The 72,089-nt window shown below is 37.0% G+C and overlaps 3 protein-coding genes, 1 long non-coding RNA gene and 1 other non-coding gene across 8 annotated transcripts; 3 read left to right on the top strand and 2 right to left on the bottom strand.

The window, feature by feature from the left end:
* Positions 1 to 4,180: 4,180 nt before the first annotated feature.
* On the top strand, positions 4,181 to 6,269 carry LOC145103911 (F-box/FBD/LRR-repeat protein At1g13570-like). Of its 4 annotated transcripts, none has more exons than XM_079041186.1 (6): positions 4,181 to 4,335; positions 4,743 to 4,907; positions 5,115 to 5,355; positions 5,429 to 5,536; positions 5,610 to 5,762; positions 5,840 to 6,269. In XM_079041186.1, exons 2-6 carry the CDS (start codon positions 4,783 to 4,785, stop codon positions 6,161 to 6,163), a joined length of 951 nt encoding a protein of 316 aa, XP_078897312.1. In that variant the 5' UTR covers positions 4,181 to 4,335; positions 4,743 to 4,782; the 3' UTR covers positions 6,164 to 6,269. The 4 variants fall into 4 exon arrangements, with proteins under 4 accessions (XP_078897312.1, XP_078897310.1, XP_078897308.1 ...); XM_079041184.1 differs by having other exon boundaries at positions 5,028 to 5,355; XM_079041182.1 differs by having other exon boundaries at positions 4,743 to 5,355.
* A 28,845-nt stretch (positions 6,270 to 35,114) lies between these two features.
* Positions 35,115 to 36,178, top strand: LOC145103914 (uncharacterized). Its single transcript, XR_013706933.1, has 2 exons — positions 35,115 to 35,446; positions 35,540 to 36,178. It is a non-coding gene; the product is annotated as an uncharacterized LOC145103914 (long non-coding RNA).
* Positions 36,179 to 47,942: 11,764 nt separating this feature from the next.
* On the bottom strand, positions 47,943 to 50,144 carry LOC145104308 (uncharacterized). Its single transcript, XM_079041572.1, has one exon. It carries the CDS (start codon positions 50,142 to 50,144, stop codon positions 47,943 to 47,945), a length of 2,202 nt encoding a protein of 733 aa, XP_078897698.1.
* Positions 50,145 to 50,514: 370 nt separating this feature from the next.
* LOC145110317 (small nucleolar RNA R71) lies at positions 50,515 to 50,621 on the top strand. Its single transcript, XR_013709699.1, has one exon. It is a non-coding gene; the product is annotated as a small nucleolar RNA R71 (small nucleolar RNA).
* A 161-nt stretch (positions 50,622 to 50,782) lies between these two features.
* Positions 50,783 to 69,692, bottom strand: LOC145104307 (uncharacterized). The gene is made up of 3 exons (XM_079041571.1): positions 68,523 to 69,692; positions 53,665 to 54,367; positions 50,783 to 50,913 (listed from the first exon to the last, which is right to left on the bottom strand). Exons 2-3 carry the CDS (start codon positions 54,251 to 54,253, stop codon positions 50,783 to 50,785), a joined length of 720 nt encoding a protein of 239 aa, XP_078897697.1. The 5' UTR covers positions 54,254 to 54,367; positions 68,523 to 69,692.
* Between the last annotated feature and the right edge of the window lie 2,397 nt (positions 69,693 to 72,089).

Genomic DNA, 72,089 nt, shown 5'->3' with positions numbered 1-72,089 from the left:
ATCCCTAGCCTACTAATAGCATGTTGTTCTAATCATATCACATAATCAAATAACTTGTATGGTATTTTGGGGTCTACTTACTGGCTCCGGCTAATCGTACCCTCTGCATCCTCCTTTACTTATTTTGAAAACCATTTGAAGACCATTTGAAAATCTTTCCTTGATTTGAGACTGGATTCACACGAATGTTCCTCCAATTCACTCAAACCAAGGCTCTGATACCAACTTGTAACACCCATAAAATTAAGCCAATTTAAAACATTTTAATCCATTCAAAAACCATTAAGTTATTACAACTCGTTTTCAAAATAGTTTAAACATTAGAGTATCCCTAGAACCAAATCACAAAATCATGAAATATGAGGAGCGGTACGATCACGCCTTTGCCTTGCCACGATCACCCGATGTACCTGGAACAATAAACTGAAAACCGTAAGCTCGAAATCTTAGTGAGTTCCCCCAAAATACCCGTACACACATAACCATACACATACAACAATGAACAGCATACTATGGGTCCAATCAACCGTCAGGTTGGAATACCCCAGGCCCTCAACCGTCGGGTTGGAATGCCAACATACTACGAGTCCAATCATCCTCGGGATGGAATACTCTCGGCCCATAACCATCGGGTTGGAATGCCCACACACCTATACATACAATAACTACTACGGGTCCAATCATCCCTACGGGATGGAATACCCCAGGCCCTCAACCATCAGGTTGGAATGCCCACCTACTATGAGCCCAATCATCCTACCGGGATGGAATACTAATGGCCCTCAACCATCGGGTTGGAATGCCCACCTACTATACATACAATAGCTACTATGGGTCCAATCATCCCTCGGGATGGAATACCCCAGGCCCTCAACCATCAGGTTGGAATGCCCACCTACTATGAGTCCAATCATCCTACCGGGATGGAATACTCCTGGCCCTCAACCATCGGGTTGGAATGCCCGCATACTAGCAAACATGTGCACCTATTAAATAAACATATAACAGTCTACAAGACAACATATTAGGGCCCTATCATCCTACCGGGATGGAATACCCTCTACTACTGCTCAACACGTGCACATATAACAGGTAATCTCCTACCAGCATACAGACAGTCAGACCAACTACAGGTCACTAAGCATAGCCACATCCAATCTACCAGAATACCGATCTAACAGAGCATACCATCATATAGCCATCCTATCTACCAGGATGCCAACTAACATAACACAGTAGTAACGATCTCAAATAACAAATCAAAGGGCCGTCCTTGTTGCCTTAGACCCTTGGGTATAGTGAGGATAACTCACCTTGCAACTGCCAAACCGAACCACGAAAGCACGATCCCGAAGCACTGCCCCAAACTCCAACACCTATAGTCATCAATGATCCATTGACATAAATATCCGAATGACCATAATACCCTTGAAGGTCAAAACTGGTCAAAGTCAAAGTCCTGGCCAAAGTCAACCTTCCTGATTGACCCTACTCGCCGAGTCAACCCGCTGACTCGCCGAGTTCCTAAACTCAGAAAACTCTTATATCACGACTCGACTCGCCGAGTCACCCCATGACTCGTCGAGTTCAACAATCTCTAAGTCCTATCATGTCCAACTCACCGAGTCACCACTCAACTCATTGATCTGAGTCTTAACCAGAAGAGGTTGGGTTTTGCGTTCTGACTCGCCGAGTCCACGACAAACTTCATTAGACTCGCCGAGTTGTTCCTCTAACTCGTCGAGTTCATGCCTATCTTCAACAGACTCGCCGAGTCCAAGAACAGACTTGCCGAGTCCCTTCAGTCCTTTATTCATACAGAGGCTTTTCGTGTCATGCGGGGGCTCCAAACTGTAGATCCACTATTCTGGGGCATGACTCTCACGTAAAGTTGCAAACTTTACGTGGAAACAAAGAGCTATTGGCCCAAATCAAACTAGGGCTAAGGTTTAAGACAAGGATGCTTCACCAACAAGCCAAAGGCTGATACTTTGTGAGTTTCTGGTCCAAGACAAGTCTAGATCTGAAGTAGCAACCTCAGATCTAGACCCCTAACCTGAAATAGATCCTAAACATGCAAAAAGGGCCCCAAATCTCATTCTTGAATAGATATAAATGCAATAGAGTCAAGGTAACAGCTTGTTACCTTCCAAAATGTGCCCAAGCAGAAGTAGATCTTGGATCTATACCAATCCCTTGATGCTAGCCTCTTGATCTTCAAGTTCCCTTCTCAAAATTCCTCCTCCAAAGCTCAAATCTCTTTAACAATGGAAGCTCACACGATTTTAGGGTTTACTAACTCTCAAGGGCAATAAGGAGGCTGAAGGGAGGACATATGGTCCTTTAAATAGGGTGCAACCCTTAAGATTAGGGTTTTCTCTTTTCAGCACCAACTCATCGAGTCCAGCTGCCGACTCGGCGAGTTGGTCACTTAACTTGCAACCAAAACCCGCTCCGACTCGACGAGTAGCATACCTACTCGTCGAGTACCTTCTTCAATTTACAATTAAATCCTTCAATCATACTTCTAAATTTTGGAATGTTACAAACCAAAGATGTAACATAGTCGACTAGAAGAACAGAAGAGGAAATTGAAAAAAAAACTACAAGAATGGTCGAATCCAAGTATGAGATTAAGTCGAATGCAGTTTAGACCTTACCTGAGACGAAGAGGAAGATTGCTTCAGTTTTCAGGTCGCCGAAATCGAGAGTTGCCTTCTAGTCGATGGTCGATGGTTGCTTCAATGGTTCGATCGTTGGCTGCTTCAGTTGCCAGTAAACGGAAGCTTAACGGGGGCTAGGGCTTTTTAGAACACAAAACTCGAATGAAAGAAATCGTGTGAAAGAATTGGGAACGAGCCTTTTTTTTTGGGATTTGTATTTTTATTAAAAAAATAAAATATATATTCAATAATAATAATATTTTAATATTGCGGTGCGGTTCGGTTATTTTGCGGTTTTTTGAAACATAAAACCGCACCACACCGAAAAGTTGTGGTTTTTTGAATTTCTATAACCGCACCATCGATTATATGTTCGGTTTCGCTTTTTCAGTTTCTGTTTTTCGATTATTTTGCAGTTTTTTGGTTTGCGGTTCAGTTTTTGCTCACCCCTAATATAAACATAAGACAAAATTACATAAATGGTGCTTTTAATTTATCAAAAATCACAAATTAAGTCCGTTATAATTGTTTTGATGTGAATGATTAAAACTTGCATTTATAGGGCTTGAGCCACCTAAAATAACTTTTTTGTCATTTTTATTTTATTTTATCATTTTATTTTATTATTATTTTCTTTTATATAAATATTAAAATAAAAGGGTCCATCCCAACCCCCTTCTTCCAGTCTCTTCAAACATAAACTTCATCTCTTCCAATCTCCTCTACCTCCTCTACCATGACCTCCAATCTCTTCCAATTTCCTATACCGTGACGTCCAATCTCCTCCACCGTGACCGCCAGCCTCTGCACCACATGAGATGAGAAAATCATTGAAGAAAATCAGATAAAATCTACAACCCTAAACCATTTTCCTACCAATCTAAGATGCTTCTACACTCTGTCAAAAATAATACCTTGTTCCTTTAAAACAATTATTAGTTCTACAAAACTAACCACTCATCTATTCACTGCTCTTTTCTTTATTGGTTGAGTTCTTTTTACACAAAAATGATGTGATTGAATAGCCTCTATATTTGGTGTAATACTATTCATCACACCAAAACACCTACTATTTTGGTTAGTTTTTATAACTTTTACAATTTTAATAATTGTTATAGTTTATATTATAATATTAAAATATATTTTTGGTGTAAATTTTTAATGTGCGGTTGGAATAGAAAAAATGTTTTGATGTTAAAAATACATCAATTTAATGTTGTTTTAGTAGTATGGTTGTAGTTGCTCTTATAAAGGCAACATGAAGTCAAGAAACACAGGTGAAGATGATAAATGGGCTAGGAAGGGTTATATAAATAAAGGCTGCAAAGATTAAATAAATAAACCTCATTAAATAATAAATATGGCTCAAAAATTATTCGTACAAATTTAGAAACTAGAAGTACCATTCGTAGCAAAACAAATTATAAAGAACTGAAGTTGTGCTTTTTATAAATCATAGGGACCATTTATATAGTTTTTTATTTAAATATAATATCAATAAAAAGGTACTAAGTTATTACGATTAAAGTAGTAAAGAACAATGTCGAAGGGAGTCTCCTCCACTTAAAGAATTTAGGTTGTGCTGCGAAGGCAAGGCAGGCGGAGGGCGACGGCGAAACCGGGAAGGAGCAGAGGTCGCAGCGGTGCGGCGGAAGGCGAATACGCAGCAGTAGTAAGCAGTAGTCTTTTCCTTCGTTTTTCCTCCTTTTGTATTGAATTTTTACTTTCTGCTCCTCGCCATTTTGGTTTTTTTTTTCCCTTCCCATTTAAGGTCATCTTCTTCTTCCGCTGATCCTCGTTATAGTTGCCTAATGGTGTAGAGAGAGGGGTACTAATGTCAGCGTACTATTGTGAATTAGATATCGAAACTGTTGTTATCATGTTAGATATAATAAGGGATTTAGGGCTTTAGTATTCAGGTAGAGCATCCTTAGGATATTTATTATTCAGCGTACCATTTTAGTTATTTTCCTTCCCTTTTATGTTGATTTGTATGGCTATTGCCTAAAATTGAGAAAGAATGTTATACAATTAAATCTAAAATTCTAAATCTATTTAGTTTTGCATATCTCTTTACAGCCTTGTCTTGAGTATGAAACTCTGAGAATCTCATCAAGAGATGACAGATCCTCTCAAGAGTTTGGATAGAATTAGCACTCTTCCTCAAGACGCAATTGATTTAATTCTGTCTCTCATGCCTATCCAAGATGCATTGAGAACAAGTGTGTTGTCAAGAAAATGGAGGTATTCTTGGACAAGCATGCCAAAACTTGTATTTAGTGACATGGGTGTATCATCTGGTAATAAAGAAATTGATAAATATAAGTTTGTCAAGGCCATCTTCCATGTTTTGTTGTTACACAGGGGCCCAATATTGGAATTCTGTATCATTCTCTATGTTGATAAAAATATTTTTAGTGAGATTGATCAGATGATACTTCATTTTTCAAGGAGCAATAATATCAAGAAATTCACCTTCCTGATTTGTGGTGCATTCTACTTGCTACCCTGTTCGTTCTTTTCATTGCAAGGATTAGAGCACCTAGATCTCACACATTGTGAATTTGAGCTTCCATTAATGAATAAGGGATTTAGTAGGTTGAAGAGCCTACGTCTTTTCGAGGTCAATATCACTAACAAGATGCTTTTTCAATTCCTTACCAATTGCCCCCTACTTGAGGAATTTACTTGGGTAAGATGTATATAACTACTTATGAATTAAGCTCTTTCAATTAAATACATTCTTACAAATGTATTTGATGCAGGCTAGAGGTTATTATACAAACACAAAGCTTAGTGAGTGTGAATTTGTTGAGCTATTTAAGTGTTTACCTTTGGTTCAGGTTCTGAAAATCTCACAGTTGTATATCGAGGTAATACTTAACTTGATTCTTTTATCTCATTATGTTTTAAACTCTTAATCTGAGTTTCAGTATTTGGTTAAAGCACTTGGGTGCAGGTAGTAATAGTATGCCACATAAGCTCCCCATTTCACTACCCCACTTGAGAATACTTGTTCTTAATGTGTGTTTCCTTGATCTTTCGACTGTTCTATGTGTGATCAGCAGCTCTCCAAATTTGGAGAAGATCAAAGTGGAGGTAAATATAAAATATCACATATGGTTTTAATAGATCTTCATGATTCTACTTATGATTTTGACATGTTTTCTGATTAGATGTGTTGGGACCATGATGAGCATTGTCTTCAACATACTTTTATGAACTTGCCTGATATTCAAGAATATTCGGGCCTCAACTTGGATCATCTTAAAGAATTGGAGATCACAAGCTTCCATAACCATGGTCTTGAGATGGAGTTTGTGAAGCTCATCATGGGTAAGTCACATGTGCTAAAGAAAGCACGGATAGAGCTTCATTATCGTGTTTCTGTTAATGAAGAAGTAAAGATGCTTCGAGGTTTGGTGCACATGCCATTTCCACGTGCATCGCCAGCAGCGGGCTTCACCATTAAACGCTATAATGAGATTGATTTACTGTAATTCTGTAAATGCAAAGAAAGTTTAAGTAATATTAGGTTGATATGAGCAATATTTGCATTGGATATTTTAGGTAATTGTTTGTATAAAAGCCCGCTTTTTTCGGTCACCCCTGTTGGTCTACCATCTGAAAATTCTTCCAGTTTATCATTGTTTAACAACTAAAAAACATCAACTAGCTAACATTAACAAGACACACAAACTGAAAAAAAAAAACTCAAAACAATTGCCTGCATCTGAAAATTTTCATGATCTTGAACCCTCAAAAGTTCGAGCATATCATTGTAACATTAAATCAAAGCACAAGCCTAATTGTAAATGAAGGCACAAACATGAACTAAATAGTGAATTTAGGCAGTTCCTGAAACTTCTGCCAGGATTAATGAAGCTCAATGAGATTCTTTCTTTAGCTGGATATATAGCGGTATAAGCAAAGTGGGATACCCGTTGATGAGGCATTTCAAATGGGAAGCATATTGTTGGCCGTTGAGTTTTTTGTTGATAAAGAAGACGTTTTCGTTGTGTTTCAAATCAGGGTTTCGTTAACTTCTAGAGTGGCTTTTGGGGGAATAAAGAAAATGGTGCAAATTTGTGGAAGGTTTGTCTAGAAATGGTATTTTGATAAGACTGTAATGTAAGGCTAACTGGTGTACACACATCTTGCATGGTGTTGTTGTGGGCTGTGTGGCCACGCACTAAGATTTCTTGGGCATGGTGATGACATGGAGTGGAGGAGCATTGGTCGGTTCATACCTAGCCACAAATTTTTTTAAAAAAAAATTCCCCTGCCAAACGGGTCATTTTTAGAAAGAAAAAGAAAATCTTTTTCATTTTTTTCTCTCCAATTTACCTATAAATATATGCCTCATTCTTTATACACTACCATATCAAAACACACTCAAATTTCTTTTTCATTTTCAACTTCTATTCTCAAACAACTCAAGTTTCTTTTTCATTTTCAACATCTATTCTCAAACAATGGAGTAAAACCAAAACATACACAACCCAACCGATACCCAAACACCCTTGATCGAAAACATATTTTGTCTAGATACAACACATCTAATGTTCGGGCAATATGAGTCACATTCGATGAATTCCTCAATTTTGAAAGAGTAGTGTTTTTGTAATGTCTTTTATAGTTCAAACACCTATATTACAACAAGTAGGGCAACACTGTTGTTGGGTAAAAAGTTCTCCATTAGATGATTAGTGAAGGCTTGGCTTGAGAAGACCTACTTGCATATGTGGGATTCGAGCCTTGTGACATGAGAGAGAGAGAGAGAGAGAGAGAGAGAGAGAGAGAGAGAGAGAGAGAGAGAGAGAGAGAGAGAGAGAGTTGTTAGCACCTCTATAAATAGTGGGTTGCATACCACTAGTAGTATACATGAGAGATGTAAAATTGTGAGTGTGCAGTGTGTGTTATTTATTAGTCAAGATCTTTTACTCCTTTTTGTAATACCTTTCCATTATCAAATACATCTTTTATTCACCCAAATCACCATGTTCTTTGTGTTCTTTATAATTTGCATGTCAAATCAAATTGCTCATAATTCACTACAATCGGTATCAGAGCGGGTCTTCGAAGATTGAAGTGATTTTTGAAGAAACAGTTCTCGATTTGGCAAACAATCAACACAATTTGAATGATCTATGGTGAGTCTCTCTTAATCTCTCGGAATCTGTTAATATGGTGCTTACGTTATGAATTTTTGATCATTTTGACTCACTATATTAAATTTGTTTCAACCCAATTGTTATGATCCAATAACTTTTTTCAATAGATCAAGCCCAAAACCAACATTTCGATCTACTACCGGTCATTTGATCCATTTTCATAAGCCCAATTTGATCCTATTTTCTGATTTTTTATCAAATTTTGGTGTCCAATCATTTATTTGAGCCAAGTCGTTTTTGATTAATTACTAATCCTTACCAAATGTCAAGCTCAAATTCATGTACTGATCATTCAAGCCCAAAACCTTGATCCAATAATTCAAGTATCTGATTCGCTTGTCTTGCTTCATACTTCATTCGACTAATTTCACAGTAGAAATTCAAAATCGATTCTAATCGGTTACTCATTTATCAAGTCCAATCGATTTCTCGTTTGATGTAGGCATATGTCGTTCGATTTTGTATACCTAACTTCACATATACGAGCTTAAAACGTTTGATTCACGTAGCTTGTTTGTCGATCAGATCATTTTTTTGTGAATCAAACTTGTTTTCTAATTGATATATTTTGGTGCGATTCATTCACGTTTTGATTCAATTCTTCAAATGATTTACTTTGAGAAATTCAATAGTGTTTTTTGATGAATCAAAATATCAAGATTTTTCAGTTCCGGGTGATGAACTGATGTAGATGAATCTGATTTGGGTTGATAATGACAAATTTATTTGAAATTCGACATGGAGATGATGAAATGTGTTTGAATTTCAAAGATGAAGAATGAAAGATTTTGGTTGAATCGGTATGTTTAATCAGAAAATCAATATAGAGATAATGGATTTGATGTTCATCGGGGTCAAACAAAAAGTCAAAAACGGTGGTCATCGGAATTGTGAAAATTGCTTGCACCTGTAATCATTTTAGCATTCACTTGAGGCAAAATTGTTGGAGACACAGTCCAATTGTGCTGAATTGAAATCAATGGTCGAAAGTTTTGATTTTGATAGTCAAATGGAAATTCAAAGTTTGATTTTGATGCGCTCTGGTTTCGATATATAAGCAAGAGTCATATTTTTTTATGGTGGTTCAAAGTTGAGTCTTTGAGAATGGTTCTGGGAATTGACGGAATAACTCTAAATGATGAATTGAGTTTAAGCAAAGGGCTCAGTATCATATGCGAAAATTGTATGTTGAACCTGATAACGAATGTGAATGATTTGAGTTAGAAGGATTGGGTGTCGAAAATTGAATGTGAAGTGTTAGAAGTCGATTTTGAAGGTTTGTTATCAAGGTTGATTTCGACATCAATGGTTGTCACACCCCCAAACCGGAACGGCAGAAATTTTCGGGCGCGGATGACTTCATATGCAGTATCACAACAATTGCATAATAGTAATCAAAATACAACAATCATGCATTGATAAAGTATAAGTTTTTACATATGTATTCAAGTCATTGTATACATGACACCAAAAAGTTAAAAGACATGAGTCAATGAAGCTCCGTCTTCTCAAAAATTCGTGGATGTACCTGTCTACTGATTTCCTGATAATACAAGTAGTTTTGAAAAGAGTGTCAACAATTAAGTTGGTGAGTTCATAAGTATGTTTTGTAATTGAAATCTGATATTTGTTCCTTGAAAATGTAAGTATGTTTTCCCCAGAAAATCCTATATTTTCTGTTGTAGTATGTTGTACTTAAAACGTGTAAATGTTATCGTACTCTGATATAGTATGCTATAATTTTAATCTGTATGAAACCATGAGAAGTATGTTTTCTCTATACTGAAATAGTGTTCTGTAATTGTATTTGTATGAAGACTGGGTATTTGTAACTGTCTAGTTTCAACAAATATACTTGTAAAATATTGTATTATAGTTTTATTATTATATAAAACTATGTGAAGTTGTTTACTTATTCACACACTAATCGTATTGTTCAATACCAAATTTGTGAGTTATTATAACCATGCTTGATGACCTAAGATGGCCTGAACACGACGTTCTTTAGGCGTCGATATCGGTACGACATTTGTCACCTCAGACCTGCCAGCCTAGCTGTTGCAAGCAGCTCAGGTGCGGGATTATCAGTCCCGTATAGATCTATACACAAGTGTCACGCTCTCCCTCCAGGAGACTCTGGTTATAATTACAGGACTTGGTTGGTACTCAAATAAGTACTTGAAGTGTATCTCACAAAAGCTATATTGATGATTATGTATAGAATAATGAAAAGTTACTTTGTAATGAATAAACTGTAAGTATATCTCATAACTATATTTAATATAGTTTATATGTTTGTTTCTGTATTGTAACATGAACTTGTAAAATAGTACGTTTGTTCCATAAACTATCCCTATTATAGTTTATATGTTTGTTTCTGTATGAAATCTCAAACTAGTAAAGTATGTTTATCCTAGTAAAAACGACAATAGAAAATTATTTGAATAGTTTTGTTATTAACATAATATTTCCTTGTGTTTTACTTGTATTTTCCCTCTTAAAATATAAATAAGATAGTGAAAATGAAGGGGTATGAACTCACTTGATAAATGTGGTGATTTGGACAACACTTCGCTTCTAGAAATGATTTTTCTTGACGAAACCGAGAGTTTTGTTGAAAACCGGGCTTTGCGAGGGTCGAGTTTCAAACCGAAAAGACTATTTTCTCGGGGACTTCGGGTGCTTCGGGGCTTTCTTCGGGTGGTAGGGAGGTTCCCGAGGCTTCGGGGGTTTGTAGAATGGCTTAAGAGAGTGTAAAGTGTGAAAAATGGCAACCAAAACCGGAAGATTTCGCACCCTTTACATAGGGCCGAAGTCTCGCATCCGGTGGGGGGGGGGGGGAGGGGGGACACGCGCCGGACATGCGAGGGAGAGACGTGGCTCGGTTCGGACGTTCCACGGCGATGAACACGCGTTGGAATCCGGAGGTAGGTCGCTTCGGACGCGCCACGGGTTGGACACGCGTCAGACATGCGAGGTGTAGGGCGACGTGGCCGAATCCGGGCCGAGCACATGGAAAAGTTCTCGGATTTTGTGCCCGGAACTTCAAAAATTCATAACTTTCGCATACGAGCTCCGTTTTCGACGTTCTTTATATCCACCCATAGGTGAGACCGTACTCTACGACTTTCGTTTAGACTCCGTCGGCTAATTTAGATTTATTTTTAATATTATATTTTTAATAGGCCGGGACATGAAAAGTTCGTTAAAAATTCATAACTTCTTCATCCGACGTCCGTTTCCGTCTGTCTTTTTACCCTTGAACTACTATTGACGAGATCTCCGATTCTCGTTTAGGTTGTGTCAGCTAAAAATCGTTCGATCTTTAATTCGAATTTCGGGTTGTGTACTGCTATGTCGAATTTTAGAAAAATCATAACTTCTTCATACCAAGTCAGATTTGGACGTTCTTTTTATGCACACTCTCGGTTTAATGTATACTACAACTTTCATTTAGATACCTAAGGCTAAAAAGCATTTTATTGTAAGTTCACTTTTTACATCACACAACGTTGTGTCGGTTTTGCGCGGAACTTCGATAGGTCATAACTTCTTCGTTATAACTCGGATTTCGGTGTTCTTTATATTTTTGGAATCCTTGTCACGACCACTACAAGTTCCTTCATAGATATCGAGTTTATATAACATTTTATTTTTGACGATCATTTTTATTACATCTTTAAAAATAATTAAATGCACATAATATTCAAATAATTTCTCTTTATTACTTTAAAACTAGTTACAATGATTGACCTAGACTATTACATTGACTTGAAATATCGGGTTGTTACATTATCCCCCTTTAGAGGGAATTTCGTCCCGAAATTGTTTCTAAAGTGGTACTTATGAACTAGGGAAAATATGTGGATACTTTAGTTTCATCTGATCTTCTCGTTCCCAAGTGAATTCAGGTCCCCGCTTGGCATTCCAGAGAACCTTCACTATTGGTATACGGCTCTGTTTTGTTCTTTTTATTTCCCTATCCATGATTTCCACGGGTTCTTCTACGAAGTGTAGACTCTCGTTTAACTCGATCTCGTCAAGTGGAATTACAAGAGTCTCGTCAGACAGACACTTCTTGAGATTAGAGACGTGAAAAGTGGGATGAATGTTACTGAGTTCATGCGGTAGTTTGAGTTTGTAAGCAATCGGACCAATTCTAGCAAGAATCTAGAATGGTCCGATGTACCTTGGATTTAGTTTTCCACTTTTTTCGAAATGTACCATTCCTTTCCAGGGTGAGACCTTTAATAAGACGCGATCACCAACCTGGAATTCCAAGGGTTTTCGTCGTTTGTCCGCATAACTCTTCTGTCTGTCTCTAGAAGCTTTCAATCGTTCCCGGATTTGTACGATCTTTTCTGTGGTTTCTCGAATAATCTCGGGACCGGTTAGAGTGCTATCAAGTATTTGGTTCTTGGCTAGTTGTGTATCACCCACTTCAGCCCAACACAGAGGAGATCTGCACTTGCGGCCATAGAGGGCTTCAAATGGAGTAACTTTGATGCTAGTTTTGTATAGTCCTCTCGCTTTGCCCATCCGTCTGAGGATGGTACACTGTACTCATGTCAAGATTAGTTCCCAAGGACTTTTGCAGTGATTGCCAAAACCGCAAGGTAAACCTACTATCTCGGTCAGAGATAATAGATATTGGAACACCATGAAATTGTACTATATATTTAATGTACATCCTTGTTAACTTCTCCATTTTATCAGTTTCTTTTATTGGCAAGAAGTGTGCGGATTTGGTTAGTCTGTCGACGATTACCCAAATGGTATCATGACCACCCGTTGTTCTGGGTAACTTGGTTATGAAATCCATAGTTATCCGCTCCCACTTCCATTCGGGTATTTCTGGTTGTTGTAGCAAACCCGAAGGCTTCTGATATTCTACATTGACTTTGGCGCAAGTTAGACACTTACCCGCATAGGTAGCAATTTCAGCTTTCATGTTCGGCCACCAATAGAGGTTCTTAAGATCCAGATACATCTTGTCTGAACCTGGATGAACAGAGTATCGAGTTTTATGGTCTTCGTTCATGACAAGATTTCTGTAGCCACCAAACTTTGGTGTCCAGATCTGATTCATTAGATAACGAATTTCGTCACCTTTAACTTCCATGTTCTTTTCCATTCCTCTTAGGGCTTCACCTGTCACGTTTTCGGGTTTCAAGGCTTCTAACTGAGCCTCCTTGAGTTGTGTGGATAGGTGGGAATGGATATTCATAGTTAGAGACTTTACTCGGCGACCCGAGTACTCTTTACGACCAAGGGTATCTGCTACTACATTAGCTTTGCCGGGATGATAGCGAATCTCACATTCATAATCATTAAGTAGTTCTACCCATCTTCGTTGTCTCATGTTAAGTTCTTTCTGATCGAATATGTTCTGGAGGCTTTGTGATCAGTAAATATTGTGCATTTCGTACCGTACATGTAATGTCTCCAGATTTTTAGAGCAAAAACCACTGCTCCCAGTTCGAGATCGTGTGTAGTATAGTTAACTTCGTGGTTCTTAAGCTGTCTCGAGGCATAGGATATGACCTTTCCTCGCTGCATAAGAACGCAGCCTAGCCCATTCTTGGACGCATCGCAGTAAACTACAAAATCTTCCGTCCCTTCTGGGAGGGACAAGTCGGTGCACTGCAGAGGGCTTGCTTTAGTGTCTGGAATGCAGTTTCTTGTTTCTCCTCCTAGTTGAAGGTTATACCCTTCTGAGTCAGGGTGGCGAGTGGCTTCGCTATCTTTGAGAAGTTTTGGATGAACCTTCTGTAATAGCCAACAAGACCTAGAAACTGACGAATATCTGTTGGGGTTCGTGGGGTCGCCCAATTTTCAATAGCTTTGATCTTGGAGGGATCAACATGTATCCCTTCCTTGCTGACTACATGACCCATGAATTCTACCTTCCAGATCCAGAATTCACACTTTGAGAACTTCGCATACAATCTCTCTGCCCTTAAGGTTTCCAACACTTGTCGTAAGTGTTGGCTGTGTTCTTTCTTACTTCGGGAATAGACTAGTATATCGTCAATGAAAACAATAACGAATTTGTCTAAGTAAGGTCGACACACACGGTTCATCAGGTCCATGAACACTACGGGGACATTCGTTAGACCAAAGGGAATCACTACAAATTCATAGTGACCGTAGCGAGTTCTAAAAGAAGTCTTTGGAATATCAGCCTCCTGGACTCGTAGCTGATGGTATCCTGATCTCAAGTCAATCTTGGAGAAGAAACTGGCTCCTTGAAGTTGATCGAAGAGATCGTCTATTCGCGGTAGAGGGTATCGGTTCTTGATAGTAAGTTTATTCAATTCCCGGTAGTCTATGCACATTCGGAACGATCCATCCTTCTTTTTCACGAACAAGAACGGTGCCCCACAGGGTGAGAAGCTTGGTCTAATGAATCATTTACTGAGAAGTTCGTTCAATTGGCTGGACAGTTCCTGCATCTCTGACGGTGAAAGACGATACGGAGATTTAGCTACAGGGGTAGCTCCAGGAATTAAGTCAATTCGGAATTCGACTTGACGTTCAGGAGGAACTCCTGAGAGATCTTCGGGAAAAACATCAGGGAAATCACAGACTAACAGGAATATCCTTGATGTTTTTCACTTCTTGTGTCTTATCTACCATGTGAGCTAAGAAGGCGCATTAATCTTTGTGAAGATACTTCTTGGCCTTGACGCAAGAAATGATTTGAAGATTGGCACCGAATTTATCGCCATAGATAACGAGAGATTCGTTACTTGGCAGATTAAGACGAATGGCTCTTTCAAAACATAGGATATCAGTACGATGAAAACTTAACCAATCCATGTTGATTATAATGTCAAAACTTTTAATTGAGACCGGCATAAGGTCAATTTGGAATGAATGGTTGTTTAGGGTAAGTGTGCATCCTATGTATATGTCATTTGTGCTCTCGGTCTTTCCGTTTTCCATCTCTACTGTGAATGTGTCTTTTAATGATTGGGGATTTTATTTTAGTAGATGTTTGAATTTATGGCTCACGAAGCTTTTCTCCGCACCACTATCAAAAAGAATGCATGTGTAAGAATTGTTGAGAAGAAACGTACCGGTCACCACGGTAGGATCTGCCATCGCTTCTTCGTGGCCAATTGCCAGAATTCTCCCCACACCACCAGCATTTTTTTGTCTTTGGGCAGTTTCTCTTGAAGTGCCCAATTTCCCCCACACTCATAACAAGCTTGAGTTACTCCTGCGGCGGGGACATGAGAGATGGGATGTGCTGGCGCTTTGCAGAAACGGGCAGTATGCCCCTTCTTGTTACAGTTTCTGGAGTGCAATTCCCTGCAAACTCCCGTGTGATGGAGGTTGCACTTATTGCACTTTGGCAAAGTTCCAGCATAACGACTCGGGGTTGCTGGAGTAGCAAAAACAGTTGTAGGTGTAGGAGTAGGAACAACAGTAGAACAATAGCAGTGTGTACCACCACAGTTTGTTATTTCTTAGAAGGCTCTTGTGATGATTGCCCTTTTCGTTTATTCCATAATTTCTTTTTGCTGCCTCCTTCTTTGGACTTTTTAGGAGCGGCTGGTATGGAATCTTGAATAACTCCATGATCTACTAATGTCTGTGCCAGACGTTTGGCACTATCGAAAGTAAGTGGATTGGCGGCAATAACGTTTCCTTGTGTCGGGGGAGTTAATCCCCAAATATACCTCTCCACCTTTTTACTATCCGGGGTGACCATCCCGGAACACAGTAGAGCCAAGTCACTGAACCTAGCAGTGTAAGCAATGATATTGGAGCCCTTCATCTTCAGACTCTAGAGTTCTTGTTCTAGTTTTTGCATTTCGCCCCTCAAGCAGTATTCGGCTAGCATTATTTCTTTCAAATCATTCCAACTCATATCGTTGGCTATCAGGAGAGTCAGGGATTTGAATTGGCTATTCCACCAAGTGAGAGCTCTATCTGTAAAGGTGCATGCTGCAAATTTCACTTTGTTAGACTCGGGGCATGCGTAGATTTCAAATATTGATTCGATTTTCTCGAACCAATGAGTTAAAGCAATGATACCTCCCGTGCCATCAAAGGATCGAGTTTAGCATTGGTGAAGTCCGTATATGAGCATTCCTTCAGGAGACCATGACTATCCCCATGATTAGAAGGATGGGCACCACTACCTGCCCCACTGATGTCACTGGCATTAATCTGTGTCATTGATGCTGCCACGGCGGCAGTTACTGCTGCTTGAAATACAGCAGTATCATACTGAGGAGGTCGCGACGGTGGTGGATTTGGTGGATTGTTGTTCTTTCTGTTGGACTTCCTTGGAGGCATCTTTATCTATAATGATTTAAGAAAAATGGTGATAAGTACTCTATAGTGATCATGAGTCAGGTGATATTGAATAAGACATATCTTAATTCTAATTGTATTATTTCCTAACTGATATAGTGTTCTATTAAGCGATTTACAATAAAAGTCTACTAATATAGGTAAACAATCGCCAATTTTGTTTATAGCAGCACTTAAATAATTATAGATTTATCATGAGTAAACAAAATGTTATGAAAATTATGCTAACTCCTAATGAAATAAAATGCTTGTCATTTGATACATATTTTTGCACATACAATTGAAAATATTTAACCTTGATATAGATCTATATTATATCTACATAAGGGAAAATTTTACAGCATTACGACCTACGAGTAGTGTATTCACTTAATCGTAGGGTGGAGTTTTTAGATATAGATAAAAGTAGTGTACATATCTGAGATCCTAGTCTATATCAAAATAGAAGTAGTGTAAACACTACTTGCGGCGAGTACGGTTCTGGGCAATGGATTCTGTAACATGGTGCTCTTTTCCCATGAAACGCCTCTCTTTGTCGTTTGATGCTCCCGAAGTGCTCTAATTTCGGATTGAGCAACAACCATATCTTCTTGAAGTGTTTCAGTGTGGTGTCTGGTTTGATCATGATCTCCGTCCAGGCGACGAAGATTAACGGCGTTAACTTGGGAGGTAGCGTTAACTTCTAGAATTCGGTTGATCGATATTCGTGATTGATCAACCTGGCGAGAAAGGTGGCGTACTATAACAGGGAGGGCCCTGTCAGCTGAACCTCCTTTTCTGATGTTGTAGAAGCCTCTGTTCATACCGAAAGGAGGTCATTGTCCTTGCTGATGGCTCCACCTTCGTAGGTCTTCGCCCCATGCTGGTATCGGACCTTGGAAGTCTTGTCTGGCTACGGGGTTTTATACAATCAGTGGTGGGTTGTATACTTCTGGATCTGAGTCTGTGCCTTCCGAATCCTCTTATTCTTCATATTCGTCCTCCTCGGGATCCTCTTCAAGATCATCTTCAACCCAACCATTATTCCCTTGATCAGGGAAGTAGGGATCTCCGTGCGGGGGATATCCTGCTATAAAGTCTATACGAGAAATTAAAGGTAAGATGCATAGAAAGAATGTAGTTTTATAGTATTACAAAATACTCTTATAGTATTTTAAATTTGTATGATAAAGGTTCTATGTATGGTTTATCGGTAAGTTTTAGACTTGTTGCAACACTATGATCACTCCCAAACACATGTTGGTTATATCCCAAATAAATATAGTTGATCAGGCTATATTTATCCCAGATATAATTACATAACTGTCTAGGTTTGACTGTAGTGTCCAACATCTAAATACTTCTGTTTTGTTTTTCTTGTGATACTTGTCCTAGTATGTAAGCATGTATATATAATTTTGAAAAAATATTGTTATATTTTAAAACTATAACGCTTGGTCAGAGTTCTTTAGCCCCATTGTATTTATAGTTGTATATCTGTTATGGTTTGATATACCTTGTTCACTATAAACAATGCTCTGATACCAATCTGTCACACCCCCAAACCAGAACGGCGGAAACTTTCGGGGGCGGATGACTTCATGTACAGTATCACAACAATTGCATAATAGTAATCAAAGTACAACAACCATGCATTGATAAAGTATAAGTTTTTACATATGTATTCAAGTCATTGTATACATGACACCAAAAAGTTAAAAGACATGAGTCAATGAAGCTCCCTCTTCTCAAAAATCCGTGGATGTACCTGTCTACTGATTCCCTGAGAATACAAGTAGTTTTGAAAAGAGTGTCAACAATTAAGTTGGTGAGTTCATAAGTATGTTTGTAACTGAAATCTGATATTTGTTCCTTGAAAATGTAAGTATGTTTTCCCCAGAAAATCCTATATTTTCTGTTGTAGTATGTTGTACTTAAAACGTGTAAATGTTATCGTACTCTGATATAGTATGCTATAATTTTAATCTGTATGAAACCATGAGAAGTGTGTTTTCTCTATACTGAAATAGTGTTCTGTAATTGTATTTGTATGAAGACTGGGTATTTGTAACTATCTAGTTTCAACAAATATACTTGTAAAATATTGTATTATAGTTTTATTATTATATAAAACTATGTAAAGTTGTTTACTTATTCACACACTAATCATATTGTTCAATACCAAATTTGTGAGTTATTATAACCATGCTTGATGACCTAAGATGGCCTGAACACGACGTTCTTCAGGCGTCGATATCGGTACGACATTTGTCACCTCAGACCTGTCGGCCTAGCTGTTGCAAGCAGCTCATGTGCAGGATTATCAGTCTCGTATAGATCTATACACAAGTGTCACGCTCTCCCTCCAGAAGACTCTGGTTATAATTACAGGACTTGGTTGGTACTCAAATAAGTACTTGAAGTGTATCTCACAAAAGCTATATTGATGATTATGTATAGAATAATGAAAAGTTACTTTGTAATGAATAAACTGTAAGTATATCTCATAACTATATTTAATATAGTTTATATGTTTGTTTCTTTATTGTAACCTGAACTTGTAAAATAGTACGTTTGTTCCATAAACTATACCTATTATAGTTTATATGTTTGTTTCCGTATGAAATCCCAAACTAGTAAAGTAGTATGTTTATCCTAGTAAAAACGACAGTTGAAAATTATTTGAATAGTTTTGTTATTAACACAAGATTTCCTTGTGTTTTACTTGTATTTCCCCCCTTAAAATATAAATAAGATAGTGAAAACGTAGGGGTATGAACTCACTTGATAAAGGTGGTGATTTGGACAATACTTAGCTTCTAGAAATGATTTTTCTTGATGAAACCGAGAGTTTTTGTTGAAAAATGGGTTTTGCGAGGGCCGAGTTTCAAACCGAAAAGACTCTTTTCTCGGGGACTTCGGGTGCTTCGGGGCTTTCTTCGGGTGGTAGGGAGGTTCCCGAGGCTTCGGGGGTTTGTAGAATGGCTTAAGAGAGTGTAAAGTGTGAAAAATGGCAACCAAAACCGGAAGATTTCGCACCCTTTATATAGGGTCGAAGTCTCGCATTCGGGGGGCACGCGTCGGACATGCGAGGGCGAGACGTGGCTCAGTTCGGACGTGCCACGACGATGAACACACGTCGGATTTTGGACGTAGCTCGCTTCAGACGTGCCACGGGTTGGACACACGTCGGACATGCGAGGTGTAGGGCGACGTGGCCGAATCCGGGCCTAGCACATGCGAAAGTTCTCGGATTTTGTGCCCGAAACTTCAAAAATTCATAACTTTCGCATACGAGCTCCGTTTTCAACGTTATTTATATCCACACGTAGGTGAGACCGTACTCTACGACTTTCGTTTAGACTCTGTCGGATAATTTTGACTTTATTTTTAATATTATATTTTTAACAGGCCGGGACAGGAAAAGTCCGTTAAAAATTCATAACTTCTTCATCCGACGTCCGTTTCCGTCTGTCTTTTTACCGTTGAACTACTATTGACGAGATCTTCGATTCTCGTTTAGGTTGTGTTGGCTAAAAATCATTTGATCTTTAATTCGAATTTCGGGCTGTGTACTGCTATGTCGAATTTTAGAAAAATCATAACTTCTTCATAAGAAGTCAGATTTGGACGTTCTTTTTGTGCACACTCTCGGTTTAATGTGTACTACAACTTTCATTTAGATACCTAAGGCTAAAAAGAATTTTATTGTAAGTTCACTTTTTACGTCACACAGCGTTGTGCCAGTTTTGTCGCGGAACTTCGATAGGTCATAACTTCTTCGTTATAACTCGGATTTCGGTGTTCTTTATATTTTCGGAATCCTTGTCACTACCACTACAAGTTCCTTCATAGATATCAAGTTTATCTAACATTTTATTTTTGACGATCATTTTTATTACATCTTTTAAAATAATTAAATGCACATAATATTCAAATAATTTCTCTTTATTACTTTAAAACTAGTTACAATGGTTAACCTAGACTATTACATTGACTTGAAATATCATGTTATTACAATGGTTCAATTGTGAAGGTCTGGGTAGTCGAATGATTCAGTTTCGATACTGACCTGGAGCTATGGAGTCGAAAAATGGTTCTGTGTGGAATGAAAGTCGGATTTCGACTGTGAATGGCTGTAATCAAAGTTTTGTTAGTCGAAACTTAGGACTATGAAGGATCGATTTTTTATTGGGTTTGTAGTAACAAAAGCTTGAAAATCAATGTTAAAGTCGAAAATCGAAGCTTTGGATTCGAAAGTTAAGCTTGATTGTCGAAATATTGTTTGAATAGTCGAAAATGATTGTGTTAGAGTCGAAATCAAAGCCTTGGAGTCAAAAGTCAAGCTTGACAGTTGAACCAAGCTTGAAACGAAAGTTCAAGGCTGAGTGTCGAAGGCTCAAGGCTTAGTATCGAAAGTTTGATTGTCGAACTATTGTTTGAATAGTCGAAAATGATTGTGTTAGAGTCAAAATCAAAGCCTTGGAATCAAAAGTCAAGCCTGAAAATCGAACCAAGCTTGAAAACGAAAGTTCAACGCTGAGTGTCGAAAGCTCAAGGCTCAATATCGAAAGTTTGAGTGAATGGCTTGAAGTCAAAAGTGAAGGTTTCAACTAATCTTGTGTGCTTTCGTTCTGTATCTTGCAACCGGAACATATTTGGGGAAGGAGATGATAGAAGTTTCACAATTGGTCCCTTAAGTTTCAGTAAAATGACTCTTTTTACCTATAAATCACAATCTTGTCAAAATTGAAGATTTGTTTTTGGAATTTTCAAAAAGTGGTTATTTTTGTAAGTATTTTCAGCAATATGAACGGGTTTGTTCGTTTTCGAGTCAAAGGCGGTCCGGGAAGTGAAGAATTCGAAAATTTGTGATATTTTATGGATTTTCTCAGATTTGTGCAAAACGTTAATGCTAGATGTCAAAGGGAGTTTTGCATGGAAAATTCCAACTTGATCGCTTTCTCATTCCCTTTTGGGTTTTATAATCATATTTCGATTATAAAAAGGGGCAGAGATTTGAATATGAGAATTCAAAAATTTTGGATTTTTCATATTAGGCGAATTTGAAGACCAATGTGACCTTGATAAGGAAAAGTTTATGAAGTGATTCGAATTGGAAATTTTGAAGTGGTTTGAGTTTTTCCCGATTCATGAAGGGGTTGGACATAATGAAGATTTCTGGGGTGTGTTTTTAATTTCAAAGTTGGGTAATCAATTTATGGACATTTGGATACTCTAAATTACCTTTTGATGCTCAGATTGTAACGTCTCACACTCTAGAACCCGGATTGGAAAATCATTGACGACTTGAAGATTTGATACTCATTTTTACATCTTTCATGCTTGAGGATTCGTTCGTGAAGTTGCTCTTTTTGGAGATTGAAGTCGAGTCATCCATTCCTAACTTTAAGGGGGACAATGTTGAGTACAAAGTTATCCAATAGATGACTAGTGAAGGCTTGGATTGAGAAGACCTGCTTGCACATGTGGGATTGGAACCTTGTGACATGAGAGAGAGAGAGAGAGAGAGAGACTTGTTAGCACCTCTATAAATAGTGGGTGGCATACCACTAGTAGAGTTTGCATGAGAGATGAAAAAATTATGAGTGGGAACTATGTGTTATTTATTAGTCAAGATCTTGCACTCCTTTTGGTAACACATTTCCATTATCAAATACATCTCTTATTCACCCAAATCATCATGTTCATTGTGTTCTTTACAATTCCACATGTCAAATCAAATTTCTCATAATTCACTACAACCGCGACTTCTAAAGGTCGCTATGTGAGCCACATCAGCATGTTCATTGTGTTCTTTACAATTCCACATGTCAAATCAAGCAGCGACGCGAATTCTAAAATGTCGCGATGTGAAGCTGTTACGACCCAAAACCCTAGGTTTTGGGCTTAAGCCCTATATAATGGTGCTAACTTTTAGGGTTTCTCCTAAACACCAACCCCCTTGACCGGAACATTGCCCTAGCCCATTTGTGCATTGTGTGAGGATTTGTGTAGTGTGTAAGAGTCCTTTTTAGAAGAAAGAAAGGTTGTGAAGCTTGGGAAGTGTTTTTCAGTGAAGTTTCACATTCTAGACCCTCCAAAAGCATCGTAAGTCATAAAGATCCTTGATTTATTCGAGTTCATGCATATATCTAAGCTTTAGATGAGTTTTTGGTCACTTTTGAATTTTGATCATTTTGACCTCATGTTCTTGGAGTTTGAGCATGTAACATTCATAAAATTCTTGAAAATTTTAAACTTTTAAATAAATCCAAAAACAATCATTGTTTACAAATTGTTTCCAAAATAAGTTCAACATCAGAGACATCCCAGAATTGTGAAACAAAACATGAGGAGGTGCATGATCACGCCTTCGCCTTCCCGCGGTCCTCTGAAGTACCTGAAACATAATCCAAAACTGTAAGCCCAAGCTTTGTGAGTTCCCCCAAAGTACCGATACATAACAAATAACATAACACAATAACAACATGCAATGGGTCCACAACTAACAGACTGGATTACCCCTGAGCCCACAACATAAGTTTGGCTTACCCCATGGGCCCACAGCTTATGTCTGGATTGCTCCCCATCCTGATCGGTCCTTGGACTAGATACCACTAACCGCTCAGTACGAGTTTGGCATGCCCTTCCCGGCCCTCAGCTCGTATCTGGAATTCTCATGAGCCCTCAGTATGAGTCTGGCATGCCCTCCCTGGCCCTCAGCTCATCTAAATTGCTCCAAGGTTTGGTGGCTATGGAACGGAGCAATACAACCTCAACCCAACCCACACAATATGTCGACATATAATAGATAATAACATATTCAGACAAACAGACAATATCACATGTAGTCTTACAGATCTACCAGACTAGCATATCAAGACTAGCATGCATATCAATTCCATACTCAACATATCAACAATCTCAGGTTATCAAACCAAAGGGCCGGCCTTGGTGCCTTCGACACGAAAGTACAACGAGGAAACTCACCTCATAAAGTTGAACCACACTGAAAACCTCCGGCTGCTGGCTCACGAAAAATCCTGAACTATCACAACAAAATAAACATCCAATTAACAATTGGATTACCATCCTTGACTAAGGATCCATACTTAGGGTAAATGTCCACTTTAACCTTTCCCCAATTAGGCTAAGGCCCAATGTCCAATTTTTAATCCAAAGGCCCAAATTACTTCAAGACCCATAATTGGCCCAATTTTCCAAATTAGATCCAACTCTTCAACTAGCCCAAAACACTCATACTCAGAAGTCCAATAAGGGCCTAAGCATTATAGCCTAAAAGGTGGCCCAAAACTCGAAGTCCAAACTCAAAAGTCCAACAAACGTCGTACGTTGGGCGTACTCCGGAGGTACAACGAGCCTCGCATTGACCACCATCGGTGTGCTTGACCGAGTACGCGGGGCGTACTCCTCCCTACGCAGGACGTACCCTCGCAGATCCCAAATGTCCATTAAGTGCTTAATGGATTAAGCACTTAAGCTCATATTACAGATCCATGGTCCAAATGCACCCTAGAGTCATAAAGTCTCCAACTTTATGATTTTACACGTCCAAAAGTTCTTAATATAAGGTCTTAATCCATTAAGACCCTTTTTATTAAATGCATGAGACACTCCTGGCCATCGGGACCTCATTTTTATGACTAAGGGGTTGTTTGGTAGCATCTGGAATATTCATATCTGAATGATGCAGAGGCTCTTTATGAATCTGTATCTGAACAATAAACCGATGTTTCGTTAGTCACTGAATGTCTGCCTTTTAACAAGGAAAATGACTATTTTAACCCTCTAAACTATTTTTTGCATATATAATAAACACATCATCCAACATCCAAATATATCATATATACATCCTGAGATCACATTATTCTCTATAACAACAACATTTATGTAAAAGTTTGTGTATGTCAATCACACTTGCAATCAATTTAGCTATGTCAATGCCAGACACCTGTAATCAATTTAGCCACCAACATTCAATCAATTAGACAATAAACTCATTAAATAGGAAATGGTGCAATCATTTTAACCACCTTCACTCAATCAATTTGTCAATAAACTCATTAAATAGGAAATGGTTTGGAATTTGATTATGGATTAAAAAAAAGACATCGGTAGGTAACTTCAAGCATCAAACTCTCTAACATACACTTGACAAATAACAGTTTTAAATTTAAAGGATTTATGGATCCAAGCATCGATACATTTATACCTATTAACTTATTGGACCAGTTCTTTACAATTCGACCAATATCAGACCAATCGAAAAGTCGTCTTTGTAAATTACACTTGATGCAACTCCAATTTCATACAACATCGACTAGAATAAAAAAATGAGCAGCAAGAACACGATTGCAACACCAATTTTGAGAAAGAAAATAAAATAAAAAAACTTACCGGTGAAAGTGGGAGGAGACGAGGGGGAGGCGACGAAGGCGGAGACGGAGCAGCACTGTCGGAGGCTGGCAGGTGGAGGCGGCAACAAAGCTGGAGGCGGGAAGCCACCGACGCCTGAGGAAGAGGGAGAATGAGGGAGGACTCAGAGAAGCGCTTAATATGTAGAAAGAAGGAGAAGAAAGAAAAGAGGCGGACACTTATTTTGTTAGTAGGGCAAGGACAACAGATGGAATTTTTTTTATTCCGACTCCTTTTCTTGTCTTACCGAATCAGATCATTTTTTGGCATATCTTACCCATTAAGAGGGGAAAAAGGGTTCAAACAAACAGACTGGATCTTAATGATCTAGAGGCAGCCTCTTGATGGGATCATTAAGAGGGGAAACAAACAACCCCTAAGGACCCTTCCTAGGGTCTAGAAAGACAACTCAAAACGTCCATAATCAAACATGCACAACAATGGGACTTTTAGGGACAAAAGAACCTCATAAGGCTACCAAGATGAGATCTAAGCAAACCAAGCATAAAGGTAGCAACTTTTTACCTTCTAGAGCTTCCCAAGAAGATGATGATCCAAGATCTACAAGCTTGCTTTCCTTCCTAGACTCCTTGATGCACTTCCTTCTCCTTTAAGCACACAAATAAAACACTTTAAGCTCAAAACACTCTCTTGTGGGATTAGGGTTTGCTAAGAATGGCTCAAGGACTTAGAGGCTGAAAGAGTGAGGCTAAATGATCCATAAAGGTGCTTAAATACTCATTAAACCCTAAAAATTAGGGTTTCACCTAGTCATTAGTACGCCCAACGTACATATGTGTACAGCCAGCATACTAGGGCGCGCCCTAGTAAGCTTAGCGTACCCACATGTACACCCAACGTACTACCCATGCTCCCAAAATTACCATTTTGCCACTAGGGCTACATCTTTATACTCCAAGGACCCAAAGGACATATTTAAAAAGACAATGGAAGGATTTGAAAATACCTGAAATCTCGGGATGTTACAGAGCAACTCCAGAATGTTAGCTTACAAATGGTCATGTTTATGATCTTTGGGAAGAATAAAAATGAGTGTACATGTGTCCCTTTTTCAATCATGCACAAAGTTATGGATTTATAATGGTTTAATCAAGTTAGGGTTTTAGATTGGGAAAGATCTAGCCACTAGAATGGATAAAGTTGAAAATTTCATCAATCAAGTCACTAGAAATATTCAAAATTGAAAGTTGGAACTTCTGTTGGAAAAGATTAAGCACTTAATGGAATAAGATCTAAACTAGAATTCATGATACGACCATTAAGAGGACACGATGCGAAGTTCAGATGGAATTCAATAATGTTTTCACGCCTTGTACATGCGATGCGACTAGAAGAAGCTCGTTTGCGGTGCATTGACCGTTCACTTTGACCCATTGACGGTTGACTTTTTGACCAATTTGACTTTTAATCAAACTTGGAGGGATTTAAGTTTTTGACTGAGTTTGGACCTCTGGTTGATGTCTAGGTTGTTTGGGAGGCTATTTCTTGCGAGGTCATGTGTGTCGTTATGATTCTCCAGTTTCATATTAGGTGAGTTATCTCACTATACTATGTGTTACAATATATGCCCTCTGTATATTAGGATATATATGTATTGTGGTATGTTGATTAGGCAAGTAGGTTAGTATAGACCTTTTCATGTTGATTGATTGGTTGGTATGTTGATATGTTATGTTAAGGGATTAAGGGTTGAACAACACGAGTGTCGTGAGCCTAGAATACTCATTGTTAAAGGGTTGATGGTGGAACAACAATAGAGTTGTGAGCTTAAACTACTCATTGTTGAGGGGTTGATAGTGGAACAACATGAGAGTTATGAGCCAAGAATACTCATTTTTTATGACAGAACGAAACCAGAGTCATGATTCCCTGTTGATAGTAGAATGACACAAGAGTCGTGAGTCCCTGTTGATGACAGAATGACACAAGAGCCATGAGTCCTTGTCTATGTGGTGGATCGGTACTAAAGTCGAGAGTGGTGTTTGTATTCATTGTATATATGTTGTGGCATGTGGTATTTTGGGAAACTCATAGGCATTATACTTACAATTATTGATTTAATGTTTTTAGGGAGTTTCTCTGATCAGGGAAAAGCTCCAACTTCTGTTGTTATGATGTTTTAATACTTTGTAATACTATAGCTTAATGATGTTTTAGAACGATTTAAAACCTTAATCTTTTTATGAAAATATATTGAATGGTTTACTTATGGCTTTCAAAAGAAAAGATTTTTCACATGATTCGTTGGGCTAAAACATGCCCGTGGGACTGAAACAAGCCCGTTGGGATGAAACATGCCTAGTATTGTTATGTATAGTTATTCTGTGTTGTATGTAATATTTTAGGGAACTCACTAATCTTTGTGCATACAGTTGTGGATTAAATGTTTTTCAGGGTGTACTACTAGCAATGGAAAAGCTCCAGCTTGACTGTTGTGTATGCACATCTACTATGTTTATGTTTTAGACTTCTAATGGTTTGATATAATGATTTTCACATAATACGTTTTGGGGTTTTTAGAACTATTGATACTTCATCTTTATGAAAATGGTTGTTTTATTAATACCTTTAAAATGAAAATTTTGGTTTGAAAATCGAAATGTTACAAGTTGGTATTAGAGCTTTGGTTTGGGGGATTAGGATGAACAATCGTGTGATTCCAAACTCAAACTAAGGATATGATAGTTTTTACAAACCTTTTTGAAAAAAAAAATCAAAAGAAGGAAAGATGTGATGCAAGCAGTCAGTTGGAGCTAGAAAGAAAAGTGATTCTCAAAAAACTCATAGTTGTTATGTATCTGATGATATGTGAACTGTTAGAAATGTGTATAATATGTAGGCTAGGGATTTTTCAGGATTCCTGCTGTCTATGATGCCTTTAGCCATAGAATTTTTCTTGTTATGTTTTATCTGAAGTTCATGCTAATGTTATCTAGTTGTTACCTGAATGCTTTAGAGTTGTACATACATAGTATTATATAGCCTTAGAATTCTTGGTTTGGACTTATTGGTTGTTCTTGTCTGATAAAGGCCTTTGGGTAGAGTCATCTATTTGCATGTCTATCTTATCCATAATTATGTACGACTTCCATTCATGAGGCAATTTTCATTGTTAGTAGATATATCTCGAGGTATGAGAGAGAGAGAGTGAGAGGAGTCCTAGAGAGAGCCTGGGAAGATTAGCTATATGTACTTGTTGAGGATTTATGTGTTGGTTTGAACGCATGACATTAGCCATGTGTAGCGACTTCGGAACTTTGAAGCAATTCTTGGGATGAATACAGATAGGTGTGGAAGGTAGTATGGGCCCGTACTACAGGAAACACAGGATACATATTTGGATAATGGATTATCACAAAGGTACCAAGAAACTCGAAATGTGTGAATATTGTAGGTTAGCACTATGTTTGGTATTTGACATTTTAGATTGTATCTGAAGCATATGGTTGTAGAACCAGGAGGAAACAACCCTGGAACGGGTTTGGATATTTCGTTTTTGTGTGACACGATTATTTTGGGGGTCTCACAGGACATACATGATGTAATGCCGGGTATTCTTGCAATGATTAGAGAAGTGTTACCAATCGAGAAATGTTAGTCGCACAAGAAGCTGGAGGGTTTGGACATCATTGGTATTAGCTTGGTGACATGTCAGGTTCCCGTGGTCAGTGAGATCATAAATCAATTATTCAGCACACGGTGGATTTCAAAAACAGAAGGTGTTTTCGGACCAGTTTCTACCATAAGGAGGCAAAGGATAGTTTTGCCATGAACCTCTTATGAAGTTCAACGAAAGATTTGTGGGACTGTATCGTTGAGTCGATTTTTGCGGCTAAACTGGAGGAAATAATGTGGGAAGAGCTTACAGCTCGATTCAGAAATCAGTATGTACCCTAGATGAAGGTAGAACGAGAAACACAGGAGTTGGTACCCGCCGTCAAGTTCCAAGTGACTATTGATTTTGACGATGTAGACCAAACTCAAATCATTAAGTTTAGAGGCCCGACAAGGGAAGAAGCACGCGTAGATCCATACACCTTTGAAAATCAATTGTGAAAATTGAGGCTACTAAATAAGATGGAAGACAAGGAAACCACAGTCTTTGTAACAGATGTGCAAGGGAAAATGTCATGTACGTAAGTGTTTTAGGCGTGGTCAAAGGATTCATCTTTATCAAATATGTAAGTATAATTCAAAGGTTTGTTTCCATTGCAAATAACAGGGACACGTCAGGGTTGATTGTCCTGGTGTAGTAGAAATTACGATGCTGGCTCCAATACATGAAATTTTGAAGTTTTATGTTGGACGCCTGGAGAGGGCAAAGGGCCCTAAGGTCGGGAATGGAGTTGTTTTGCTTCCTGTCAAGGAAGAGTGAGTGGCGTCATGGAAATTCTGGTATGTATTCAATTATTTTACTCATATTCTCTTCTTCCATTTCACTCTTCTATGCATGAGTATTGACTATGATTACTAAACAATCCTTTATCATCTAAGTTGATTGTTTGGGTTGACAAATATTGGTATTAGTATCTTCGTAGGATATGTGGTATGTTATTAGGAAGGGAATCACATAGACTCGAAACTTTTTATTTATCCCTTTCACCTGTTCTTGTTCTTGCCTGATAAAGGTTCTAGAGCAGAATTAAATTTGTTCAAAGGACTATCTAATTCTATTTTAGTTTTAGCCTTGTAGAATCTAGGATTGTGGGATATAATTAAGTCGTTTTAGGGATTTGATGGTTATGGACGACAACCGATGGTAGTCCGAACTGTAACACCTAAAAATTTTCAAACTTTTTCAAATGCTATGGTTATAAAAATCATTTTGGGTATTAACCCACCTTTAACCAAAATCGGTCCCACAAAAACATTTACAATTAAAACCTTAGTTGTTAACATTAAGTGTCATACAACCATAGCAAACAAATATGAATTACATCAATACAATTAATAAGGAACTTAACAAGTTTCACTTCATTTTATCATGCCATATCATCTAGCTTCTATCAATCAATGCTCTATCCTTGTGTATAACCTGGGATACATAGCATAAAAGAGATACGAAAGACAATAATGTCTTGTGCACTATGCGGGTTTCTGACCCAAAACATTTATCACATTTTCATCAAAAACATTTCATTTTTGCAAAACATATTTCAAATAGACATTTTCCACATTTCATTCCATATCAAAATATTTCATTGGTCATAACATAATTTAAAAAACATTTATTTTCACATTCCATTCCTTCTTTCATTAAGGGCTAATTCTGGTGTTGAACCTTTGCCATTTTTATACTTAGGGTCTAATAATACCCTCAAGTCTATACCAAGGTGGAAAGAACAAGATATGTCCATCAAGACATCGTTTCCATTAGTACATCTATTTCGAGAAAGTGTAGCGCAACCCTGATAGATTCCTCTATGGATGAAAGCGGGTCCAAACCTAACCCGATTGGACCCGGACCCAGAAACCGAGATTGAAGGATTTGAAGAACCAGTCCGATATATAGGAACCGGTTCCGGTTCAGTTCCGGGTACGAGACCGAGTAAAGTGTAGAACTGGAAAACCCAAAAATGTCAAAGTTGTTATGGTGAAACCGGATAAAGTGGTTCTAGAACTGGAAAACCCGAAATTTTTGTACTTAGTCGTGTGATATATTCTTATTTCTTATCTATTTTTCGTTTATATTCGAATTCAATCAACACAAAAATTTTATGGTCTAGAAATTTTGTGTGAAATTTTATATTGAAATGAATTGAAGGAATATATAGTATTTAATTAAGATTATTATTACAATTTGTAGTAAATAAATAATGCACATGAAATCCAATTTCAAGCGGGTCTACATGCAATACAAAACATGATTTTGTGAATATTTTAATACCTTTAACCGATCTATGACTTAAAATCACAATAACTATATACTCGAATTAGAACAAATTTGGACCATATAATTTTTTTTAATTAAAATTATAAAATAATATTCATATAAATCAAAAAATAGTGACAATCAATTAAAAAAACTCACTAACTAACACCACTCACCACCCAACCAACACCACCCACCACCACCACCACCTGCCACCACTACGTACCTCCACCGCCTGCCACCACTACCTACCACCCACCACCACCACCCATCACTACCAACCACCACCCGCCACCACCACCCATCACTACCCACCCACCACCACCACCACCACCACCACCAACCACCACCCAACCACCACCACCACCCACCTTCACCACCTATCATTACCGCCCGCCACCACCACCAACAACCACTACCTACTACCCATCACCACCACCCGCCACCACCACCCACCACCACCACCACCCATCACTACCCACCACCCGCCACCACCCATCCACCACAACCACTACCCACCACCACCAACCACCACCCACTACCCATCACTACCCACCACCCGCCACCACCACCACCCACCACCCATCACTACCCACCACCCACCACCAACCACCACCCGCCACCACCATCACCACTAACCACCACCCACCACCCACCACCCATCACTACCCACCACCCACAACCACCACCACCAACCACCACCCGCCACCACCATCACCACCCAACCACCACCACCTGCTACCACCACCCACATCTACCATCCATCACCACCGCCTGCTACCACTACCCACAACCATTACCTACCCATCACCACCACCCGCCCCCACCACCCATCACTACCCACACCACCAACCACCACCCACCACCACTACCCGCCACCACTACCCATCACTAACCACCACCACCAACCACCACTCATCACTAACCACCACCACCAACCACCACCCATCACCACTAACCACCACCCGTCACCACTAACCACCATCCACCACCATCACTACCCAACCACCACCACCCGCCGCCACCACCCATCACTACCCACCACCTACCACCACCCGCCACAACCAACACCCACCACCACCACCACCCGCCACCACCACGCATCACTACCCACCACCACCAACCACCACCCACCACCCACCACACACTACCACCCGCGACCACCACCACCCACCCACCACAACTACCACCACCACCAACCACCACCCGCCAACACCATCACCACCCACCATCATCACCACCTAACCACCACCACCCACCTCCACCACCCACACCCACCCATCACCCACCAAAACCACCACCCATCACTATCACCACCACTTGTAACCACCCACTCACCCACCACCACCCATCACCACACACCACCACCACCCCGCCGCCACCACCCCCACCCCACCTACAAAGATTTGTTATTGTGTTTTTGATTCATTAGTTTTTCTATTGTATATAATCACATGTGATTATATGTATCGAATCATATATGATTTATATGTTATTAAATACATATAATCACATGTGATTAAATACACGTGAAAAACTAGTAAATCGAGAATGAAAAAATGAATATTGTCCACGTAAATCATATGTAATTAGATACATATAACTACACATGATTATATGTATTTAATAAAATATTATTTACGTGGGCCGTATTTATTTTCGTGTTTTCGATTTAATAATTGGCATCGTGTATTAAATCACATGTGATTATATGTGTTTAATCACATATGATTTACATGGACAATATTTGTTGTCACATGTTGATTCAATAGTTGTTCTTGTGTATTTAACCACATGTGATTATATATATTTAATCACATATGATTCGTATGGAAAATATTTATTCTTGCGTCGATTCAATAATTGTTCTAATATATTTAATCACATATGATTATATGTATTTAATCACATATGATTTATGTAGACAATATTCATTATTTCTTTCTCAATTCAACTGTTGTACTCATGTACTTAATCACATGTGATTATATGTATCAAATCACATATGATTTATATTGATAATATTCATGAGTCAATATTTTATTATGTATTTAATCATATGTGATTGTATGTATTAATCACATATGATTAATGTGGGAACAGAAAAACAATTTAATCAAAAACGCGAAAATGAATCTTGTGTACATAAATCATATGTGCTAAATGTACAAGAACAACTATTGAACAAGAATGTGAAAATGAATATTGTCCATATAAATCATATCTAATTAGATACATATAATCTCATGTAATTAAGCACACAAGAACAACAACAAAATCGAGAACGCGAAAATAAATATTTTCCACATAAATTCTATATGATTAGATACATATAATCACATATGATTATATGCATTTAATCACATATGATATATGTGAATAATATTTATCTTTGTGTTCTCGATTCAATAGTTGTTCTTGTGTATATAATCATATGTGATTATATGTATCTAACCACATATGATTTATATACACATCATTATTTTTTGTCCGTATAAATCATATGTGGTTAGCTACATATAATCACATATGATTATATGTATTTAATCACATATGAATGCAGTGGACAAAAAACAGTTATTGAATCGAGAATGTGATAATGAATCTCATCCACATAAATCATAGATGATTGGATACATATAATCACATGTGATTATATGTATTTAATCAGACATGATTTATGTAGACAATATTTATTTTTGCGGTTTCGACTGAATAATTGCCTTTTTGTAATTAATCACATGTGATTATATGTATATAATCACATATGATTTGAGGTGGACAAGATTCTTTTTTTTTTTCCTTCTCGATTCAATAGTTGTGCTCATGTACTTAATCACATATGATTATGCATATAATCACATGTGATAAAATACATGAGAACATCTATTGAATCGACAAAGCAAAAATGAATTATGTCCACATAAATCATATGTGATTAGATTCATATAATCACATGTGATTATATGTATTTAATCACATATGATTAATTTGGATAAAGATTTGTTTTCGCGTTCTTGGTTCAATATTTGTCATCGTGTATATAGTTACATGTGATTGTATGTATTTAATCATATATGATTTAAATAGACAAGATTTGTTTTTTCCAAATAAATTCATATGTGATTAGAAACATATAATCACATCTGATTAAATGTATTTAATCACATATGATTAAAGTGAAACAAATCTTTTCCAAATAAATCACATATGATTAAATATATATAATCCCATGCGATTAAATTATATGTGATTAGATACATATAATCACTCGTGATTAGATTTATATAATCACATATGATTAAATTTGACAAAGAACAATTATTGAATCGAGAACGTGACAATGAATCTTCTCCACAAAAAACTTATATGATTGGATACATACAATCACATGTGATTATATGTATAATCACATGTGATTATATGTATCTAATCATATACGATTTATGTGTATATAATCACATATGATTATATATGTATGTCATCACATATGATTTATATGGACAAAAATTGTTTGTGATTAGATACGTTTACATATGATTAAATACAAGAGAAAATTTATTGAATCGAGAAAGCAAAAATCTTTATTGTCCAAACAAATGTATTTAATCACATGTGATTATATGTATTTAATCTCATATGATTTACCCATATAATCATATGTGTTTAGATACATATAATCATATGTGATTAAAGTTGCTAAAGAACAACTATAGAATCAAGAACATGAAAATGAATCTTATCCATATAAATCATATGTGATTGAATACATATAATCATATGTGATTATAGGTATCCAATCATATATGATTTATATGGACAATATTCATTTTTGCGTTTTCGATTCAAAAAAGTTTCTCATGTATTTAATCATATATGATTTATATGGACAAAATTCGTTTGCACGTTTTCTATTCGATATTTTTTTCTCATGTATTTAATCATACGTGATTATGTACATATAATCACATATAATTGATGCGATTATATATGGACACAATTCGTTTTAACATTTTCAATTTAATTGTTTTCTTATGTAATTAATCATATGTGGCCATGTATCTAATTACATATGATTTATATGGACAATATTTGCTTTTACGTTCTCGATTCAATAGTTGTCCTCATATATTTGATCGTATATGATTATGTAATTATAACATTTTATTTTTAATTAATATACTAAAACTATAACTAAGTATATTTTATTAATTAAGAAGAAAGAGTATATATATATATATATATATATATATATATATATATATATATATATATATTCCAAATCATTGCATTATAATAAATCTTTTAATATATCATGTTATTACATTTCATTTTGCGGCATTTGTAATCATTCGAAAACTTTATTTAATATATATTCATATATTTGTAAAAATAAATTTATTGTAATAATATAGTGAATAATTTATAATAAAATTGAAAACAAAATTATAAATAAAAGTTATATGTAAGACTGAAAATGACGATGTATAAAAAAATATTATAAATAATATATTAATATTATATTCAAATGTTCCAAATATTAGTTTAATATAAATTCAATACTGTTAAGTCTATATAGGAGCATGAAAAACTGCCCTTTTTAAATCTTTACTAGTTTCAAGACAATCTTTTGTAATATTATTTTTATATCCATTTGTCATGTCATTCTCCTATTTTAAAAATTAGTCTTATGTAATATTATGTCTAATTAAATATCAACTTTAGGTATTATTTTCTTATATGATAAATCGTTTGAGAATAAAAATCCAGCAAGATCTTATACATTAGTTCTTTGGATTTATTATAAAATTCACATATTGTCAAATTTTGATTCTTGTTTTGGCCTGAACACGAATACTCATGTTCATTTTTTATAGGTCCAATATGAAGCTGGTGAAATCTCTAACAAGGAGCACATTTATCCATTTTTCTCTTCTAGCAAATTTGTATGATGAAAATAACTAAAAGAGGTTTAATAGATTTATTAATTACCTTTCAGTCGAAGCAAGTTTTTGGATTCCAAATTAACTTGCTTAAATCATTTTTCTTGTATGAGTCATCAGGTACCTAAACTGGATATATTGAGAGCATCGGCGAAGAGATCACTGTCGGTTTGAGATGTTGATCAAAGGTGGACGGTGAAGCAGATCAGAAAACCTCCATATCATGACGGATGTGGCCGGTGAAACCAGATCCGAAACTAGATTTGGTTTGTTTCGCTTCAGATCTGTAACCTATGAAACCAGATCTGACGATCTATAAAAAATGAGATCAGAAAGGAGACAAAAAGGAGGTGATTTCCTACAAGGTAGTTTTCCGACGAGGTGCTTTTCCGGCTAAGGAAGATGTGAGGCGGAAGGAGCTAGTTACAAAGAGGATGGACGAACGAAGGTGGTTTGACACACCAGTTCAAGAAGATGAGAGGAGTTGGTTTCTGACGAGCGGAGGAAGTTTCCTATGAGAAAAGGAGTGGAGGTGGAAGAAGGGTTTGAAAGCAGATCTGTACAGAGTAAAGAAAGATCATCTTAGTGGTGGTCCGGTCAATCTGCGGCGGTCCGGCAGTAGGTGGCGATCCAGTTGGTCTTGGTGGATCAGCTTCAAGAGTAATGTAATTTTGAAGATTGATAAATTTAATATGGTGGGTGAGGTGTGGGGTAGGAGGCGTGGGTTTTTTTTAAATGAGTGGCTGGAAATTGTTTTTAGTTGTTCTCAATTTAAAAAATGTTCTCATTTGAATATATATATATATATATATATATATATATATATATATATATTTATTGAAAATCTAGAATTCATAAAACACACATGCAGTTCAACTGCTTGTTAAGGAAGAAAAAAACAAGAATAATAAGCTTGCTTGTCGACGCGATCACAAATTGAAGAGGAAAAATCGTTTTGCTTTTGTTTTTTTGTTTTTTTTTCTTGTGCAAGAAGTTGATGAAGGAGATGATGTTGTTTACATTTTATAAGGAAGAAAAAAAGATCGAGAATGGAGGTTTCATGCTTGCATTGATCACGCTATCACATATTGAAGAGCAAAGTTTTTTTTTCTTGGGTCGATCACAAATCGTTCAAGCAGAAGTGTGTGTGCATAATTGTGTATCTGATGTTCTCTCTAGGTCGACGTACACATAAAAAACTCTTTACATTCCAATTATTTTTTAGCATAAACTTGGTTCCGGCCCAATTATCCAGTTCCGGTTCTTTTACCCGGAATACGCGGACCCGATAGACCCATACGCAGAATACTAGAAACCCGTATAAGGCTATTATTTAAACCCAAAACCCGGACCATTTTAGCATATTCCGGTTCAACTGGTTTCGGTTCGGTTTTCTGGTTTTACATCTCATCCCTAGATTTCTCTATATTCTTTTCATTACTTTCCAATTCATTTCATTACTTTCCATTTCTTGTCATTACTTTCTATGTGTTACACATTTCATACGTTAGTATCAAAATACTCATTTTAAAAGTAAGCATATATAGTTTAAAACATTTCAAACAACTTATTCAAACATTCGTTCTTCCAAAAAGTTCTTTGTTTTCAAAACCATTATTTGCCTTCAAGGCATTCTTTCAAAACATATCTTTTCAAAAGCATTTAACACTTTCATTTTAAAACGTTTCATATATCGAAGCATTAGTATTTCATTATCATAAAATCATTTTTCCATGTACCCCAAACTGGGAAAATGCCAACAAAAACTCACTTCAATCACATGTAGCTAGTCCTCTTCTAGTTCCTTTCCTTAGAGCAACACTCTTCAAACACAACTTATACAATATATGGACATAAGTCATTAAAATGACCAAAATACCCCTCATGGGTTCCATTACTAAATTTTATTGCTTCAAACTATTACTCATGTAAAAATATGAACGTTGGCGAAAACAGTGTGTATATCTAAGTCCATATGCAAAAGTTAAAAGGAAATTAGTGGCACTATTCAGAATGAAACATGAATCGTGTTTCACTTTGTCTTGGCAAAACACGGTCGTGTTTTGAGGTCTACACATAAAATTCAATTTTTCTCAATATAACACTTTATTTTGCATAGTTCTTGAAGACCCTTTCTAATTTACTTTGTACCAATTGTACAGGTTCTCACACATGATTAGGAGGTGTTTTATCATCCAAAAACATCTCACTTAATCCATTGAGTTCTCATTGAAACCTTTAATGATATGATGATCCTTAAGCTTAAATGAAAGTTTAACTAGTGTACTTTCCAATTGCACATTCCAAAGTTCCCAAAACTTGTTCCCAACTTATTGAACTCCCAAAAGAATTTTATTTAGTACATGATTTAAGAGTTGTCAAAGTATCCCCCATTCAAAGTATGAGGTGTGTATATGGTTTATGAAAAGGTATCTGAGGTAGAGAATGACCTGAATTTGACAGTTGTCACAGTATCCCCCAGTCGAAAGAATTTTGTACAGAAACTCAGTTTACGTCATCGTTCGTCAACACACAGAATAGTTGAGGATATTTTTCCTTCATGAAGTCCTCACATTCCCATGTGTACTTCGGCCCACATTTTGAGTTCAATCGAACTTTCACAATTGGAATCTTGGTCCGCTTGATCCGTTTCACCTCTCTGTCAAGGATTTCTATCGGTTTCTCGATGAAATTTAGCTTATCATCGATCTGGATTTCCTCTAAAGGTATTATCAATGATTCGTCGACTAAGCATTTCTTGAGATTTGAGACGTAAAATGTGTCGTGAATAGCAATCAACTTCTGGGGTAACTTGAGTTTATACGCTACCGAGCCGATCCTTTGAATGATCTTAAATGGTCCAACATATCATGGGCTTAGTTTTCCTTTATTTCCAAAGCATACAAGCTCCAAGGCGATAACTTTAGAAGCACCTTGTCTCTAACTTGGAATTCTAAAGGTTTCAGACAGTTGTCTGCGTAACTTTTTTGACAATCCCTAGAGTGTTTAAGCCTATCCCTGATGATAACAATCTCATCAGTTGTTTCCTGGATAAGTTCGAGTCTAGTCAACTGGCTGCCTCCGATTTCTGTGCAACACAATGGCGAACGACACTTACGTCCATACAATGCTTTGTACAGAGCGCACTGGATACTCGTATGGTAATTGATATTGTAGGTGAACTCGATTAGAGGTAAATGAGTATCCCAATTTCCTATGAATTCAATGGCACATGCCCAAAGCATGTCTTCCAATGTTTGTATCGTTCTCGCCGTCTGGTCGTCTGTCTGAGGATGGTAAGTTGTGCTCAAATTTATCTGAGTTCCTAGAGCCTTCTGTAACATCCTCCAAAATTGCGATGTGAAACGACTATCTCAATTAGAAATAATAGATATAGGTACACCATGCAGAGCCAAAAAAATTTCGATGTAGAATTGGGCCAGTTTTTCCATCTTGAAGTCTTTTCGGATAGGGAGAAAGTGAGCAGACTCCGTCAGTCGATCCACTATGACCCAAATAGAATCATGACCTTTAGAAGTTCTATGGAGTTTGGTGAAGAATTCCATGGATATTTGCTCCCATTAATTTCAAGCTGTTTCAGTAAGTCGGATGTTTTCTGATGTTCAGCTTTGATTATTGAGCATGTCAAACACTTCCCAACATACAAGGAAATATCCTTTTTAATTCCATGCCACCAGTAGTACTCTTTAAGATCTTTGTACATCTTATCCACTCCAGGGTGAATTGAGTATTTAGATCTAGATGAGATTCATCTAGTACTATGTCTCTCAGATTGCTAACCCTTGTAATCTGAACTCTATTATTAAAATAACATACTTCGTCAGGTTTGATTTCAAAATACACTATGAAATTCTCTGATGAGACAGATCATAATACACTACAAAATTCTCTGATCCCTCTAGTAAGGCCAAAATTGGTGCATTGCACATTTTGTTTTTCAGGATTTGGAAAGCTTCTTCATGTTTCTCTTCCTAGAGAAATTTTCTATTCTTTTGGTTCAAAGATGTTTATGGTTGAGAAATCCTTGAGAAATTTTCAATGAAGCGTCTGTAGTACCCAGCTAATCCTAGAAACTGTCGTATTTCTGGCGGGGTTCTTGGGGCTTCCCACTTCTTGATTGCCTCAATCTTATTTGGGTCTACATGAATTCCTTTTTTTTCCGACCACATTACCAAGGAAATGTACTTCCCGAAACCAGAATTCACACTTAGTGAACTTGACTTACAATTTATGCTCCTTTAGTAGCTCCAACATTAGCTTTAGATTTCGTTCATGGTCTTCTTTGGTTTACGAGTAAACGTCTATGCAATCAATAAATATACAGACCATGTTCATCAAATCCATGAAAATAGTTGGCGCGTTCATCAACTCAAAAGGCATGACTAAGAACTCATAATGTCCATAACGGGTTCTAAATGCAGTTTTATGAATGTCTCCTTCGTGAACTCTTAGTTGATGATATCCAGACCGAAGATCTATCTTTGAGAATTATGAAGTGCCCTAAAACTGATCGATGATCGAGGTCGTTGTCTCGGTCAAAAATAAACCAACTAACCTACGTAGATAGGGTAAGTCGGGTCGAATCCACAAGGAGTTTGTGGTCAAACTATGTGTCAAAATAGTCAATGGAAAATAGATTACTTGTAATCGTGACAAAAAGCTTTAAACAAAGATTAACAAAAAAAAATACTTGAAACTTTATTAGTTAAAACAAAACTTTAAATGAGAAAAGTAAGGTACTCCCGGTTCAATTGTCAGACAATTCAGATTCACACACTTTCTTCCCTAAAATCCTAGTTCAATAACTTAGATGTAATTGGGGTTTATGATCTTGCAACACGTAATTTTGGGTGCACAATATGTTCATTCAACTAGTTGTCTTACTCCCTATGTCTATTTGGATTAAGAACAATGAGTGAATTGACGATAAAGTGTCTTGTAACTACCTATTACAATATTAAGATTTAATATCACAAGTTGGAATAACACATGTGGATTCAACAAATTGTCTTTGCTCCTAAACTACTTGAACTTAGAACAATCAGTGAATTCACATTGCACTATTTTAGTTATGAAATCAAACAAATTCATACAACCCAATTTCAATCATTATTACCAAAATATTATCATATGAAACATAAAACAACAATTGAAATTAACTATAATCAAGTAATAATCAAGTGTGTTCATCCAAAAGTCCTAAACATCCCCGGTAGTAACCCTAATGATTTAGCCTTCCATTGAGTTCATAAAAACACTAACTTGAATGAAATAGATGAAAAGCATAATAGAATTCATAATCAAACTTAGAATCATCAAACAAATGTAGCCTAATGATTATCAAAGTACGAAACAAATAAACCTTGGGAGGAAGGAAGTAATCGTTTCTGAAAATTACTTGAATTGATGAGAATCATCGGTTGAATGATCTTCAAATGTTGCTTGATGATGAACTGAATCGAATGTTGCCTTGAATCCGGATTGAAATGGAATGGATTTGTGTTTCCAAATGTTTCCAAGGGTTTAAGAAGCCTCAAAAACACAGGAAAAAGTCAAAAAATCGCAGGTGGTAACCCTAAAAACGAATCCATAAGTCCCTATTTATATTATTTGGCAGAAAATAGTGAAACCGGGCGATGTGGGACGTTGGACGTCCTAGGAAACGTCTTACACGTCATGTATAACGCCCAGGCGTTCTTTGTACATCTTTGCATCCCTTCTGTCGTCCTTGAAATACACTAAAAATCGGCCAAAAACTCTTGACGTCTTAGACGCGTTCTACGACGTCCTTCCTTCTTTCCTATGCTTTCCGAAACACACCGTTCCAACACGGTACGCCCCTAAAACGCCTGGACGTCCTAGGGGACGTCTTAGACGCCATGTAAGACGCCGACGGGGGTCCTTCCTTCCTTTTCTACTCCGAAATTTGCCCAGACGTTGACTATTTGACTTGGACGTCCTAGAGGACGTCTTAGACGCCTGGAGGCGTCCTTAATCTTCCGTGCAATTTTTGGCGTTCAAAACAACATAACTAACAGAAACACAAAACACGAAATTTGTAGCAAATCTTGTCTAGTTTCCAGAACTTGAGATATGACCAAAACATTAAAGCGTGGTCAATTTTCCCAGCAACGTTTCTTCATTCCTTTAGCAATCCGTTTTACTTGCAGGTTCTGCCCACTTTTAGTATGATATATTGACCTGCATATGAAGTTCAACAACTCATCAAAGTAGTGCCATTCTTGGACAATTATACATCAATTCAACACATTTAGTACAATTTATTATGCTATAAATATAGACCGATCAAACCTCCCCAACTTTATTCCAAACTCGTCCTGAGATTGGCCTGAAATAATCAGCGTAGTCTTACTCTCTTATCCTACGAAAAACTCAATGGAATCTCGAATTCCGTACATTTTATCACAATATTTTCAATAGCGCAATATATTGATTTTGGGGATTATTAGTTTCTTATCCGGACTTTTAAACTCAAAACACATGTTATGCTTATTTTACTTTGTTGTTTGAAACCCTTCAGTTTTTGAACCCTTTCTAATAATCAACCTCATGAGTAATCAGTTGAACTCATTGCCAAAGTCTCGTTTTCAAGGTTCACTAACATAGTTAGCGCGGTCGGTAACACTTAATGGACCAACCCATACACTCCCGCTATCGAGGGGTCACATATTGTTTCACACAATGTCTTCAACTTGAATTTTTCTTCATATTTATCTTGATTGTGCATTCTTCAAGTTCTTCGATGGCTTCATCGGATTTGATCATTCTTGTATTTGACTTGAGCTTGAATATAGATACTTGGAATTTCTTTAATGTCTTTTGATGCTTTTTGGTTGTGTGAAAACAATAATAGTCCTCTCCCAACCCCAAAGGCACAGGAGTAAGTAAGACCAAGTACTCAGAGCGTGATGGCACATATTGTTCGGTTGGGTCCTCAATTGAAAGATCGTAGGCTCGAGCCAAAAACCTTCATTTTTCAAACACTTGGGTATTTCACATAACAGTTTTTAAATAAATATAAATATTCTCAAACCGGTTGAGCAACCCACAAAACCAATATTTAATATATAGTATGACTCGATATACGAAACTCCTATCATTTTCCATCTTGATGAATTACATTCAAGATATAGAGATGCTACTAACTCATCACATATTTCATAGAACCAACCCAAGAGGTAATAATAATAATAATGAGTTTAATAAGAGTACATTCATCCCAAATAAAGCCATGAAAATCAAAAGAAATATAAAAATAAAAAGAAAAAGTCTTCATCACATAACCATAAAAATAAAAATCAAAAGAGGATCTCACCAAAGTTCACTGCGGGGGCGGCTGTGGAGGATAACGTGGGTATGGTGGAGGATACCCAAAGATCGATCCAGCTAAATCCTCAAAGCGAGTAGAGTCGTCTGTAGCTGGTGATGGCTTATAATGCTCATACTCGGATGGCGGTGGATAGTTGCTCGGATCCCCGGATCGGTAGAAGACCGGAGCTGGAGCTCGGTATCAATACTGTGGCTGATCAATGTCCATTGGTACATACTGGACACGACTCTATCTGTAGGCGGCATCTGCATAGTAATCCTGCTGGTACAGCTGACGAGTGGCAACACTATAAGTGTTGTCAGCTGTAATGTCGACCTATCGCATCTGCTCAGTAAGATCAGCTAGTGTCGTGTCGACACCCTCCATCCATATATCTGTTCTCCCCATCCAAGCTTGCACCTCCTGGTTATGCGTGTTTTTCCTCCCCACAAAGTCCTCCCAAGCTACCTGCATGTTCCATCCCTGACCTGCTGCTTGTCCCTGTTGCTACTGCTGATCCCCCTAAAATTCACCAACGAATGGCTCCTCGTCCCCCACTCTGAGTGGTGCCGTGTATGTCAGGTTTGTGGCAGAATCCCTCAGAATATGTCTCCCATTTTCAACATGAAATGAGATTTGTCTAAAAGAAGTAGCGGTGGGGCAAAGAATATGTTGGTATGATATAACTTGTGGGACCCTGATCCTATTCCCCAGCTCCCTAGTCACATATGTCGATATCAGGGCAACATGGGGGTGGTGACTCTGTGATGGATATCAAAACAGGACCATATGTTGCACATACCATTATATACATAAGAAATAAAGATGGATCCTGTCATCAATCCATATAATACATATAAGTCCTGTGTCCTCACCGCCCTGGGATCACTATTCCTCGGGTTTACATTTTCTATGATAATGTTATGCAATGCCTTTGCTAAAGGCGTCAATTCACGGAATCTGTCGTATGCCCTCGTCCCCTCACGGAATACTGTACAGTATACTTCTGTTATGCTAACCCCAGGGTTACCCCCCCTCGTGTCAATACATCTATACTCAGTCGGCTGATTCTCGAGATCATGCAGATGATATCCAGTATCTACATGAAACATGTCCCGAATACCCTGCACAGTCATCTATATATCATGAGTACGAACCGTACCAATTAGCTGCAACTCCTCCGACCTACCAGGAACCTCGACACGTCGAAGTGTCCTCATCCATTCCCGCACTATATCAACATAAATCTGCGTAGGATTGAAGTCCAACGCTCCACCCCATCCATAGCGATCAAACGTCTCCATAATATTGTACCCAATGAAGCTTGATCGCTCCACCATGTAGTCCACAATAAATCCAGCAATTGGATAAGTCGCCTCATAAACTGACGGGCGAATGCCATTTGGATGCTCATACAATGTCTGATACTTTGGGTTAAAAGCCACATGTACATTTGGCTCTGGCTGTCTAGCTGGTTGGCTGGCTGGACTGCTTGATGATGCTACCCTTGATCTCTTTGCTAGCATCTGCAAAATCAATCACACACAAAACCACAAAACAAAACTTGCCATTAAACACATAAGTGTCATAAAAATAAAATAATAATTCAGTTGGCAAGCTCTTCCAAACAAAGTTAAAATAAATTCAATCTAAATAAATAACTGTTTTAAGTCCTATTATGTTTTGAGTAACTAAATATTTTTCAAAAATTTATCCAATCAGTAAAAACACAGCTAAACCAAAGGTTAACTGCAACTGACAAGTTCTAACTAGAACCATAGCAGAACTGTAACAGATAAATATTCAAACTAACAATGCAGTGTCAAAATTCAGTGTCATTCTGAAATTTCTAAAAACTTGAATTTTTAATCTAAACACAAATGTAAACATAAGAACGATTTTCCAACATTATATGTGTTTTTTTAACAGTTAACAACAAAAATTCAATTTTCAAAAAATTCCCAAATCAACACATGCAACTTGTTTGGAACATACTTCTAACAACTACAAACACTAATTCACAAGAATTCATACCAATATATATCATATTCTTCATCTTTTTCAAAATTTCAAACATATATGAACATACATGAAAAAAAATTTCGAAATTCAACTAAAAGATGGAGTTTTAAAGCACATACCTTGTTGAAATTGTGTTTCTAGTGAAGAAGAACCAAGAACTCGAACCAAAAACCCAAAAATAAGTCTAAAAATTTGAACCCTAACTTTTGGGGGTTTTGAAATCGGCCCCAAATAAGTGATTAGAGTGTGTAAATCATGCAATGTGATGTTTCTTACTTGATTTCTTGAAGATTGCAACAAAAATCACGAATTTTGGTTGAGTTTTGGCCAAGAAATCGAAGAAAATAGGCAAGAACAAGTGGGTTTTCGGCTATGGCAGTTTGAAGAAGAAAGATACCAAGAATTATGCAGAAAACGCCATAAAACGGGTGAAAAACGTGGCGGCGTCCTAGCTGGCGTCTTAGACGCGTCCTAGCACGTCCTACATAAAAAGGATATTTTTGTAATTTCGCGTGGTATTTTGCTGGAGGAAAAGAAATGACAGCCCGACGGCGTCTTACCAGGCGTCTTAGACGCGTCCTAGGACGCCTGAAGCTACTATTTTTCATTTTTTTTTGCTGCTTTTCACAATTTTGACTGTTCAGGAACGTTTTTCGGGTATTTTTCAAGAAATTTTTTTTTCGGGTATTTTTCAAGAATTTTTTTTAAGCAAAAATTAAAAATTAAATACCCCCTCCCCAACTTTAAACCTTGGATCGCCCTCGATATAAAAAGAATTAAAACACATGAAACGAAAAATAAAAGTAAAAACACACCAAACCGCGGGTTGCCTCCCGAAAAGCGCTAAGTTTTACGTCTTCAGCAAGACGGTTTACCTCGACTAAGTTGTTTCTGAATATTGTGGTACCTCGAGCGTTGTTTTCTCAACGAGTGTCGTTTCGCCATCTACCATTCGAATGTAAGGTTTGAGTCTTTGTCCGTTTACCTTGAATGGTTCACCGCCTTTCGTGTCCTTGATTTCAATGGCTCCATGATCCGCCACATTTGTCACCACAAAAGCCCCACTCCATTTACTCCGAAGCTTTCCAGGGAAGAGTTTGAGACAAGAGTTGAATAGCCACACCAATTGTCCTTCAACGAATTGTTTTCGGACAATAAGTCGGTCATGAAATGCCTTCGTCTTTTCTTTATAGATCCTTGAGCTTTCGTAAGCTTCTTTTCGAATCTCTTCCAATTCAACAAGTTGGAGTTTCCTTTCTGTACCTGCATCACTTAATTCAAAGTTAGACTTTTTAATGGCCCACATGGCACGGTGTTCCAACTCCACCAGGAGATGGCATGACTTTCCATAAACAAGTCGATACTGGGACATTCCAATGGAAGTCTTATAGGTTGTACGATATGCCCATAATGCATCATCTAATTTTAGGGACCAATCTTTTCGGTCGGGACGAAATGTCTTTTCCAAGATGCGTTTTATTTCCCTATTTGACACCTCTACCTGTCCACTTGTTTGTGGGTGATATGGAGTAGCAATCCTATGTGTGACACCATAGTGTTTTAGTAACTTTGAAAAATGCCAATTTTTAAAATGGGAACCCCCGTCACTAATAATAGTTCGAGGGATTCCGTGTCTAGAAAAGATGTTCTTTTTGACAAAGTTACAAACAATACTATGGTCATTCGTGCGTGTAGCCTCGGCTTCGACCCATTTTGATACATAATCAACGGCTACAAGAATGTATAGATTGCCAAAAGAAATGGGGAACGGACCCATGAAATCAATGCCCCATACATCAAAATTTTCAACTACTAAAATTGGAGTCATTGGCATCATGTCCCGTCGTGAGATCCCCCCCAACTTGTTGGCAATGAATACAAGCTTTAATGAATGTATGTGCATCTTTAAAAATAGAGGGCCAGAAAAAACCGCTTTGTAGAACCCGGTGCCCTATCTTTTGGCACTAAAATTCCCTCCACATGCATATGAGAGGCAATGTCGAAGAATGTCTTCTTGCTCCGTATGTGGTACACATCTCCTAATCACTTGATCCGCTCCAATTTTGAAAAGATCCGGGTCTTCGCATATGTAGTATTTTGTTTGAGAGTGGAAGAACCTCCTTTGTTGAGCAGTCCAATATGATGGAGTTTCCCCTGTCACAAAGTAATTCACCAAATTAGCAAATCATGGTATAGTTTTGACAGCAAGAATATGCTCATCCGAAAAGTTTTCTTGAATAACTTCCGATGAGTTATCATTATTAATTACTCTAGATAAATGATCCGCCACAACATTTTCGGAACCCTTTTTGTCCCGGATTTCAAGATCAAATTCTTGAAGAAGAAGGATCCATCTAATGAGATGTGGTTTGGCATCCTTCTTTTCCAAGAGGTGGCGAATGACACTATGGTCGGTGAAAATTACAACTTTAGACCCCCAAATGTAGGATCTAAATTTGTCTAGTGCAAACACGACCGCAAGCAACTCTTTTTCGGTAGTAGTATAATTCAATTGTGCATCCGAAAAAGTTTTGCTCGCCTAACAAATTGCAACGGGTTTTTTATTCACCCGTTGTCCCAAAACTGCCCCTACCGCGTAATCACTTGCATCACACATAATTTCAAAAGGTAAAGTCCAATCGGGTGATTGCAAGATAGGGGATTCAACAAGTTTATTCTTTAATGTGGTAAAAGCTTCAAGACATGCTTTATCAAGTGAAAATGGTGCGTCTTTTAAAAGTAGATTACAAAGAGGTTTTTGAGATTGCACTAAAATCCTTGATAAATCTTCGATAAAAGTCGGCATACCCAAGAAAAGAACGGACGCCTTTTACCGAAGTGGGCGGGGGAAGAGTAGAAATAATTTGTACTTTGGCCCGGTCGACTTCAAAACCACGCTCGGAGACAACATGGCCAAGTATAATTCCCTCTTTTACCATGAAATGACTCTTCTCCCAACTTAAAACCAAATTAGACTCAATACAATGTTTCAAAACTTTTTCTAGTTGGTTAAGCATGTCTCAAAAGATGATCCAAAAATAGAAAAATCATCCATGAAAATTTCTAATGAGTCCCCCACCATGTCTGAAAAATAGCCATCATACATCTTTGGAATGTGGCGGGGGCATTACACAAGCCGAATGGCATCCTTCAGAAAGCAAAGGTGCCATAGGGACACGCGAATGTGGTTTTGAATTGATCCTCGGGGTGGATGGCAATTTGATTATACCCCGAGTATCCATCCAAAAAGCAATAAAACTTTTTCCTGGGCAATTTTTTAATGATTTGATCGATAAAAAGGAAAGGGAAATGATCCTTTGATGTTGCAGCTTTGAGTTTGCAATAGTCGATGCAAACTCTCCATCCGGTGACCGGTCTTGTTGATATCTTCTCTCCATCTTCTGTATCTACCACTGTAATGCCCGAATTCTTTGGCATTGTCTGTGTCGGGCTCACCCAATCACTATCAGATATTGGGTAGATAATACCCGCATCAAGCCATTTCAGTACCTCCTTTTTAACAACTTCTCGCAGATTCGGGTTGAGCCTTCGTTGTGCATCTCGGGATGGCTTTGTTCCAGCTTCAGTGATGATTCGATGCATACATGTGGCTGGACTAATTCCCTTCAAGTCTGCTATGGTCCATCCAATTGCTCCCTTGTACTTGGAAAACACCTTCAGTAATGCTTCCTCCTGTAGACCTATCAAATCAGAAGATATGATAATTGGTAAGTTCTCGTTGGATCCTAAAAAAGAGTATTTGAGATGTGAAGGAAGAGTTTTAAGTTCAAGAGTGGGTGGCTCCTCCAAAGATGGCTTAAGTGGGTCCGAAAAACTTGTTGGCAATTTTTCAACTTGATAACTCCATGGTGGCCTCTCTTGCCCAATAGCATTTTCAAATGCCTCCTCAACCATCTTGATGTCATCCAAGTCTAAAACTTTATCCCTGTCATTAGAAAGAAAAAGCTCCAACGGATCGGGGTGTAAGATTTTGGGAGTGAATTGATGCACTAAGTCATCAACCACATCCACCCGATAACATTCATAATCTGATGGTGAGTTAGGAAACGTATTAAACACATTAATTCTAAGTTTTCTATTTCCAAAAGAGATATCCATGGCACCCATTCTACAATTAATTTGTGCATTTATTGTTACCAAAAACGGGCGACCCAAAATAATAGAAGGTTGACTTTCTTTATAGGTGCTCTCGGTGTCAAGCACAAGAAAATCAACTGGGTAGTAGAAATCTTCCACTTTAATGATGACATCAGATAATATACCCCGGGGAATTTTTGTTGACTTATCGGCCAATCGTAAAATAATATCAGTTTGTTCCAAAGTGCTTAAGTCATGTTGATCAAAAAGATTTCCCGGGATTATATTAACACTAGCTCCAAGATCAAGGAGTGCCTTTTTGATATTAATGTTACCTAAGGTAACAGAAATTAAAGGTGCCCCGGGATCCTTAAGTTTGGGTGGAAGTTTATTTGATATTATGGAACTCGCATGCTCGGTTAAATCAATCTTTTTAGGGAGGTGTGCTTGGAGTTTGCGTTTTTGAACACACAAATCCTTCAAAAATGTAGCATAAGAAGGTACCTCCTTAATAAGTTTGACTAACGAGATATTTATTTTAACTTGACTAAATAGATCCCACATGTCTTCCATTTTCGGCCCTCGCTTCCCAAAAGGGAAGGATGTCGGTTTCTCTAAAGCCGAAGGGTATGGTGCGGTATTAACCTCCACACCATGCTCCCCAACTTTAGAGTCATCTTTACCCTTAGCTACTTTTTGTTTTTCAGATTTGAAACCTTTCTCAAACTCTTCTTTTTCATCAAAAACGACTTCAGTGTCACTATCATTATCTAAAGTAGGAGCACTTACCTTGTTGTCAACCTTTTTCCCACTATGCAAGGTGATTACCTCGTTCACTTGATGCTCTTTTCCGGGTCTTTGGGTGTGAGATGGGTTGACTGTTGTGGTGCTTGGAAACTTGTCATCTTCTCTTTTCCCAATTTGCTTCGCCAGTTGAGCAATCTGCTTCTCGATAGCAGCTTTGGACTTGGAGTTAGTGTCGGCTTTCTGATATGTTTGGGTTATGAACTCCATGATTTTGTCCAACTTGTTGCCATCAGTTTCCTCCTTTGATGTTCCACCTTGGTTAAAGTTGGACTGCTGGAACTGTTTTGACTGATTTTGGTTTTGGTAATTCCCTTGATGGTTGTTGTTGTTGAAATTCCCATTGTTCTTGTAGTTCCCGACTTGGTTGTAGTTCCGATTGAATGATCGTGGATTATTTTGGAATTGACCATAGCCGTGAACTTGATTGATTTCCTCTTGACTTCTCATGCACTCATCTGCAATGTGTCCTGAATCTCCACAGCTTACACATATCTTTTGTCCCTGCGAAAAAAAACACACATTTCTCTTTGCCTAGACTAGAGAGTAGTAAGTCAAATTTTTTATTTAAAGAATTAATATCAGATTTGACTTCATTTTTCCAGTTTTTGTCTAGTCCAACTGAAGCAGCAGATGAAACTAGGTATCCCGTTTCTTAGCTGAGTAATTGGTTTTTGAACCATGACTCAATTGCTCCAAGAATCGCCAAGCGTCTTCACTATCTTGCATCATGATAGTGCCGCCAGACGAGGCATTAATCATAGTTTGAATGGCAGTGTCAACTCCATCATAAAAGAAACGTACAAGTTGCCAACGAGGAAATTAATGATGTGGACATGAATGCAACAATTCCTTAAGGCGTTCAAATGCATCATGAAATTCTTTATTGGGTTTTTGTGCAAAATCTTGTATCGCTTTTCTTATTTCCATTGTTTTATATGACATCCCCATTTTCACGGCCAGAAAAGACCGATTTTGTTTATGCTTTATAAAAATCAGAGTACCTCTTTTAATAAAAATGTTGCGGAATTTGTTCCCAGTAAAACATGATAAATATGTTATCAAGGCATTTCCAAAGAAAAGTATTTTTATTCATTGTAAAACATTTGGGATGTCATCGTTAATACAGAAACATAAGCATAAACAGAACTTACATTCATTATCACTAGTGATTTATATCTCCTTAATCTCTCAGTGTAATGTGACTTCATATCAACACCTGTGATATAAATAAACTGAGTGGGTCAGGTTGGGAAACCTGGTGAGTACATAGGGTTTTCAACCCACAATAAAATAATTATTATGTTTAATCATCAAACAATTAACCCATCCCCATTATCTTCTTTACTCTTAAGGATTTACCCTAAGAATTAGCTATTCCTCGTTCATTCTTTCCTAAGGATTATCCTAAGGAATAGGCACGAAATCCATCGTTGCCAGGGTTTACGCAACAGACACTAAATCCATAGTTGTCAGGGTTTGCTCAACAGGCACTAAATCCATAGCAGCCAGGGTTTGCTCATCAGGCACTAAATCCATAGCTGCCATGGTTATCTCGTTTATCGACAGTATCATTTCCGAGAATCCACTCGCAATACATGTCAATGAGTTTTTATTTCGTTTATCGACAATATCGTTTCCGAGAATCCACTCGTAATACATGTCAATGGGTTTTTAGAGTACAGCTGGTGAATACACAGTTCAAATAACACCTACAGGTTGCGAGCCTGCTAGTGTTCCACTGGACTGTCTAGAATAGTCCGTGGTTGTCATCCATACTCTGCTAGATGACGGGGCCAACACTTGGGTAAAAGGCTTCTCTCATGGTTCACCTCTCACCCTTATCTCATGGTCTATATCACCTCTCATCATTTTATTTTATTTTCGCACAACAACTATTTCATCTACCCATGTTTTACCCAACACATTTGTAGATATAAAATACATATACAGTTAAAATCATTTAAAAAATGTATAAAAATCTTTCACCCAGCATAGACGGCAAGTATATAGACAATATGCACACATAACATGTAATTTATATTAAATATTTCATATCTATGTGTAAGATGAAAGTAACTATGCACTCACTTGTTAAAGTGATGATTCCAAACTCGGACATCATTTCGCTTCTTAACAATATAATTTCCTTCGACGAAACCTAGTATTATTACCACTAGATTTTAGTCTAATATTCACCGTGACTAATTATTAGTCTTATTATTATTATTATTATTATTATTATTATTATTATTATTATTATTATTATTAGTATTATTATTATATAAGCGTTTAATCAATATTTTCCAACCACTATATACAGATAGGGCCAGAAATAAAACACCGGAGGGCAGGACCATTTTGGCATATAGCACTTCTGAAATCCAACAACCCTATGCGGCCCTTTAAACCAAACTCCCCGTACCGCGAGTGGTTAAAAAGATATTATAATGATACTTATATAACCCATAATAATAGCCCAAATATTTATTATAAGGTCCTAATAACATTACTATATTGAAACATAAGCTATACTAAAGTTAGGTTAGGCGTAGCTCACTTACAGCGGGTTTTTCTCAAAACCGGGCTTCGCTGGAGCAGCATTTCCGAGTCGAAAGGCTCTTCTTCTTGGAGGCGTCGGGTACTCCGGGGCTTCCACCTCGTGCTAGGGAGGTTCCATAGGCTTTTCGGGGGGTTTCGGGGCTAGAGAGAGGTTCTAGAGAGAGGGGGGAGTGATGGGAGGTGTGAGGAACGAAGAGGGCTTCACCTCTTATTTATAGGGGGCTGGAGGAAGCTTCACGTCATGAATTTCTTGATGTTCACTTCGTGAGTGAGCTTGGGCTCCAAGTCTGAGCCAGGTGCTGACATGTGGCATCGCACACAGGGTGGAAATCAGCCGATTTTCAAAAATTCATAACTTTCGCATACGAGCTCCATTTTCGACGTTCTTTATATCCACACGTAGGTAAAAATAAGATCTACAACTTTCATTTTGACTCCGTCGGCTAATTCTCGACCGATCTTAAATTTAACAGTACGAGGAGATTATATTGTTAAATGTCCGCGTAAAATTCATAACTTCTACATACAGACTCCGTTTCCGTCTGTCTTTTTACCGTTGAGTTCCTATTAATGAGATATTCAACTCTCATTTAGGTCGCGTAGGCCAAAAACCACTCGATCTAAAATTCGAGTTTCAGGTCGTGCACTACTATGTCAAATCTTAGAAAATTCATAACTTCCTCATACGAAGTCAGATTTGGGCGTTCTTTTTTTTTTGTACGTTCTTGGTTTAATGTATACTACAAATTTTGTTTAGTTTTCTAAGGCTAAAAAGTCATCTATCGTAAATTCACTATTTACGTCTCCCGGTGCCGTGCCGGTTTTGCCGTAAAACTTCGACGGGTCATAACTTCTTCGTTATAACTCGGATTTCGGAGTTCTTTATATGTACGGAACTCTTGAGACATATTCTACAACTTGGTTAATATTATTTATTCTAAATAATCTTTTGTCGAAAAGTCGTTTTCGACACTTATTGCCTCTAAATTGACTAGCCCGGATCTGCGGGCGTTACATTTTACTAGCAGGGTAAAACTCTTGCAAAAATTTAGTTTTTAATTGCTCCCAAGTAGTAATACTGTGGGGGCAAGAGAAGTGAACCAATACTTAGCTTTTTCTTTTAAAGTGAACGGAAATCAGTGAAGTCTAAAGGAATCTCTATTAGTTCCTCGCGGACTGTTCGCGTTAGCAATTGCAAAGAACTCATAGAGGTGATTGTATGGATCATCAGTTTTATGGCCTCTAAATACGCGTAAGAAACTAATTAGTTGTGGCCTTACTTCCACATGGTGCTCGTTTCCTTCCGCAAAGAGTATAGGTGAAGCATCATCATACTCTCCCGGCTGAAAATGAGACGCCACAGATTGTCTATTAGGTTGTGGAAAGTAAAGATCAGGGAATTGGTTACCTTCGTTATAGTGTCCTCCATTTGCATTGTTGAATCCACCATTTGGATTCCTTCGATATTGATTCCCAAAGCCTTGATTTTCGAACCCATCATCGTAGTCATTATTGCCACCATTGTGGAAATTTTGGTTGTTCCAGTTATTGTTGTAGTTCCCGTTTCCACCCCGATTGCCTTGATTCCGCCTATTACCACCGTTGTGGTTCTGATTCCAACCAATTCGATTGTCACTTCCATCATCAAAATCCCAGTCATCCTCGTTACCACCATTACCACCATTACCGAATTGAGGACCAACATTTCTAGGATTTTGGTTCTGGTTTCTAATATTACCACCGTTGTGGTTTCCTACATTACCTCCCATATTTTGTGCCCAATTTCCTCTATTTCCACCGTTTTGACCACGGTTGTTACTGTTCGGTTGCGGTTGTACTAGTTTGATGATTGGTGCACCGGTATTGTTGTTCCCATTGTTCTCATTGTTGTTGTTTGGGAATTGAGGAGCTGGTGGTGGAACTAGTGGTGGAGGATTGTTGACTGCATCCGCATGCCCCTCGACCACATCTTCCACGACAACATTATCTACACTCATAGTGTTGATGTTCCTTCTGGCAACCCGATTTCAGCGAGCTTTCCGTTCGATTTCCGGATCAAATGCAAGTGGTGAAGAGCGTCCGTTATGTCTTGTATACATGCACTGGTGTGCCTGCACAACACAAATAAAAAAAAACTTGAACTGCAAACGAGAATTGAAAATGAAAGTAAAAGACTATAACTACTTAAACATAATAGTTCAAGCGCATAATCTCCCCGGCAACGGCGCCAAATTTTGATCGAGGTCGTTGTCTCGGTCAAAAATAAACCAACTAACCTACATAGATAGGGTAAGTCGGGTCGAATCCACAAGGAGTTTGTGGTCAAACTATGTGTCAAAATAGTCAATGGAAAATAGATTACTTGTAATCGTGACAAAAAGCTTTAAACAAAGATTAACAAAAAAAATACTTTAAACTTTATTAGTTAAAACAAAACTTTAAATGAGAAAAGTAAGGTACTCCCGGTTCAATTGTCGGACAATTCAGATTCACACACTTTCTTCCCTAAAATCCTAGTTCAATTACTTAGATGTAATTGGGGTTTATGATCTTGCAACACGTAATTTTGGGTGCACAATATGTTCATTCAACTAGTTGTCTTACTCCATATGTCTATTTGGATTAAGAACAATGAGTGAATTGATGATAAAGTGTCTTGTAACTACCTATTACAATATTAAGATTTAATATCACAAGTTGGAATAACACATGTGGATTCAACAAATTGTCTTTGTTCCTAAACTACTTGAACTTAGAACAATCAGTGAATTCACATTGCACTATTTTAGTTATGAAATCAAACAAATTCATACAACCCAATTTCAATCATTATTACCAAAAGATTATCATATGAAACATAAAACAACAATTGAAATTAACTAAAATCAAGTAATAATCAAGTGTGTTCATCCAAAAGTCCTAAACATCCCCGGAAGTAACCCTAATGATTTAGCCTTCCATTGAGTTCATAAAAACACTAACTTGAATGAAATAAATGAAAAGCATAATAGAATTCATAATCAAACCTAGAATCATCAAACAAATGTAGTCTAATGATTATCAAAGTACGAAACAAATAAACCTTGGGAGGAAGTAATCGTTTCTAAAAATTACTAGAATTGATGAGAATCACCGGTTGAATGATCTTCAAATGTTGCTTGATGATAAACTGAATCGAATGTTGCCTTGAATCCGGATTGAAATGGAATGGATTTGTGTTTCCAAATGTTTCCAAGGGTTTAAGAAGCCTCAAAAACACAGGAAAAACTCTGAAAATCGCAGGTGGTAACCCTAAAAACGAATCCATAAGTCCCTATTTATATTATTTGGCAGAAAATAGTTAAACCGGGCGATGTGGGACGTTGGACGTCCTAGGAAACGTCTTACACGTCATGTATAACGCCCAAGCGTTCTTTGTACGTCTTTGCATGCCTTTTGTCGTCCTTGAAATACACTAAAAATCGGCCAAAAATGCTTGACGTCTTAGAGGATGTCTTAGACACGTTCTAGGACGTCCTTCCTTCTTTCCTATGCTTTCCGAAACACACCGCCCCAACACGGGACACCCCTAATACGCCTGGACATCCTAGGGGACGTCTTAGACGCTGTGTAAGACGCCTACAGGGGTCCTTCCTTCCTTTTCTGCTCCGAAATTTGCCCAGACGTTGAATATTTGACTTGGACGTCCTAGGGGACGTCTTAGACGCCTAGAGGCGTCCTTCATCTTCCGTGCAAGTTTTGGTGGTCAAAACACCATAACTAGCAGAAACACAAAACACGAAAGTTGTAGCAAATCTTTACTCATGTCAATCGGAGCTCCAGAACTTGAGATATGACCAAAACATTGAAGCGTGGTCAATTTTCCCAGCAACGTTTCTTCATTCCTTTAGCAATCCGTTTTACTTGTAGGTTCTGCCCACTTTTAGTATGATATATTGACCTGCATATGAAGTTCAACAACTCATCAAAGTAGTGTCATTCTTGGACAATTATACATCAAATCAAAAAATTTAGTACAATTTATTATGCTATAAATATAGACCGATCAATCGAACAAGTCGTCAGTTCGAGGAAGAGGATATCGATTCTTGATGGTTAACTTGTCCAGTTCTCTGTAGTTGATACATATTCCGAATGACCCATCTTTCTTTTTGACGAATAACACCGGGGCTCCCCAAGGTGAAGAACTTGTTCGTATAAACCCCTTATCTAGAAGTTCTTGAAGCTGTCCGGACAATTCTTGAATCTTGGATGGCGCGAGGCGATATGGTACTTTTGCTACAGGTGTCGCGTCGGGAATTAGGTCAATCAGCAACTCGACTTGTCGGTGTGGGGTTAGACCGGGCAATTCCTCCGGAAACACTTCCGGATAGTCCTGCACCATCGGGATATCTTTGATTTGCTTTGCTGTGGGTTCTCTATGTACCACATGGGCCATGAATGCAACGCAATCCTTCTTGACAACACAATGTTCAAACTTCTCCCAGCTTCTCACCATAGATGATAAGATTTTTGTCGTGGGGGAGAGATATTCTAATGACTTTCTCATAATAACCAATGTCCGCCCTATTCTTGGATAAACAGTCCATTCCTATTATTACATCAAAGCTACCAAGCTCTATGGGAATTAGGTCAATGTTAAAAAGTTTATCAGTTAAGTTCAAAGTACACCCCTGAATTATGTCATTTGCCCTAATTTCATACCAATCAGCAAGTTTAATAGCATAATCATTCTTCATCTTTTTCGATTGCTAGTCTATTAATGGTCGAAATTCTAAGGAAACAAAACTCCTATCCGCTCCCGCAACGAATATTACCGATGCAAAATGATTGTACAAAAGGAACGTACTTGTTATCACTTCAGGGTTTTGACAAGCTCCTTCTGCACCAATCACAAAGGCTACACCCCTAGTCTGCCCACCTTGATTTCTCCGGCTGACTTGTTTTCTCGGGTTCTGACCATTGTTATTGGGCCTCCTGTTCAATTTAGGACAAACATTTTTGAGGTGGTCTATACTCCTGCATTCACAGCGCGCCTTTTTCTCATCCTTATTCAACCTTCAATACTTGGTGAAATGGCCCATCCGATTATACTTCTGGCACACTGGATAGGCTCCTTCATGATGGAACCTACACTTGTTACACTTTGGATACAAGACGTGTCCTTCAAGATTGATGCAGGCATGGACACATCATGGTGAAGCATCAGAGTGCACTTCACTTTTTTGTCTTTTGGCTTCGGGCTTTTCTTGTTCCAAGCACGACTTAGGCTGTACTATAGCTGCTTCATGGGTCATGATTGGCTCAGAACGAACCTCTTATTTGGTGTAGATCGCCATGAAATAAGGACAAGACCAGCACGCACACCGCAAATCAAGGTAAATGAACAAAATTAAATTTCCAACATCGTTACGACTGTTAGTTTAGTGTTATTCCTATCCAATACCCCAAGTTATGGATTATTGATATGTCACAGGCATAAGCCATGAAATGGGCATACACATGGGCATAGGCATACACCTCTTAATGCATGTCTTCTGATCCTAATACGATCAACACTAGTTGGGCATGGCCACCAATCGTACACATTAGATCTGGTAGCGATAATTGAAGATATTATATTCTTCTATACATAGTGCCTAGTAGGGCCTATTTGGGATGTGCTTATTTGGACACATTCATATGCGTTAAATTGCTTTGTGGTTATTATGTATACAAGAATATAATATCTTTGACTAGTAGCAAGTTATAACCTTTATGCCCATGCCTATACCCCATTGTATCGTCTTCGGATAATGCTTCGTCCAACTGCACATTAGTAGAATCCTTCACCAGGGGTGGTGTTTGGTTTGAAACGGGTGGTTGGATGTCTACTTGCGCAACAACTTCCATGCGTTCATGGGTCTTAATCGTTCCTGAGTCTACACTGACTTTTTTCTTGTTTTTTCACCATGAAATTCCTTGTGGTTTTCCGCTTCCTCCCCGAACCATCATTTTTCCTTTCTCCTTGATCTTTTGACTTTCTCTTTCCACCAGAGCTTCCCTTTATCAAATTCCCAGTTTGAATCATTTCATTGGTCAATCGATTTGCCAAAGTCACTGCACTCTGGATGGTAGTTGGGTTTGCTGAAGTAACCATTCCCCAAATCTCTGGCGCCAAACCCCAGATGTAGCGATCAATCCGCTTCTCCTCAGGAGTGACCATCTAAGGCACCAACTTTGCAAGTTCATGGAATTAGACTGTGTACTTCTCTATCTGCGTTCTAAACATGGAATGATTCTATCATTCAGACTTAAGCTTCTAAATTTCATCTTTGGGACAATACTCCTCTATCAGCAGCTTCTTCAGGTCCTCCCAAGTTAGTTGATATGTTGTTGTACGACCTTGGGTTTGCACTTGGGTATTCCACCATGTCAATGCCCTATCCTGGAGTAGACAAGTTGCATACCCCACTTGACCGGGTTCATGGCTTTTACTAATGTGAAGGACCGACTCGATATTGTCGTTCCATTTCAGCAATCTAACTGCGCCTTCTTTCATATGGAACTCCTTAGGTTTACATGACATAAAGGACTTGTAGTTGCACACCCTTTCATTGTTACCCTGATTTCCTTTCATATTTCCTTAAGTAGCGTTTAGGCCTGCAGTCACTTATGTGACAATGTTTGGTATTGCTTCCTTAAGTTGTTGTGCTACCAACTGAATAACGTCGGGTGTTACGTCCCGAGGGTTTTCGCGAGTAGACCTTATTGGAGGCATGGTTCATAAACACAATAATAAAATACATATAATTAATTGTCTTGAAATAGTGTAAGGTTTTTGATACATCATCATTTTTCAAACATTGTATGTTGTCAAAATCATACTTTGCATTACTATTATGCATATAGTTTTTATAATCTATAAAAAATCATTTATCTGATAATAAAAGTTTATTATAAATTCTATGATTAAACTTCACATTTGAAACTTTTTGCAAACATAACATAAAATTTTCTGCATAATATTTAAAATAGTTCAAAACATCCCAAAATATTACATCGCCACCAAAACAAGGTTTTTAATTTTCTTCCAAAAGACTTCCCACATGGGTATTCAAAACATAACAAAGTAATATACAGACATCAGAAAATGAGCAGACTTTGTCAGCCGATCCACTATGACCCAAATCGAATCATGACCTTTAGAAGTTCTAGGGAGTTTGGTGAAGAAATCCATGGATATTTGCTCCCATTTCCATTGTGGAATTTCAGGCTGTTGCAGTAAGTCAGATGGTTTATGATGTTCAGCTTTGATTATTGAACATGTCAAACACTTCCCAACATACAAAGCAATATCCTTTTTAATTCTAGGCCACCAGTAGTACTCTTTAAGATCTTTGTACATCTTATCCACTCCAGGGTAAATTGAGTATTTAGATCGATGAGATTCATCTAATACTATGTCTCTCGGATTGTTAACTCTTGTAATCCAAACTTTGTTCTTAAAATAACGTACTCTTTCAGGTTTGATTTCAAAATACACTATGAAATTCTCTGATGAGACACATCATAATACACTACAAAATTCTCTAATCCCTCTGGTAAGGCCAAAATTGGTGCATTGCACATTTTGTTTTTCAGGATTTGGAAAGCTTCTTCGTGTTTCTCTTCCCAGAGAAATTTTCTATTCTTTTGGTTCAAAGATGTTTATGGTTGAGAAATCACACTTTTTTGGTATTGCTTCTATAAGTTGTTGTTGTCAAAATCACACTTCGCATTACTATTATGCATATAGTTTTTATAATCAATAAAAAAATCCTTTATGTGATAATAAAAGTTTATTATAAATTCCATGATTAAACTCCATGTTTGAAAGTTTGGCAAACATAACATAATTTTTTTTGCATAATATTTAAAATAGTTTAAACATCCCAAAATATTACATCGTCATCAAAACAAGGTTTTTAGTTTTCTTTCAAAAGACTTCCCACATGGGTATTCAAAAACATAACAAAGTAATATACAAACATCAGACCCAAACACGGATCACCATCCCAACGAAAAAAATCAACACCATGATCTGTAGCAGTCCTCCAAACATATAGCATGCGGTCACCAAGCGACCTGCAGCTCTCTCTACAGTCCTGGCAGTCAGGACAGCCTCTACCGTATACTGATGCACGGTATCCATTCCTGCCTTCAGCTCATCCAATATCTCCTGTTTTCCTACAATCGTCGTCTAACTTTCACAAAGGCATGTTGCCAACCACTGAATCCTCCTCGGATCCTTCCCTATATGCCGAATAGGTATCCTGATGACTCGCTGCGATAGGGTATTCTCGATCTTGCTATGTCGGGTCCTGCCATGCTAGGTCCAACCCTATTAGATCCTGCTCCCTCAGATGTCATCCCTACAGGCCAGGAGACGTTCTTCCTCGTGGTGTGTCGGATGCGAGGCCTGAAAAGTGGCGGCTGTGGTATCATCGATGTAGGCGAAACTCCACGTTGCTGACTCGAGGCATTGTCGCTACTAGTATCCTGTGAGTCTCGCGTTTCTCTCGTGTCTTCGGATGGATCTTCCTCTACAAAGGCGGGTGGGTCACGTCTCAGAATTTTCATAACGTAGTCGGACTCGTTGGCCGAAAAGGTAGTGCAGGATGACGACGATTTCGACATAGTGGACTGAGACATAAGTATAATGAGTTATGGAATGCATAATAATGAATTCCTATAATATGCAATGCTTACACACAAACACACCAAAATTTACCTTTTTTGATTTGAAATAAAATATATTTTTTTTAAAAAATTAAGTTCGAACATAATCCTATTATAATTAGTTCAAGTCTTACATAAAACCTTTCCTTAGTTAAACATAATTATCAGACTATGTTTAATTTAGGTCCAATAATACAATTCCCAACCTAATTATATTAAAATTAATATGTTCGATGTTTCAAAATTTATGTGTTTCGGTTATAGTTTTGGTCTTCTAAAAGACGATTGATGTTCTCTATAACCATTGGCTCTGATACCATTTATGTTGCACCTCGCTAAAGCGGAAACACAAGGCAGGACAACGAAAACGGTTTCATATCAAAAGTTAAAGATACATCACCATAATAAAAACATTTATAGTTTACAATACATGTTTAAAACACATCAAAGACAAGTCTCAAAATAAACATCATTGTTCAAAAGCAAAAAACACAATAACATTTTTCCACTTGATGCAACATACTTATGATGATGAATCTTTCGACCACTTACTAATTATTCACTGAAAAAGTATGTAACACGAGCGTCAACTATAGAAATAGTTGGTGCGTTCACAGGTTTACAAAAAAATGTGGTTTCATGTATCATAATCAAAGTTTTGATAAAAACATCGATAGCTGAAAGTGCTTTGCTAACATGAGAAATAACGTTTGTTGCTAAAAAGAGATACAAAGTTTGTATGTGTATAATGATCAAACCATGAGTAATAAAGTTTATTGTTGTAACGAATAATAGTGTTTTCTCGTATATGTAAAGATGTTCAAGCATGAGTCCACAACCAAACCTAACGACCACGGGGTGCCCTATCAAGATCTACGTACATCGCTCACATAGAAATGGTAAAATGCACTCCGCGAACCGTGCGAGTAAGGAGTTGTCTACCTCATAATAGCATTATCCATAATGATCATCGACTCAAAAGAGTTAATTAGTTGTGAGTAAACTAATCCAGCGACTTAACATGATAAGGCCTCATGAATCAACATTAGCATATACATATAGCAAATCATATTTGATACAATTTGAAATAAGTACAATGAACATAATTGAATAACTGACATGCTTTTCCACCCTAAAATAATTAAAAACTGAAAATAGGGGTTGTAATACTCACAATGCTTCAAAAGTTACAAGTGATGCCTCGAGATACACCAACTCGTCTTACGATCGGGATCCTATGATAACAACACAGTCCAGTGAGTCAATGTCAAAAATCTAACACTAATATACTAAATTCTACATATAGAGAAATGTCAAATTTTATTCTAAGAATTGAGTTTTAAATACTTGGTAACAAATTTTTAAATTACTTGGTAACAAATTTTTCTGAAATGTTGGAATTTTATAACTCGTGTGGCTTAAAGAAAATTTTAGGTGATATTTTCTACATTTTTGTATTATTAATTGTGGAACATTTTAATTCTTTCAAATGTGTTTTAACTAAGTAAAATCCAAAATATTATCAAACAGTTTCCAAAAGTCTTTAAAATTTATATATTTATTCTAACTACAGTTAAGGTCTTTCAGAAAAAAATTTGTTGAATTTTTTATATGTTTAATTATTTTTCGTTTATTTGATTCTTCAAATCAACACAAATTCATTAAAAATAGTAAATAGTTAAGAAAATTCTCCAAACGTTTCTTATCACTAATGTACAATGTATATAATCTGGGAAAAATATCAAAAATGGTTTTCATACAGTAGAGTCCAGTTTTCATGATTTATGTGTATTGTTGGACTCTATATAATCTGAGATACAAAGTTTGTATGTGTATAATGACCAAACCATGAGTAATAAAGTTTATTGTTGTAACGAGTAATAATGTTGTCCCATATGAAAACTGGACTCTACCATATGAAAACCACTTTTGATATTTTTCCTAAATTATATATACATTGTACATTAGTGATACGAAAAGTTTAGAGAATTTCTTAACTATTTTTACTATTTTTCATTAATTGTGTTGATTTGAGGAATCAAATAAAGGAAAAACAATTAAACATATCAAAAATTCAAGAAATTTTTTTTGGAAGACCTTCACTGTAGTTGGAATGAAGATATAAAGTTTAAAGATTTTTGGAAACTGTTTGATAATATTTTGGATTTTACTTAGTTAAAACACATTTGAAAATATTAAAATGCTCTACAATTAATTATACAAAAATCTAGAAAATACCACCTAAAATTGTCTTTAAACCACATGAGTTATAAAATTCGAAAATTTTAGAAAAATTTGTTACCAAGTAATTTAAAATTTTGTTACCAAGTAATTAAAACTCAATTCTTAGAATTAAATTTGGCATTTTCTCTATATGTAGAACTTAGTATATTAGTGTTAGATTTTTCACAAAGACTCACTAGAGTGTGTTGTTATCATAGGATCCCGGTAGTAAGACGTGTTGGTGTATCCCGAGGCATCACTTGTAACATTTGAAGCATTGTAAGTATTCATAGCCATATTTTCGGTTTATAATTATTTTAGGGTGGAAAAGCATGTCGGTTATTCAATTATGTTTGTTGTACTCATTTCAAATTGAATCAAATATGATTTGAGAAGTTTGTGTATGCTAATGTTGCTTCATGAGGCATTATCGCACTAAGTCCCTGGAATACTCTACTCACAACCAATTAACTTTTTGAGCCGATGATCATTATGGATAACGCTATTACGAGGTAGACAACTCCTCACTTGCACGATTCGCGGAGTGCGTTTTACTATTTCTATCTATGTGAGCGATACACGTAGATCTTAATAGGGCACCCTCGGTCATTAGGCTTGGTTGTGGACTCATGCTTGAACATCTTTACACATACGGGACAACATTATTACTCGTTACAACAATAAACTTTATTACTCATGGTTTGGTCATTATATACATACGAACTTTGTATCTCGTTTTAGCAACGAACTTTATTTCTCATGTTAGCAAATCACTTTCAGCTGTGGAGGATTTTATCAAAACTTTGATTATGATAAATGAAACCACATTTTTTTGTAAACATGTGAACTCACCAACTATTTCCATAGTTGACGCTCGTGTTACATACTTTTTCAGGGAATAATTAGCAAGTGGACAAAAGATTCATCATCATAAGTATGTTGCATCAAGTGGAAAAATGTTATTGTGTTTTAGCTTTTGAACAATGATGTTTATTTTGAGACTTGTCTTTGATGTGTTTTAAACATGTATTTAAACTATAAATGTTTTTATTATGGTGATGTATCTTTAACTTTTGATATGAAACCGTTTTCGTTGTCCTGCCTTGTGTTTCCGCTTTAGCGAGGTGTAACATAAATGGTATCTGAGCCAATGGTTATAGAGAACATCAATTGTCTTTTAGAAGACCAAAACTATAACCAAAACACATAAATTTTAAAACATTGAACATATTAATTTTAATATAATTAGGTCAGGAATTGTATTATTGGACCTAAATTAAACATAGTCTGATCACCTATGTTTAACTAAGGAAAAAGTTTTATGCAAAACTTGAAGTAATTATAATAGGATCATGTTCGAACTTAATTTTTTAAAAAAAATAAATTTTATTTCAAATCGAAAAAGGCAATTTTTGGTGTGTGTGTAAACATTGCATATTATAGGCATTCATTATTATGCATACCATAGCTCGTTATACTTATATATAAGTCCACTATGTCGAAATCATCATCATCCCGCACTAGCTTTTCGGCCAACGATTCCGGCTACGTTACAAAAATCCCGAGACGTGACCCACCCGTTTCTTTGGAGGAAGATCTATCCGAAGACATGAGAGACACACGAGACTCACAGGACAGTAGTAGCGACAACGCCTCGAGTCAGCAACATGGAGCTTTGCCTACATCAGTGTTACCACGGTCACCACTCTCCGGGCCTCACATCCGACACACCGTGAGGAAGAACGTCTCCATGCCTGTGGGGATTACATCCGAGGGAGCAGGAGCTAGTAGGGTAGGACCTAGCATAGCAGGACCCGACATAGCAGGATCGAGAGTACCCCTACCGTAGCAAGTCATCAGGATACCTGTTCGGTATACAGGTCTATCCCCGAAGGAGTCGAGGAGGATTCAGTGGATGGCAATGGGCCTACATGAATGTCAGACGACGATTGCAAGACAGTAGGAAATATTGCATGAGCTGACGGCAAGAATGGATACCCTGCATCAGTATGTGGCAGAGGCTATCCTGACTGCTAGGACTACGGAGAGTGTTGCGGGTTGCTTGGTGACCGCATGTTATATGTTTGGAGGACTGCTACTGATCATGGTGTTGATGTTTTTCATTGGGATGGTGATCCGTGTTTGGTTCTAATGTTTGTATATTACTTTGTTATGTTTTGAATACGCATGTGGGAAGTCTTTTGAAAGATAACTAATAACTTTGTTTTGATGACGATGTAATATTTCGGGATGTTTAAACTATTTTAAATATTATGTAAAAAAATCATGTTATGTTTGCCAAAAGTTTCAAATGTGGAGTTTAATCATGGAATTTATAATAAACTTTTATTATCACGTAAAGGATTTTTTATAGATTATAAAAACTATATGCATAATAGTAATGTAAAATATGATTTTTGACAACAATAACTTATAGAAGCAATACCAAACATTGTCACACAAATTTCTCTGGGAAGAGAAACACGAAGAAGGTTTCCAAATCCTGAAAAACAAACTGAGGATCAGAGATTTTCGTAGTGTATTGTGATGCATCTCATCAGAGAATTTCATAGTGTATTTTGAAATCAAACCTGACGGAGTACGTTATTTTAAGAACAGAGTTTGGATTACAAGGATTAACAATCCGAGAGACATAGTACTAGATGAATCTCATCGATCTAAATACTCAATTCACCCTGGAGTGGATAAGATGTACAAAGATCTTAAAGAGTACTACTGGTGGCCTGGAAATAATAAGGATATTGCCTAGTATGTTGGGAAGTGTTTGGCATGCTCAATAATCAAAGTTGAACATCAGAAACCATCCGACTTACTGCAACAGTCTGAAATTCCACAATGGAAATGGGAGCAAATATACATGGATTTCTTCACCAAACTCCCTAGAACTTCTAAAGGTCATGATTCAATTTGGGTCATAGTGGTTCGATTGACGAAGTCTGCTCACTTTCTCCCTATTCGGGAAGACTTCAAGATGGAAAAACTAGCCCAAATCTACATCGGCAAAATTTTGGCTCTGCATGGTGTACCTATATCTATCATTTCTAATTGAGATAGTCGTTTCACATCGCGGTTTTGGAGGATGTTACAGATGGCTCTAGGAACCCAGATAAATTTGAGCACAGCTTACCATCCTCAGACAGACGGAGAGAACGATACAAACCTTGGAAGACATGTTGTGGGCATGTTCCAGAATTCAGAGGAAATTGGGATACTCATTTACCTTTAATCGAGTTCTCCTACGATGACAGTTACCATACAAGTATCATATGCGCTCCGTACGAAGCATTATATGGATGTAAGTGTCGTTCTCCATTGTGTTGGACAGAAATCGGAGACAGACAGTTGACTAGACTCGAACTTATCCAGGAAACAACTCACAGGATTGCTATCATCAGGGATAGGCTTAAAATTCTTAGAATTTCATTTGAGACCATGCTAATTTTGTGAGACATTGGGACACGATCCTAGACACTCATCTTGGAGATCAAAAAAATAAAAAAAAAATTATAAAATGCAAAATAATAGGAAAAATCCAAAAAATTCTTTTTTAAATATTACTTTCATTATTTAATTTATCAAAAAATAAATAAATAAAATCACCGTTTTTTTCGAAATATAAGTGAAATATTCTAATATAATATTATACTGTAAATAATCAAATCGAAATTTTAGAAAGTTAGAATATTCTAATATTCTAGTAAATTGGTAGGTATGTTAAAATATTCTAATATTCTACTTGAATTTTTAGATTTGTTAGAATATTATAATATTCTATTATAATTTATTGAATATTTATAGTTTAATATACTAATAGAATATTCTAACATTCTAAAAATTCGATTTGAATATTTACAGTATAATATTTTATTATAATATTTCACGTATATTTTGAAAAAAAACGATAATTTTTTATATTTTATTTATTTATTTTGGATAAAAAATGATGAAAATAAAATATTTTTTTTTAAATTTGGAAAATTTTCATTTATTTTGCGTTTTAAAAATATATATTTTTTTATCTCCAAAATAAATGGCTAGGATCGCATCTCCATGTCTTACAAAATATAATAGTCTCACATTAACCTAACCATATATATATATATATATATATATATATATATATATATATATATATATATTAATGATCTTAAACGTCTAAAATTCAACAAAAAAATCATGTTTTAAGTAGTTACTATAACGTTTTTTAGAGTTATGTTATAAATAATTATTTTTTACCCAAAAAATAGTTTAGTTAAGCCAAAAAAAACAACTTTCTTTAGCCCAAAATCAATTGGGGACATGGAAATGGGAGCGGGGGTAATCCAGGAATTCGGGACGGTGGCGGGTGATACAACCTCGTCCCATTTCCCGTTAGCATTCTTACTTAAGTAGTATTTTATACAACATATTAAAGGAAAAGAATAGAACGGTGGAATATTTGTTTTGTTTTGCCTAATAGAATGGATAGGACCATGATTCCTTAAATTTTGTTAACCTATCTTTCTTAATCAATGATTTTTTCATTCTATCATGGAATGGGATTACAACTAACAATTAATATAATTAGTTTTTATTTATGTGAGGAATGAAATGAAAGATTATTCTCATGAGCATAACATCATAACATACGATTATAGTTTCTTACACATATACAAAATTATATTATTTTCGTGAGCATAACATTATACCATCGACTAATTATTATCTAAATATTTATAATTGCATATAGAGGAAATTGAGTTGGGGCAAAATACTAGACGAATATATATAAAAGGCTTTACAAAAATTAATGTTTTATGTAAAATACCTATTATGGTGAAAAAATGAATATAACTTAAACATGACTTATAATCTTAAAGAGATTAATTAAAGAAAAAAATAGATGGCCAGCCGTCTAATATATATATATATTAAATATTAATATCAATTTAATATACTGACGAATTTTTTGTAATATTAATTTGCTAGATATAATACATAAATAATTTATGTATATATTTAGATATAAATTAAAATTTTAAAGTAAAAGATACAAGAAAAATATCATAGAAATTATTAAATGGTTAAATATATAAATTTTAGGAGCTAAAAATGGAATTTCTTTAAGAAAAAGTTGATTTTTATTTTTATATGGGACCAATTTAATTTACCTTATTTTTGAAAAAAAGATTTAGAAACACCCTATTTCTACAAAGGGTTTTCAAATTTACCCAAGTTTTGCAAAAATAAATAAATAAAAGTCAGATGTAATTTTTTTTTTTAATGTTGTACAGTATATTGTAACAACCCGAGTTCTGACTAGATGGCATGAAATGTGGTTACCTTCAGTACTTCTGAATATCTCCAGATGCATATTAAGCTCCAGCACCAAGTTGGTCTGTATGGACATACACATGTTTTATTACGAAGCAAAATCATAAATAGAGTTTAATTTCTGCAATCCACTCCCATGACAAAAATACCACCACCTCTCCACACACAAGAATGTATCATATTGCATGAATGTCTTCCAAAGAAAATATGAACATTACTATACCTGACATCAGCAAATGCGACCACCCAACAACGATCAAGCAAATTGAGTTGTTGATTTGTCCAAAACTTCCCCATATACCCATTTATAATTAACGCCATTAATCAATTCCATTTGTGATATGTATTAAAAGAATACTACCTCATATAATTTTTTTACTCCATGAAAATTGATGCTTTCTTCTCAGCGGTGTTCGCTAGTCTAACATCGGGTTCTCTTATTGTCGTGAACGACACCGAAAGCCACCCACGTCAACCGGGTTTGAGCATCTGTGTTTATCTCACCTTTTCTCGTCGTTTTAACCCATCAACGACCCTCTTCATATCTCTTGTTTCCTTGGGTGACACCACAACCCTTTGACATTGGAATTTGTGTGAAGAGTTACAACCGGAAACACCACCTTCAGCTTCTACTTCTTTCTCTCTACCTTCTACCTGTGCTCTCTCTCGTGATCTCTTCCCCTACACTTGTTTTCTGTCAACCGGAGAAGACAACCTCTCTCCCTTGCCGGCTTCCGCCATCAGTCACAAGCACCACCGCCGGGAATCCTCACCGGGAAAAGTACATCACAGCCACTGCTTCACTCATCAGAACTCTAATGTCTCCGGAAACACCACAAACACCACCTCCATGCACACACACACACACACACACACACATCACAACCCTTTCGCTGCCTATGCTGGAACACAGGGGGAACCTTATCCCCATTTCGTCGGGATTCTTTGCATAGCTTCACCGTTGGCAACCCAAGTAGCTAGAGCATCGAGTTTTCTTACTCCTTTAATTAATTGCTTATCTTTTTTTTGCCGGTTGCCAAGCAGGGGAGCACAGGAGAAGATGCAACATAGAGAAACACCTACAATTCCATCTCATGCTCACCGGTGACGAGGACGTCCACTGGTCTCTTGTTTCCGGGCCTTCTTACTACAGCTTCTCACACCTCCACTGTTACCCCATCTTGCGGCGCAAACATCGAAAGATGCTCCAACCCTAATGTATATAACAGTAACATTTTTGAATATAAAGTTGCAACTTTAGTCCCTTGAGATTCCTTTCTTGTACATAACCTACCTCCCACTTGCATTTAAATTTATTTATACCCTAAAATTTATATGTAATATTTAGTAATTATTCAAAACGTTCATGTGGTTTAGTTAGAATTACATATTTAGTCCGTAACTTTTTTTTTGTACTCTCACCATCCTTGTGGTATATGTTTGTTGCATTTTCGGTCCCTCGCAGGCTTAAAAAGATTGTATTGCCCTTTATACTTATTTTTTAGTTTTTTTTTTAATTTGTTTGTTATTTATTAATTATAAAAAATATATGAAATAAATTATAGATAAGTGGGACCCACTAGGCCACTACTTTTACTACCATCACTACCACTTTGCAAAGGAATCGACAACCACCATCCTCTTTCCCTCCGCCAACCACCACCCTTCACCTTCGGCACCCATCACCTATGTTACTATTTCAAATTTCAGAAACAACCAAACACCAAAATCATAAGCAAACCAAACAGAACACCAAAATCAACAATCAAATTGTGTTCCATAAATTGAAATTGATATCAGAATCAAACTTGTTTTCTTATTCAACTTTCATAAATCAAACCCAAATAAAAGATAAAAAATGATCCAAACATCAAACTTATTCCATAAATCGAAATTAAAATCAAAATAAACCTTATGTGGTTATTTAAAACTCAAAAAAAAAATTGAGTTCCATAAATGAAAATTGAAATCAATAATGTTCTTATTTCGAATTTCAAAAATGAAAACCAAACCTAGGATCGATCTGTAGAGTTAGGGTTATACACACACAAAGGTACATCGATCTGCAAAGTAAGGGATGTGAGGCGAAGTAGATGTGAAGCAGACTGGACGATGGTGGTTGTCGCCGACATTTCCGATGAGAGAAAGAGGGGCGCAGAGTAGCTAGGGTTGTATGCAAAAGCATCTCGATTTTGCATAGCTAGAGTTATGAGGCGGAGTATATGATATAAACGACAATGGAAGGTAGATGTGGTCTGGTAATAGTAAGTAGCGACCTTTAAGTTTGGATGATTTCAGAAAGCATTATAGTGGTGGTGGTGATGCCATTTATCCTCTTTCTTGTTGTACATACGTATGAGAATGCACATCCGACAACAATCCAGCAGTTTCGGTGGCGGTATGGTGGTGATCAGTTGAGCTCTAATCACTTGTGGTTCTCTTCAAATGATTAACTGGGATTTTAGTAATTTACTCTTATTTGTTTGAATACCTACAAATCTTTAATTTGTTCATTTCTTCCTTTGTTAATTGTTTTATGATTAATTGTAAATATTTAATAAAAATATTTAAAGAATCATCAATTTAATTATGATTTATTAAACTTTTAAGGCCTTACAATTAAAATTTCTAGCCTGGATTTGCAGGCATTACACGAAATTGTTGTAGACCTTATTAATATTCTTGTTTTTAATGATTTGGGATGGCTTAAAACCCCATTTAAATGTTCAGTTATAGGATTAGTCCACTTGAATTTGGCCTATGAAATCCAAGATTTGCACCCCACCTGTGCAAAGGTAGGAGTTGGAGTAAAACCATAGACACAAGCTATTGGATAGTATTTATCTAGTTAGCCTTTATATTATTTTGTGTGTATCCCCATGTTTAGGTTATCAGTTATAACAGATTCTTGTAACCTATATATAGCTTTTGGCTTTTCAATGAAAGATAGATTTTTCCTTTTTTATTCGATACCATCAATTTTAAGATGGTGTTAGAGCGGGTCTCACAACCCTAATCAAACCTTGCTTCCGAAGAAAACCTGAAGAATGACAGGTGCCGACCCAAAGGATAAAAAGAACGTTGGAGAAGGGTCCAGTGGAATCAATCATGACTCGTAGTATTACCTGCATGCATCTGATGTTCCCAAGCAACTTCATGTCAATGAAGTTCTTATCGATGTCAACTATGTCGATTGGTCTGAAGAGATGGAAAACTTCCTCTTCGCTAAAAACAAATTTGAGTTCGTAAACGGGATGATCGAGAAACCAGAAAAGGGGTCCTCAGAATATATGTCATGTATGAGGTGCGATGCAATGGTGAAGGGATGGCTTACCACAGCCATGGAGAAAACGATCCTGGACAACGTAAAATATGCAAACACGGCTGCACAGATTGTTGGATTAGGTGTCTAAGTCCATAACTATTATTGGTATGTACTTGAATTGACAGTGGCATGGTCCTTTTGGGTTGCATTCACACTTGCAACTAGACAGGATGATTAATTGAGGAAGAGGAAGAATTTATTAATTTGATTAATAAATTGGAATAAATGATTTATTAATATGTTATGGAAAT

Source organism: Lactuca virosa, chromosome 4, assembly GCF_052849685.1.
Source record: "Lactuca virosa cultivar CGN04683 chromosome 4, Lactuca_virosa_CGN04683_v6, whole genome shotgun sequence".
NCBI classification, from domain to species: Eukaryota; Viridiplantae; Streptophyta; class Magnoliopsida; order Asterales; family Asteraceae; genus Lactuca; species Lactuca virosa.
This window is presented reverse-complemented; position numbering and strand designations above follow the sequence as displayed.

Excerpts from the sequence above, each read along its gene's own strand:
- LOC145103911 (XM_079041182.1), top strand. The coding sequence starts at position 4,783 with ATGACAGATCCTCTCAAGAGTTTGGATAGAATTAGCACTCTTCCTCAA. Across the intron at positions 5,537-5,609 it reads TCTCACAGTTGTATATCGAG|CACTTGGGTGCAGGTAGTAA; the intron begins GTAATACTTAAC and ends ATTTGGTTAAAG. Across the intron at positions 5,763-5,839 it reads TGGAGAAGATCAAAGTGGAG|ATGTGTTGGGACCATGATGA; the intron begins GTAAATATAAAA and ends TTTTCTGATTAG.
- LOC145104307 (XM_079041571.1), bottom strand. The coding sequence starts at position 54,253 with ATGAGTGTAGATAATGTTGTCGTGGAAGATGTGGTCGAGGGGCATGCG. Across the intron at positions 50,914-53,664 it reads TGGAGGACACTATAACGAAG|GTGTTGATATGAAGTCACAT; the intron begins GTAACCAATTCC and ends TTTATATCACAG.
- LOC145104308 (XM_079041572.1), bottom strand. The coding sequence starts at position 50,144 with ATGAGAAGTCAAGAGGAAATCAATCAAGTTCACGGCTATGGTCAATTC.